This window comes from Sphaeramia orbicularis, chromosome 1 (assembly GCF_902148855.1).
Source record: "Sphaeramia orbicularis chromosome 1, fSphaOr1.1, whole genome shotgun sequence".
NCBI classification, from domain to species: Eukaryota; Metazoa; Chordata; class Actinopteri; order Kurtiformes; family Apogonidae; genus Sphaeramia; species Sphaeramia orbicularis.
The window spans coordinates 37,275,594-37,347,682 of record NC_043957.1 but is presented as its reverse complement, the minus strand read 5'-3'; the positions used below and the strand labels follow the sequence as shown (position 1 = coordinate 37,347,682).

Genomic DNA, 72,089 nt, shown 5'->3' with positions numbered 1-72,089 from the left:
CGCTAAATCAACTCCCCGAAGGTAAGGCTACATATTCCACGAAGAGAATATGTGAAGGATCATTCAAGATTTTGTGTGATTTCTCAATTACACTCTCCTCAAAGGTGGACTGAAGGGACGGGTAATCCCAATCACCTTCATGGCATCTCACCATCTTGTCTTGGGATGGGAATCGTTAAATTCTTAACGATTCCCATTCCATTATCGATATTGCTTATGGATCCGATTCCTTATCGATTCTCTTATCGATTCTCACTGGGTGAGGGAATAAAAGAGTACAAACGGGTGTGTTTGCATTAACTGTCTTTTATATTTCCATCTCTGCACAGAAAATATAACATACACAGTATGAACAAATAATAATAACAGATGATGCCGGGCCCAGTTGGGGGGGGAGGGGGGGGGGGTACAGTGAAAGTGAAACTAAAGACTCTTTATCAGTTCCTCTATTGCCACACTTCTACTACGTGGAACCAGTTCGACTCGGCTCAGCTTGTCTCCCGTTGTTGTGCACCTCATTTCCTTTCCCTTCTTACCTTCGGAAACTTGTATTTGAGGAGTTACGACATTTGTTGCCCACACCGGAACCAGAACTAGACCTGGCTTCACTCTGCTGCTATATTCACAAGCGCCACTAAGTAGCGAATCAAATATGTGACATTCCTGTAAATGATTCACATGCTGTGGACAAATGTTTGAGGATATTGGAGGGATTCCACCCTTTTGAAGACATGGAAGCTTTGCAAGTGTTCCAAGTAAGTGGACCTGGTGTCATCAATTTCTGCCTCAACACCATGTTGGCTACGTTCTGACCAAAACAATGCAGCGTACATGTGATGTTATCGTACATGCACAACAAAGGTGGAATCGATAAGCAGAATCGTTAAGCAGGCAGGCAAACAATTCCAAGGAATCGAGCTACTGGGAACCGGTTCTCAAAAACAACCTGTTCTCGATTCCCATCCCTAATCTTGTCTATCTTTGATTTGCACTGGATAGTGAGAGAGTAAAACCAGGATGCCAGACCCAGCACAGCGTTAGAGAATGTCAGCATCGGCAAAGGTGTCGTCAAAGGAAATTCAGTCTTTGAGACAGTCTACCTCATAAATAATTAACTTACATATTCCATCTCAGTTGGTTGTTCATTATGTTTTATATAAATTTAATTTGTTTCATCTGAAAACAAACATACATGTGAAAGGCTATAATTTCACATGTTTAACACATAAACACCCAAACATCCACCATCGAACAAAATCATCTACTGATCTAAAATGCTGAATACCTGTTGATTCACTAATTCTATCAATACATGTAAATATTTGGTGTAAAATACAGTTTGTCATCTTTTCTCGGTCATCAAATATGAACCATTTGGATGTTCAGAGGCTTTGTAATGAACGTGAAAACACCATCATCTTCTACAGCATTGATTCATTAGTAAAACCCATGGAGTTGGATCAACGACGGTGGATGGAGACACTTGGTTTTATGTTCAGTTATTGATATATTTGCTGAAAAAGTAACTTTTTCTTCAGTTTTCCTATTTCTGATATAATAACCCTCAACTTTAATCTGAGCTTTTATGAAAATTTATGTCATCAAGAAATTAAATATAGAAAAATACATGATTTACACTGGGAAAAAAATGCAAAATACAGAGCATAATATTACGATAAATGGTGATAAATCACTTAAGAAAGGTTAAATATAGAGAAAATTTCATTTGGGAACTGCCATAAAAGAAGCACTGCGTCTTTTTGGGTTAAAGCCATATATAAACTTATATTTATAAATATATAACCAACAAGACTTTTGTTACATATTTTGTTAATTTGTGCACTTGTACAATTATTACACCAAACTGCCACTATTTAACCTAATCATGATAATCGTCTACATTCACCTTATATTCACATTCATAAACATAAACGTGCTGTGCACTTTTAATCCCCCTCGGCCAGATATGTATAAGATTCTGTTGAAAGTTACTGCCCTATAATTTAGATTAGATTGTCTTTGTGTGAAACTTATTACATACATATTTTTATGCGAAAGTACACAAATATTATAACTGCACAAGGCCATTTGACCTTGAAAAAGTAGTTCAAGGTGACCTATTTTCAGTAGGCTTCTGCTCCATGCCAAGATGCATCCACAGAATTAATTTGGTGCAGATATCTCAATGCATTCTTCAGATAATACGATTATGTCATTGAATAGACAAACAGACGGACAGACAGACAGACAGACCACAAAACAATTACAATACCCCTTGGCCAAGGGGTAAAAACTAACAAATATTATATCTTTATTATATCACTGGTTTCACATCATGTTGTTTCCTGCTATGAGTTCATTGGAGAATAGGGTCTAATATTTCACCAACAGCCTTTGTTTATAATTCACATTATATCATATTTACCCACTTGTCAATGTCACACAATTATGTTCCTTCAGAGAAGAAGCCAGATTCATTCCTTGTGTATTATTGTCTGGTGTGATTGTGGATAACGTGATGGTGGGTCTTAGGAATCACAGTTGTGTGATTCTGTTGAATGTACATGGCCTATGCCACTCATTATGTAAATATTAAAGTTAAAAGTAGATTAAAAAACAAAACAAAACACTAGGACTTATTTCAGCAGACTCACCTCATCATTTGTTGTGCTCAGAGCCACCATCTGCATGTTTCATGAACATTATAAAATGAAATTATATTTTGGAGCAAAAAACGTCAGTATTTCCATATCATGTCAGGTGTTCTAATAATGTTGGTCTATATAGCTCTATATAGTTCATTTCCATATTGTACCTTGGTTGAATATTTTGTGAACAGACAGTCATATCTGTCATGTTAATTTTAACAAAAGGCAAACAAAAGGATTTCATCATATGTTCCATAATTCTATTACAATAAATTCTCTTCTTCCTCTTAATGTTTCCTGCGATGATCATAATCAGTGTTATCTGTAATATCAGTCGGTGTAGAAGCCTGTTTCCTTTGTTGGCCTGTCAGTTGCGTCATATCCCCTTTACTAACGTCAGCTGTATGAAAGCCTTCCAGTCTGACCTCTAGGCTCATGAGGAGCTGATGAATGGCTCTGTAACAGCGGCTCTGACCGACTCTACAGCAGTTAACTAACTGACGTTTTCACTACTTGAAAAACCTAGTGGTCGTGTAAGCACCTTGTGACCCTTATCTTCCACATTAAGGTTCATGTTTAACACTATTTATAGTAGTTTCACTGGAATTCAGTGGCATAATTTGAATATATGTCACATGATTTCTGTGTGAAAACAGCAGTGGTGGTGGAAACAACATCCCCATGAGCCCATTTTACTTCATAGCTTCATCTGCTATTGTGGCTCTTGCTACTGTTTACATCGATAGACTACAGTGGTGGAATTTACATGTGTTTAATGAGATACAAAAAAAGTTACAAACACCTCTGTGCAGATTCTCTGCTGCCTGGAAACCTCACTGTCATGACAACAATGTGTTAAATTCAGTTTTATAGAAAGCACCCAGATAAGGCGATCTGAGGAATCTTATGAACATGATTAATAATACTTCCTCCCACCTTTTTCCGAATATGCAAATGAAGTCATATTTTGTTGTCATGTATACGTATAAGATGTAATCTGTTTCATTTCTAGGCACAAAAGTGGAATTCTTTTGTTTTTTTATGTTGCATATTCTAAAAAACTGAACTGAACTGAACTGGACTGGACTGAACTGAACTAAATTAAACTGAACTATGTACAGTGCAGTCGATGTTGTGATGAGTGTAACATTTCCAGTTTTAGTAATATCCTGTTTAGGTGCTATCAGGAATGTTTTGTTTAAGGTTTTATCTGGATTTGAGCAGTAAAACACTTTGAAGCTGCTGCTATGAGGCCACATACACAACAAACAAGTGGCTCCAGGCACAACAAACCCCGCCCCTCACACGTATTGTCGCTTATTTTGGCATCGATCCAGCTGATGTCATCATATCTATGCATGTTGTGATGTCAACATATTTATTGCCTCTATACATGTGCCAAGTTTGAAGTAAACTGAAACAAAATGGATGTTTTTATAGACATTTGAAATTTTGCCGATTTTAAGTAAATGGGAAAAAAAAAAAAAGATTTTAAAAATTCATAAAAAATTTTAACTTTAACCTACTTTTCCCAAAATGTAATGACATCTATTCTGAATCACTGGCAATCTACAGTATAAGCCCAATTTGGTATGAATTCAACCAGTAGTTTTGATGCTACAGTGTTAACAAACAAAGAAACAAACAAACCGAACCAAAAACAATACCTCTTGCCTCTCCTTTGGGAGGCGGAGTAATAATAAATGTAAAAACATGATAATGTACAAAAGAAACTGTTCCCCAGTAATCAGACGTGCAGGTGATCATTCCACTGGGTTCGCATTGGTTGTCACCTCATGGAGCCTCGTCATCTAATGCAAAGTAATAAATTACACTCCATTCACACAAACAAGATGCAGTGTATTAATTTTGTTACCACTGCTAAGGAGGTTTTTAGAGCACTCCTGTTTTTCTGTCTGTTAGCAGGATTATGCAGGAAGTATTGAACCAATTTTCATACAATATTCTGGGTAGGACAAGAAACAGCTGCTTAAATTATGGAGCAGATTCCCAAAAACAGCTCAAGGCTGGAGTTGTTTTTTACTTTCTGTAACACTGGAGAGCTCCTGGCTAACTTAGAACCTAACATGGTTACAGTTAATGAAAAATAATAAAAACAAGTGGTGCCAGGCACAACAAACCCCGCCTCTCACACATATTTCGCACATTTTAAGTAAATGGGAAGATTTTAAAAATTCATAAACAATTGTATCTTTGACCTACTGTTCCCAAAATGTAATGAGGTCTATTCTGGGTCACTGGCAATCAATAAAGTCAATTTGGTATGAATTCAACGAATAGTTTTGCTGCTAGAGTGTTAATAAACAAACAAACAAACCAAACCAAACTAAAAACAATACCCCATGCCTTCCCTTTGGGGGGCGGGGCAATAAACTTAGGATCCTTACGAACAGGATGGATTACTGGGACTGGGGAGTCATTTCCTGTTCCAGTGTCGTGTTGTTTCTTCACAGTCCTACCCTCTAAAACCTGCCCATTACATTGAGAAGTCATTTACAGAGTGACCCAAGTAAATTTTAGACCCATTTTCCACAACTCAAATATTCCATAAAGGCACTGATATCAAAATGACATTTTTATGACCTACAAATCAGAGGAAAGTGGACATTGTTTGAGGTCTGTCAAACTCTCACACCACAGATCTGTTCTGGGGCAAGTGAAACTGAGCAGGAAATTAAAATGAGAGATATATAAAATAATGTTAGTTACAAATAACAAATGTGATATTGGTGTGTTATTATTATTTACACTTAATTAATCTACTATCATATATACATATACATTCTCCACCTCTCTGACCACGCCCCATTAGGAGACAGGAAGTGAGCTAGCCTTTACTGCATGTTTGCATATAGAGGGTCTTTGTAACAACCAACTGAAGAAATAAAATATGTATTACCATGCTAATAGTCAATTGCTGCGTCATGAGAAGAAAAGTGGACTACTGGTCTAAATGTTCTCAGTATGAATTCATTTAGTTTGATTTTTCTTTGAACAGATTTAAGATTAGAATTGATGTGTTGAAAAATTGGACATTTGTAGCATTCATGAATATGCAGATGCTGTGTTTGTGTTGCAGATAATGATAAGTCAAATGAAGACCGGCAGAAAGAAGAAGAACTGCTGCAGCAGATTCACAAACTGGTTGAGACCAGAGATTTCCTGGTGGATGATGTCGAATTTGAACGACTCCGGTACACATTTACTTGTATTGTTTTATCCTTCAGTTGTCTGTCACTGGCTTGTGGATTAATAATTAAAATCTATTAAGCTGCATTGCACATACATCATCAGCTGCAGAGGTACAGAGCATGGCATGTACAGTCGCTGAGCAGTTTCCATGCAACAGAGGGGTTGCAGATATTTATTTATTTATGTATTTACCGTCATGGACAGAAGTCTTAAGCATTTGTCACTAACAGTTTTGCAAAACTGCTGAAATTGTGTCTTATCCATATGCATTTCCACAAAACAGTACCCCTCTGTGCCCTATTAAAACACTGAAACACTTCCTGGGGCACAGCACTGTGAGAAAGTGAACTAAAAAACACACAGCAGAGAGCCATTTCAATTAAAGATTTGTCAGTACACATCAGTGAGCACTGCAAGAAGAGCTGCTATTGGCTGAAAAAACAGTTTGCTTTCAGTGTGTATTTATTTGGGAGTATCACACAGATGCAGCGCTGCTACATGCTCTGCTGCTGTTGGTTGATGAATACAGGATCGAATCTAAATAAGATAAAAGGTCCGTGTTATAACATATGATTAGTGTGATCTTAGTGAAATTATTTTAAGGAAGATATAACATCATGGGGATTGTTTTGGGAATACACAGCCATGGAGTCATCATTCATTCTGCATAGATACCTGTCCCTAGACATCCAACTGTGGAGTAGACTTTATATAATTAGCTTCAATCTTCACTTCATTTCCCAGATGGTATCAAACATTGTTAGTTTGTGTGAACAATACCTTGTGTTGGCAGCTGACAGCATGCTGTGAAAACCCTTAGGGGCTGCTGGGAAGGTGAGAGCAGGAATCCAGAGAACAGCAGTGTTGTAATAGAGTGGAGAGGAGGGAGCATGTGATAGTGCTCAAGGCTGTTTGTTACATGTTAAGAAATCTTTCTTCGATGGTTCTTTTTTTTTTAATCATGCATGTTATTCACAAAATACTATTTTATGCAGAGTCACACAATAGCACAGTTATATTAGACTGCATAATACATTAAAATAGATACCATGATATACGTAGGTGCTGTATAAAAACACTGATATATATCCACAACATGTTTCTGTAGGCAGGGTGTTTCTGTACGGCTGTGTTTTTTAGATTCTCAGATCTTATTTTTTTAACTGCCAGAGCTTTATCCTATAGGTGTCAAGGGAGACAGTTTACTTATTCACATTAGTTAAATCAACTTTTAATATGAATATGAATGAATTTCTTGAGTGAATGACTGAATTACTATCTTGATGTATTTACTTGAATTGTTTTAACATTTTTTACAGGGAAAAAGAAGAAGATAAAGAAATGGCAGATTTCCTTAAGTCCAAATTCCCAAGAAAGATGAAGAAGACAGGTACTGATGCACAACACTGAGCTGGAATATTATGCACCACCTGTATCAACAAGTAATAGCCAGTTTTTAGAGAAATAATCAGGACAAATGTGTTTCCTGTGAGCTGTGAAAGATGACAATTTTCACATCTATTGACTGATTCACCACAAGTACTGGGTAGACTGCGGCATTGCTGTAGAGATGCTTAAAAAAAGATGAAAAGTTGAATCATGCACTTCTAAAACTGTACTTTATGAGTCATTACAGAAACAATGCACATCATGTCTGAGTTTTACTTGAGGAGTGTTATACTGCACATGTGTATGAAGTAAACAGTATGAACTTATAAGTAAAATACTTTTTTAAGTAAAGCACTACATAATTGCACATCCTCAAACCCTGGAGCTGCATATAAAACTGATGTAAAGTAGAATGAATGAAAAATATATTTGGGGATTTGTTGGGTTTTCTCTGCATTACAGTAAGTACTTGACCATACAACAGTAACCCATACAGACCCAGTGCTACTTTTGTGGCAATTCCAAAATAGTTTTTTCTTTATATTTAACTTTTCTTAAGTGATTTATCACCATTTACTCTGATATTGTGCTCTGTCTTTTGCATTTTTAAGTGAAAATCAGGTATTTTCCTGTATTTAATTTAGCGATCATATAGATGTTCATTGAAGCTCAAATTAAAGTTGAGGATTATTATATCAAAAACACAGAAAACTGAAGAAAACATGACTTTTCAGTAAAATATATCATTAACTGAACATAAAAACAAGTGTCTCCATCCACTATTATTTATCCATCTTTATGGGTTTTATTTGTGAATCAGTGTTGTAGAAGATGACGGTGTTTCCACAGTAACTACGGAACCTCTTAATGTCCAAATGGGTCATATCTGATGACCATAAAAAGATGGCACACTGTATTTTACACCAATTATTTACATGGATTGATAGGATTGGTGGATCAACAGTTATTAAACATGTTATATCAGTAGATGCTTTTGGTCACCATAATGTTTGGGTCTTTATGGGTTAAATGTCTTGAGATGATTTTTGCTGATTTAATTTACACAAATGTGATGAACAGTTCATGTGTCTGGTGTGTGACCACTTTATTAGCTTATCATGTAAAATTATTGTTAAATGGTGGTAAAAGGGTTTGCACCACATTTATAGTAACACAACTTTTGCACAGTAATCTGATAAACTCAATTATTTGTCACCTGATATTTGTCAGTAAACAAAGACATCTGAGTTTCATTAACCCTTTCATGCATGAATTGTGAGAACTTTAGTCAAGATTTTTTTCTTCAGTGTTTTTATTCTTCTTTAGGCATGAAAAAAACAATGCGATCAAGTTTTTTTTTTTTCTATGGAGTTACAAAAATATCCATGCATTTAATTTTTGAAGTAAGGAAACATGTTTAAAACCCAATATCAGAAAGTGAGATGAAAACAATGAAATAAAAACATTTTTAATGCTGCTAATCTGATGTCTTCTCACATTTTAACATATTCTAATGCTAGTAATTACTCACTTCATGGAGATAATATGCAAAAAAAACCTTCTTGTCTAACAAATAATAATTGATTTACACTCAAACATGTTAGTGCAGATCAGGTTTATCAAGAACAGCAAAGTTACAGTAATGGTCTGAATGTCAGTGTATGGGATGGTGCGTAAGTGTCCACTGTGTTGGCTGATATGGAACTAAAACGTCAAAACCCATGAATATACAAGAGAACAGCTGGAGAAGAACTGTCCACTGGAGTGACCTATGCATGAAAGGGTTAAATAATTTCTGGAATTAAAAAAAAAAAGCTGTTCAAAATAAAAAAGAAAGACGATTTGTTGTATAAATTTGTTTACTTCCACTAGCAGTGACAGTACCAGTTACCAGTGAGTGTTGCTGACAGTAAATTGTCTTTGTTTTGCAGGTGTACCATCCAGACGGGTTCCCTCCAGGGCACAGCAGTCGTCTTCACCTTTCACCAAGACAGGCCTCACTCTGCTGAAGGAGTGCTGTGGCTTCACCTGCTCCATCATGTAGACAGGAGGCAAAAAGGACACCCCACGAATGGGCTGACACACAGCCCACGAACAAAAAAAAATGACCATTCCACAGAGTCAACAATTCCAGTTTGAACGTCTCAGTCTGTAAAGGACTTTGAAACATTGACAGAGAAGTACAGTCATGATGTGACAGATGATACAGTGGTTTCATCTAGAGTTTATGTTAAATCTGATTTTTTTCTATCATCAGCACAGAAAACAATTTATTTCCCTGCTTTAGAGAGGGTAGTTGGAAATGTCTATTTTGTGACAACTATCAAACCAGTGAAGTTGCTTGTGTTCAACGCCTACCAGTTTTCTTTTAAAAGACTTATCTAAACTATAATAACTATCATTTTCTCATTAAAATGTAGCTCTTTGCTGGAGTCAGCAGGCCAGTCTAGAAACTCTGTTGAAACTTTATAATTAGCATTTAAGAGATAATACTAATGAAAGTGACATTAATCTGAAGCTCTGACTCCAGATCCTAATGGGCAGGACCTTTCGAAAAGTGGGGGCGTGTGAAGAAACCGAGGCATGTCTCATCATGCTCTAATTTCGTTAGTCGGCTAATGAAATTTCACACATTGTAGTATTTTTTTCTGTCAGCGATGATTCAGATTTGCACAGTGGAATCTTTATTTGCAGAAAAACAGCATCAAGTCCCTTAATCAAAATTTTCTCTATGGACATAGTCTTTTAATTTTAGATCAATATCCTGTAACACAGACCAGGCTAAAACACAATGGGCCAGATCCACAAAAGGATTGCACAGATTTTGCAGGTTCAAAACCATTACAAATGAGCAAAGGGTGGAATTCACTGCCAAGTAGATAGTGCCAATGCGCCAGTCCATGCAGATGTCATTTGCATGCATATAGACAATATTCAGATAGTCAGTGCAACATCTGCTCCTGTCTATGCAAATAACCTGTGTTGCAAAAACCATATAATTCACAAAGGACTATTAATAATCACAAGTAACACCTACTGAATTTTGGTGTTAAGTGTGTGCAAACTCACCTCTGAGTCATTGCATCTGTAAATCTCTGAGTTTCTGAGGCCGGAGTGACACTGAATTAATGATATCAAGTACAAAATCTTCAGATATAGGAGGGGATAGGTCTGTATGTGTATATTCTCAAGGTTTCAGTACTTAAACATAAAAATCAGACTGTTTTATTTAATATACATATGTCCGTACTATCCCATAATCCTGTAATAGTTGCAGAGCAGACAACATTAATGACCTTTTAACCCATAAAGACCCAAACATCCACTGGCAACCAAAACCATTCACTGATCTAAACTGTTTAATACCTGTTAAGCCACTAATCCTATCAATACATGTAAATAATTTTTGTAAAATGCAGTTTGTCATCTTTTCATGGTCATCAGATATGACCCATTTGGATGTTCAGAGGCTCTGTAGTTACCGTGGAAACACAGTCATCTTTTACAACATTAATTCACCAGTAAAACCCATGGAGTTGGATCAATGACAGTGGATGGAGACACTTGTTTTATGTTGAGTTAATAATAAATTTTGCAGAAAAATTAATCTTTTCTTTGTTTTTGATACATTAACCTTCAATTTTACTCTGAGCTTTAATGAACATCTACATAATCAGTAAATTAAATACAGGAAAATACCTGATTTTCACTTAAAAAAAAAAGCTAAATACAGAGTATAATATTAGAATAAATAGTAATAAATCCCTTCAGAAAGGTGAAAAAAAGAGAAAAAAAATGATGCACTTGGTTTTTATGGGTTAATGAAGTTATCACTGCTGCACTGTACATACATGTGCAGTCTTTTGGAGTTTGGAGACACTGATTGACACACATCCAGCTGTGAATACAACATCACTATAAATGCTTTTGCAAAATCCCAGATATATTCAGTGTCACATGACATTTTAAAATCAGACATTAATCTAAAACTTCCTGAATTAGTTCAGTTAGTTTGACTGTATTTTTGTTAACATTTCAGTAAGTTGTGTTATAGATGTAACATACAATAGAAGAATGGGCATTGCTTTAATAGTGTATATCAATCTCTGCTCCTTAAAGACATTATCTGAGGGTTTTTGCTGTGATTGTGGACCAGTCAGTATGCTGAAATGCAAAAAAACTCCTAAGACTAGACACGCCACAGAAAAGATGCAAAACAAGTACAAATTATGCTCAGATACAAAACTTCATGGATGTGTTTGCACCTGAATATCATTAATCTATCATCTTTTGTGAATAAGTGCATAAAATGGGGCAGATTGGAGGCACAAACACCACACAATTCTCAGCTCAGTAGGGCTACGTTCAGACTGCAGCCAAATGTGGCCCAAATCTGATTTCTTGCTGCTATTTGATCTGTATCTGACCTGTTAAAGACAGTGTGAATGGCACAAATCCGACTTGTTCAAATCCGACCCAGGCCACTTTCATATTTGGGGGCAGCCATGGCTCAGTTGGTAGAGCGGGTCGTCCAATAACCAACGGGTTGGCAGTTCAAATCCTGCTCTGTCCATGTGCTGTTGTGTCCTTGGGCAAGACATTTCACCTTCCTTTCCTCCAGTGCTGCTACTCACACTGGTGTATGAATGTGTTTGAATGTTCGGTGGTGGTCGGAGGGGCCGTAGGTGTAGATTGGCAGCCATGCTTCCGTCAGTCTGCCCCAGGGCAGCTGTGGATACAAATGTAGTTTACCACCACCAGAGGGAGAATGTGAGAGCGAATGAATAATGGATCCTCTGTGCACGCTTTGAGTATGCATTCATAGAAAAGCGCTATGTAAATCTAATCCATTATTATTATGGTACTAAATCCGATACATATCAGATATTTTGCGATGCCATGTCAGCCAGGTCACATTTATCTGACCTTCAGATCATTGAAATGCCTGTACAGCCTGACTGCAACACGCTTGCGAACAGATATAGGTCGCCGGAGATGAGTGTCTTGTCGGGAGAGTGTTATGGAGAGGCAGTCACAGATATATTTAAAAGTTTTTCTTGTCATTCGAAAATTATGAATGAAGTCTATGCCAGTGCAGCCACTAACATCACTGTCCCACCACTCCTGACTCCGACTCCGCATCCAAATACTTCGTTGTACAGACGTAGCAGCCATTGCGCCACAAAAGACCAGAGCAAAAAACCTGGCTCTCCTCTTTTTTTATCTTCTACTTAAGATTATTTGACTGTAATGGTGCTGACTTCAGTTGTAGAGAAACTTTATCAGTGCCACACACACACGCCGATACGAGATGCCTCCATATTTACTTCCGTAAACATAGTGCGTGCTGTGTGGTCACATATTACGTCAGCATCTCTTTTGCACATGCAGGTCGCTTCAGGGTTGCATTCAGTTCATGCTGAGAACTGATAGAAGTTGCATTTAATTTGTAATATGAACGAGCACACAAAAAATCTTATTTCACAAAAAAATCTGAATTGGGCATTAAGACCTGCTGTCTGAACGTAGCCTAAGTCAACACAGTCTAGTCTCTTTGGATCTGGCTCACAGTACATGTTATAGGCTACAGATACCTGCAATGTTAACACGTGGTAATTCTACTGCGGTATTTTCAGATTTGTATTATTGTGGTGTGTTTGTCCAACTAAAATAGGGCAGCACTCAACAGATGCTGCACACCACTAGACTAATATATGTACCACTTCAAAGGTATTGTGCACATCAGTAAGGTACCCTTTATCTCTGAGTGGGTACTTTAGATTTCATCTCCTGGCCCATTTTGTCATAGCATACATACATACACACACACACACACATATATATATATATATGTATATATATATATATATATATATATATATATATATATATATATATATATATATATATATATATATATATATATATTTTCTCAACCCAAATACGTATCAATGGAAAGTCTTAAAGCCCTTGAGTTGCTGCTGGCTCGTACGTTAGGACAAGGGGCATAGAGATGTAGTAGCCAATCAAACTACGGAGCAGGTCTCTGTGTCACCATAGCAACCTTGTATACCCCATATCTTCCATACAGTGAAACAGGTAGGATAGATCAGATGCTGTGTATGTGTGACATAAACAAATGCTGCACAGTATCATCCTTAGCTGAAAAGACTATGGTTACTCTTATCACATAAAAGCCTCTTTGGATTGTGTTATATTTCATGTTGAGATTCACTTCAAGCACAACTAAGCCCTTCAAGGACTGCAAATATCTCACAACAGCAAACACAGCCCTTGCATCATGTAGAAAACCAACTGATCATCTGACCAACAATCTGGTATGACTTGAGATCATATGTCTGATTTTCTGATTTTTTTTTAAGTAAATGAATGTGAATTAAAAATGATGAATGCATACGTTGCATCATTACACCATGATTCTTTCAGTTTCTCATAATTCCCAAATAGCTTTTTGCATAGTTACATGGATATATCTCTTTCTTTTCATTTTTTATTCTGCATACTGAAGGTTTGGGTCGTGTTATCACCCAGCAACTGAGTGAGGGACATCCAGGAGAGCTGAATGTGAGCCAATAATGTTGAAATGTTGTATGTAACAGACATGGTAAGAAAACTAATTAGCTTTATTAGAAGATTTATTCCTGTTACATGAATCTGTGTTTTAAAAGTGATAAATTATGAAAAGTGATGTGTGAAGAGTGTAACTCATTTAGCTAAAACAGAACCATTTGTAGCCTCACAAGAGTCTGTATCAAGTGTAAGACAGTAAAAAAACACAGTATAGGATTGTTGACCAGGTACCACAATACAGATAGCTGTGAGAAAAGAATGACCTCTTACAAAAATTAACTATGCTTTTTCTATGTGGTTTCGCAGCACAATGAATAGAGTTCTACACTGATGAAGCCCCTCATCCAAATATAATAACTTCATGTAGGGACCATAAGTGTGCAGCACTTTTAGACATAATACGTGCTGTTCACATCAGTGTGTTGCATCTGTTGCTGCAGCTCTGGCTGAGGAAAGATTTGAGAAAATACTCAGAGACAGGGTAAAGACCATGTAGCCTCTCCTTGCTCTTAGCAAAAAAGTAATGTCACTTGAGAGGGAATCAAATACAGGAAATTATACTAGGGGAGATTCTGAAGTGGCCAAAAGCACAGGAGATGAAGAGAGGAAGCGAAGGGGACAGCAAATAGAGTGAAGGTAGTTCTAATCTTAAGTCATCCTTAATCGAAACACTGTGAGTTCCCACAGGGGCAGATTTCAGTGAACACAACGTGAAAAGGGCAGGCCTGTCATTCAAGCACCCTAACCTGCACAGCTCCGTGTACAGATGCAGACACAGTATAGATGAGTTTGCATATGAGTGAGAGAATTAAATAGGAAAATTAAAAGCTTGTCAGTGTTTGTGTACAATTGGTGTACCTGTGGTTGTTTGCCTTTTTTTATAACATGAGGCTGATAACCAGAGGCACAGCAGCTGACACTACTTTGTTACTATGGTTACTGTCATTTGATGGTATATTCTCTGGTCTTGTTTTATCTGGTTGTGCCATGTTCATTCTGCTGGATTCAAGTGATGATGTATTGTAATATTGGGAAAAAGAAAGCCCACATGAACCTGTTTTTATAATGTTCACAGTATAGGATTCTTCGAACTAAATGTTCTTGGTTAAGGAAAACAATGTAACAAATCAATAAAAACAATTGCATCTTGCAATCCAGTCTCATTATTACAATAAGACTCCAATGTTTTAGCTATGTTAAAGCATATCTCAAATAGTTTCTTGAGACTTGAATATAAAATAAATTAATTAAAACATCAAACACTGAACAATGTGTAAATCCAAGTTTTCAAAATCAACAGTATGTGTCGCTATTCAGAATAAAATTTTCCAATCTCATAACAACTTTGGCATTAGTACCCTATACTATACATGTAAACATACTTTGCAGCAGGTTTACTAACACTAACACACTTGTGACACATGCTTTCATGACACAAAAAACATTTGGGGTAAAAATGCTTAGATTCCTGCTGCATGACACGGGGACTGAAAATGAACATTTTATTCCCTTTACTCAAATGTCCAAAACTTGCTGTTCTCATTAAATCGATCCTAAATGAAACATAGGGCTTTAGCTCTGATGATAAAAAAAAACAACTGGGATCAATACTGGATCAAAATGTTGAAATGATCAGTTTTGATGAACACAAATCTGTTGGGACACTGGGACAGGTGGGAACTGGGACACAGAGACAAGGTTACTTATGTTCAGTATTCTTCTGCTCCTTGACAAGATGCATCCACCGTATAAACGTGGTGCAGATATCTGAAGTATTTTTCAGATAATGCAATTATGTCATTGAATGGACAGACAGGTAGACGACAAAATGATTACAATACCCCTCAGCTGAGGGGTAAAAATGAACCTATTTGAGAAATGATTGGTGGAACTTTAATTTATGACACTGATGTTGACTTTGGCTGGATCTGACCCTTAAACAGTAAACATGCAAATGAAATATGATGTCACACCTCTGGGTCCTGGTCATCCTGCATAGATTCAGTGTCCTCTTGGAACTCTGACTCATCCACAGACGCTCCTTCCATTTCCAGCTCAGACGGTGCTTCACCCTGAGTGCCTTGTGTCATTCCAGAGGTTTCCATGCAGAATCCCACTGGGACATCAGCAAAGGATGACTCTGAAGAACAGAAAAGGCTTTTAAAGAATGTTTGGTTTTAAAGAATCAGTTAAAACAATTTCTGTGTCAAGAAGCAACCTTTGGATTTTAGGACATCCAACAATTCCTGCTCTATATCGGCGATGAAAAGTACAAATGTTGGAGACAAACCAGATGGTATGTGTTAGGTAATGGAAGAAGAAGTAAAGTTCTACAGTAAAAGAAAGCACTGTAAGTAAAACATAAAATTAATGAAATTGTACAGTTGCAATTAAGATAAGATAAGATGAGATGAGATGAGATGAGATGAGATGAGATGAGATGAGATGAGATGAGATAAGATAAGACTTTATTTATCCCACCATAGGGAAATTTCAGTTAACAGCAGCAACAAACAACAAACAATCACAGAGAGAAAAAGACGAACAACCACACAGTGAAAATGAAAAATATAAAAGAGAAAAATTTAAAATTTGGTATTTATGTAAATATTTATATCAACAAAGAATTGTAATTAAAAATTAAATATTTACAACTGTACATCATCATCAATTACTGAGACACATTCTGTGAATATGTAAATAATTAGATTAGACAAAACTTTACTGATGGAAAATGAGGTTACGGTTACTAATCAAACTGTTGGTGAAGAAATCCTTTTTAACTTAAAATTCAACTTTATTTTCTTTCTGAAATCAGAAAAGACTTTATTGATCCCACCAGACATAATTACCAATAACCATAATTACAGTGTCAAATGTGTCTTTAGGGGTTCTTCAGTTTTGAAAGTGCTGAAGTCAAAGCTTAGGGAATATATACTACGCTTCAAATCAGACTCAGTTTTGTTACCATTCGATCAATGGGAATATGACTGAATGAAATGTAGTTACCCAGGTCTGGGTTTGTTGCATAAGAAGAAAAAGAATAAAATGTAAAATAGAATATATAAAAGGTAAATAGGGTAGAATAAAACTACCATAAAAAATATGAAAAAAAGCTAACAAATAATAAAATAAATTGTTAATACGTACAAAATTACACAGTATGCAGTAACAGTTGAAGTGGTGGAGCAACAGTGACATAAAGTGGTAATATGTTCTTTGTAAATAAACTACTCCAGAGATAAAGACAGAGCTAAAAAAAAAAAAAAACATCTGGGGGAGGGCGCTAAGTTTCTTCTGAACTGTGTGAAATTACTCTTCTTTTTTTTTTTACCTGCCAGAGCCTCCTGATTTCCTTTTTCCAGTTCTTCCCTGTCTAACGCTTTACCCATCTCCATGACAATCTGTGCGCTGACATGTGAGGGAAAGGTGTGTGTCTCCGGAGGGTGTGTGAAGTAGCTGATCCTTCCCCTGAAGAACAGCACATGTCCAAGTTAACACTGTTCACACACATGCGCTTGAGCATCATTTTAACTTCCTGACTGCTGCTGTTCACCCACTCTGTCCAGTCCATGAACACACCCTTGGCTGCTTTGTCGGTATCTGGCAGTCCTCCTTTCCTGAGTTTGTCTTGGCGTCGTGCAAGCAGCGCCAAGAACTCCTGAGCTGTTTGAAAGTCTAGAACCCCGTAGTGCTCCATGATCTGCACACACAGGAACAACTCACATCAGGGCTCTAAGCAAATTATGAACAGCCTGAAAAAATGTTCATTAAGACATGACATACTTGGAATTATTAAAGAAATATACAATATGGAAAAACTAACTTTCTCCTTGAACCATAATTTGGACAAATTTACTAATTATTGGCTAAAATGGATATCTATCCCAGAAGATGTGATGCCCCAATAGGACAACACCTTGTTTTTATCATGAGAAATACACATATATTTCAATATCTGTGTGTTTTACTATCAACATGTGTAAATATGCATTCCAGGAAAATGTGCACAAATGTTTATGAAAATGATGGATGTAATTATGTCAGCAGGTTTACATGATCTGATGCAACATGAGAATATACGTGAATGATCTGACATGGACTGAAACAGGACAATACCCAAACTAACTCAACCCTCTAATCATGATGGGATAACATTGTCACTCATTGACCCACTTTTTTATTGTTGTATTTTAAGTTTTGATACTGCCCTGTCTGTGCTTGTTGATGTCTCTTGTTTCGTATGTCTTTACTTTTTTGTTTTACTGTCTGTTTGTTAAAAAATGTAAAATCTGTTAAAAAGACATGACAACCGTAGGAAAGTACAGCAGTTCTGACAAGTCATAAGGCAGGAAATTAATCAGATTCTATCTACTAATGAAAACAACAACCCCTTAAATTTGTTACTTGGCATATCTGATTTGTCCATCACTGACTAATTTAAAAGGAAATCTTCCCCAAACACTTGCTTTCTGTCCTAGAAAGTGTATTCTTCTTAATCCTTAGGGGTCAAAGGTCACAGCCCCATCACTCAATCACATGATATTTTCAACACGTCGTAGCGTCAGAAGTTGGTCCCGTAGACCACTGGGGATAATAGCATTTGAAAGTGCAGACTTGAAACACTCTCCCACTTTTTATTTGATGTTGATAGAGCAAATACAACCGGATATATGACGGTTTGAAACCAGAGCAAACAAACATGAGCAAAAGTATCAAAATGAGGTGGGGGGGGGGGGTTATATTTCTGACCATATCTTCATCATTTTTTGTCCTTTTTCAAAACAGAAAAAAACTGGCCCAACCTGTGGATTCTAATCCACAGACTGCATTAGCATTACAGGTAAGGGTGAGGATGACCCCCACCTAAACTGGGTGAGGAAACAAGGAGGACCGGGGAGGAGGGGGGAGAAAACCATAAAAAACGCCTATGTAAAAATATGCTTTTGTGTCAAATATTTGAGTATAGTTTTAATTATTACAATTTTAACTTTATATACTTAATATCTGGAACAAATATTCACTTTTACAGTGTTTGAAAAGGTTGATTAGGCATCTTTGTGTTATTTATGCAATAAATTATATACATTTTTCAAACTGGATTTTATATTTTTGTGTCTTTTTTGTCCTTTTGTGTTGATATAGTAGGTTAAAGTGCAAAAATAAAAGGCAGATGAGATAGATGAAGTTGTACTGAAAAAAAGATACCAAACATGAGTATAATAAACATTTCTTTATATAGTATATAAAGGCAAAATCAAAAGTACTCAAAAACGGACAAAATAGGCTCAGACCCCGAAGAGTTAATTGGATACTGGATGAAGTTCCATCTAAGGCTCAGTGGCAAACGGTGACACTTGACTGTGTTATACTGGACTGTCTGAGGACACAGCAAAGCCTGTTTTTAGGAAAACATGGGAACCCCTCCTGTCATATACACTGTTGGGAATAAAAATAGCGGCGTTACTAACGTCGTTATTGTTTTCCAGTATCTAATGAATTACTATTTGAAACGTTACAACGCCGTTACCGTTACTGGCAGTGAATTGTGTCGCGTTACTTTGCACTGATATCTAACAGCTGTTATCTGGCCTGACTCGCTCATCCAGGCACGAGAGGTGTGACGTTCGCAGACGAGTCGAGTCTTTTGAACGGCTCTTTTCAGCGAACGATTAGAACCGATTTGTCGCGTGCCGTTCGTTTACGAGCCGTTCTTACATTCAGATTGCCCACACTGCCTTCATGCTTCACCTGTGTACTCCATGAGTCTGAGTGGTCCACGCTGCCTTCACCTGAACCACTAATGACATGTCCGAGTTTGAGTTGTCCCAGCACAGCCCATTCACTTGAACGCAGCTATGAGCGCAGCTAATTTAGGGGGAGGAGTTATCAGTGAGTCAGACTGACTGGACTGAAGACATTTATGCTGGATCAGAGAGGAGACTGGGAAAGACATGTGGGATTAACTGGAGGAGCATCTTCTTCCTATAAATGTAGACATGTACTTATGTGCTGGAAAAGCCGGGCCCTGGTGGACCCCAGCCTCACCACAGTCATGGTATTCAGGACCTGTCTGCTGTTCTACTCTATACAACTGGCCAGTGGCGGCACCAAGGGGGGGCATGGGCGGCATTTGCCCCCCAACCTTTGCCTCCCCAGCTGCCCCCCCACCCAGATTTGGGCAAATCTTTGGGAAAATTCGGGCAACGAAGAAATATTAAAAATTCGTCAGTGAAAGCATACATAACACATTTTGATACACTTATAATACAACCAGGCAGACAGTCCCCCCCTTCCATGCATGGATCTATAGAGGGTTCTCTCAAAGGCCAGCTGGTCAATGTCCAAAGCCACACTAGAGAAATATGTGAAAGTAGATTGTACCTATTAAAAAATCATAACAGAAAGTCTGAGTTGTTCATGCTGTAGTTTTTAACAAATACCTTGAATACATTAAGTATTACCTGATTTTACCTAAAATTGCCCTCTGTATAAAGTGTAATGGATAGGCTACACATTAAATAAATAAATAAATATGTATGTACATATATATATATATATATATATATATATATATATATATACACACACATATATATATATATATATATTAGCCGCTAAAGCGCAAAGCATTAATTTCGCGGTATGCACAATTTTTTTTTGTCCACCCCCCCAGCATTTTCTTTGCCCTCCAGTTGCCCCCCCCCACACTTTTAAAATCCTGGTGCCACCACTGTAACTGCAGCTTCCTTTTACATATTTGAAGGTTTTTTCCAAAAAGTAACGCAATAATTTCTTTCCCTGGTAACTAAATACATTTATGAAGGAGTAATTCTGTTACTAATTCAATTACTTTTTTGGGAAAGTAACTAGTAACTATAACTAATTACTTTTTAAAAGTAATTTTCCCAACACTGATCATGTGACTAAAACAGACAGAAGGAAAACATGGAATGCCTAAAAGCACTGTTTTTGTCAGAACAATGCCATAGCTATTGATGTAAGAACATAAGTGATTTTAGTTATTATCAAGAAACTGGTTGGGTATCAGCTCTTAAATTAAACTCTCATGAGCTATTTTTGTTGTTATCATTATATTTGTCCAAACAAATGTACCTTTAGTTGTACCAGGCATTAAAATGAACAAGAAATTGAAGCAAACAATGGGTGGTCTAATACTTTTTTCCACAACTGTACATATATACAAATTGGTGCATATTTTTAGTAAACACCAAAAACAGACTCAGATATCTTCCTTTAAATCATCCACATTACAGACATATCTGGAAGCTCACTGTGTTTTACACCTTAACTGAAAAACAGCTACTTTTTTAAAGACTTACGTACCCTAATTATGTTCTCTGTAAACTCTTTCCTTGAAATGATAATTTTGTTGATATAAATATGAACGAAAGAGTAAAAGAAAAAAAATTTGAATACAATGCAAAGTGAAATCTTACAATGTATTGTTTTCAGCACTGAAGTTGAATATATCCATGGTCCAGGGATCTGCTTTTATCAGTTTGTGTGATTAACTGTGATCTTCAGTTCTCTGGAACAACAGGTGGTCTTGTGGTTCTTCTCCAACAGCCTCAGAGATCATCTACATAGACTGAAGAATACACATTACACATTTGTAATTGGTTTGGTTTAATAATAATACTCTTTGTACAGGTCTCACAGTTGACATCTCCTTATTTTCAAACCTCATGACATCATCTAAAATATATGTACAAGCATAACTGGCTTAGCTGTAGCTCTTTGCCACATACAGTATATCCAACAATTCCTTTTTTGTCTCTTTGCTTGTATTTCTTTCTTTTATCATGTCAAGCTTGTGTCTTGAATCTAATAGTGAACTGTAACAGGCGACTATGTCAGGAACATAGAGTATTTATTTGTTATTTATTGGGAAAATGACATATGGATGTATCTGTCTCTGCTGTCCACCTGAAGTTGATGATTTTCTTTTAAAAGCAACCATATACAAGGAAAAAACAATCAGTATACCAGGGGGAAAAAAGGTTATTATCTAACAGAGAAGACTGACAAATTCCTAATTGATCTTCAGAAATGACGTGGCACAGCAACAGAAAATTCAATATGCGGCAACATGCTGAAGGTGACAAAAATAACAATGATGGGAAATGACTGAAATAACAGTGGTGAAAAAAGGAGAAAGGAGAGTTACAGAAATGTTGAATAATATGACATTCTTCATAGATACAAGAAAAGAGAAGAAGCTTTTTTTACTCTTGTTAAAAGAAAAGTCTGTTCTTGTGCTCCTTGTTCGATGTTGGTCTGCTCTGAAGCATATGCTGGAGAGGAGATTTCACCCCAAACAGACTTGGGTTGGTCTGTGGATAATTAAGACCTAACCTGCACATTATCAGTGAGGATGCCAACTGCTCAGAAACCTGCAGTTTGCATGTTATCTGCTCCTACATGTGCACGTAGATAGCCATGGTGGTGGTTTGTACAATATGACATGCACAGTTATGTCACTTAACATGAGTAATATCATATACTGCAACAAATCCCCTATTTATAAAATTAAATGCACTAAAACTACACAATCTCTTATAATAATATACTATAATATTATACTATAATATAATATATACTCTTATAATGTATGAAGCCTATGACCATATGCTCCCCTACAGTCTACAGGACATGTTTGAGCCCAGGCAAAGTAATTATAATTTAAGGGGAAATGAAATCTACAAGAAAATTAAGTGTAGAACAAACATAAAAAGCCAATGTATCTCTGTCAGAGGGGTACATCTGTGGAAGAATCTGGAGCAAATCTTAAAAATGTCTTCTTCAATTTGTGCATTTAAAAGGACGTGTAGATTTTCCAGTAAAACATTCTACTGGAGCTTATGGCTGACTCGTGTTAAAAAAGTGTGTCCTCCACAAAAGTTAGTCTTCTTAAATTTATTGAACAAAAATATGAAAAAACAAACAGCACATACATACAAAATTCCACTACATATGTTATACTGTCCAAAACATGGTGAAAATACATACAAAATGTCCACAACAATCAGAACACGGTCCCAACACGATCAGAAAAACCGTCAGCTCCACTCGGCCCTAATGCCATATATGCTCCTGACCTGTCGCACACCCCAAGCTCTGCCCATTGACACACAAAACAACCAAAACAACATGTCTGTGCAAACAATAATAATGCAAATGTTAAAATAAAATCATTCTACACCTTTTTTTAAATGAAATTAAATTATAAAATTACCAATCAGTAATTAATAACAGAACCAAAATTAGCATATGGCACCTACAGGATGTATAAATCCATTATAATATCAAAATATAGAACATTACCTGAGTAAGTGAAAATCTAGTTATAACACAGAAGTATGCATAAAATAAGATATTATTGTAGTTAACTGGTAATCATGATGAGAAGATATTATCACATTTATTGATCATTGTATTTGGAGTGAATATTTAAAGTGCATATAAATATTATAGTCTATATTAAAAACTGTTGATTACGCAAATCTGGTTGTGTGTGAGGTGACTAAAAAAGTGTATATGAATGGTTTTTATGGATGTTTTGTGTTATTGTAAAAAATATACAGAGGAAAATGTGTGTTAGTAAAGCAAAGGAAGCAGATCTAGTTTGATTATGAGTTTGTAAAAAGAAAGTGGGAGTCAATAAGTTATACTTCTTCCCCCTCCTTTTTGAGAGCAGAACATTTTTTTTTGACCGTGTTGTGTGGGTCTTTGTTATCTGATCATTCTATGTGCTCGAAATAAAACTACTACTACTGCTAAAACTACTTTTTTTTTTTTTTTTACTTTTTCGTACCACACTAAGTCAATGTGCACTATTTCTGTTTTTATAGACTGACAACTAATTTCTTTACTTAGTTTCATTCTATCATGTTTGGTATCATCTCTGTACAGTCCAGGGGTTTCAAAATGACAGCAACACTCAGCGTCACAGTCACCAGTAATGAGAGCGTGGGCAGTACTGGCTCCTTTACTTGGAAGGTTGCCATGTTACATTAACTCTCTCCTAAAGTCACTAATGCAGGAAACAAAACTAATTTCCTCTCTTTAAAAAAAACAATTCTGAGTCATGGTCCAATCAATCACCTCCTCCCTGCACTCTCCTTCTTTGTCTCCTCTACACTTCCATTCCATACCTCTAACCCTCAAAATACTCCTCCAACATCTCTACCTAATAATGAATCGATTATGATGCAGCGTGTTGCCAGATCTGCTCCCCAGACTATCCCCCTCTCATTAGTTCAGCAGCAACTTCATGCAAATGTGTTTGCTTGCTAAGATCTCAAGTGAGAATGAAAGTGTGCAATTGATGGTCTGTATGAGGTATGGACTGTGATCATTTATGACCAGATAGAGTCTTAGTTCTCCATCTGGCTTCTATAAGCACTACGTTAGGTCTAATCAGTAAGAATTTTACTGATTTTGACATCTTCACATATAATTTGATAGTAAAGTAATTGAATTTGCGCTTCAATTCCTATCCTTGTGCCTTTGGCTGCCTACCTAAAAAATAATTATCTGAAATGCAGGCAATATGTCATATAAATGACCTCAATGCCTCATAAAAACACTGCAAATGAAACATTAATTAAACATTAGTTGTGGATAAAATGTTAAGAGTTGGTTCTTTGTATTCAAACGCCACTCCAATTCGTGCTAATATCATATTTTTACATGGTTGTAATGAGCATAACATCTATTTCTCAGTCTCTTTATTAAAATGTATTGAAATTATTTATTTATTAAAATTGTTGTGGTTCGATGCTAAAATTAAGGAAATAATATTGTTTGATTGTTTTATTAAGTTAATGATAAAGGTGTAAAAGCACTGAGGGGTAGGATTAAATAAGTTCATACTTCTTCCTACTCCTTTTCGACCATGCAATATTCAGACTTGTATGTGCTTGACGATAGATTCTGTCCATTTAAATGTTATTTTGTTTATCTCTTAATTTGCTTTGTTTTGTTTTATTTTTCTTTGCATGTTCGAAATAAATAAATAAATAAATAAAATACAACAAAAATGGAGGGGATTATCGTGCATAGCATTAAAAACCCACAAAAAATATAAACTACATGACTTCAACGGGAAACAGTCAAAGTTTAGTATGATTTTTGTTCCCTTAACAAAACGTGGGCCAAACAATAAGAAAAAATGGGCATGTGTTGAATGAAACATGGTGTAAAAACACTAGAACAGGGGTCGGCAACCTTTAACACTCAAAGAGGCATTTCGACCCGGTTTCCACGGAAAAGACAACACTGGGAGCCGCAAACACTTTTTGATATCTGAAATGAAGATGTTAGCCTACATATACCGTAAATTCCGGACTATAAGCCGCTAATTTTTTCCTACACTTTAAACACTGTAGCTTATACTCCGACGCGGCTTATACAACGATTTTACCGGTACCACGGCTTGGTGCCACGGCGCACCTCGGTGGTGCCTGCCGCGGCTCACCTCGGGGCCAACGCTAGGTGCCGTTGCACCACCGTACCATGGCTCGGTGCCACGGTGGTGGTGCCTCGGCTGGAGGTGCCGGTGGTGCCGCAGCACCAGTGGCACCCAGTTTTGGCACCGCGGTGCCATGGCACCTGACACCGAGCAGTGGCACTGCAGTGCAACGGCACCCGGCACCGAGCCGTAGTACTGCAGTGCCACGGCACCTAGCGTTGGCCCCGAAGTGCCGCGGCACCTTGGTCGTGCCATGGCACCTGGCATCATTAAATGTTCTATTTTCTTCAGATATTTTTCTTTTCTTAGTTTTCTCCATACTTGGCCTACCTGGGGTTGAAAGTCTCGATAAATGTACGGCGTTTTGGCGGGCTGTCGGAGAGTGTGACGCATATTTTGAGCGACGAAAAATAATACAATATATATATATAATTTTATTTTAATATTTCGAGATCACAATAATCTTACAATTTACAACTACAATTAAACAAACGAACAAACACAAATAAAATACTTTGTTCAGATATTGTGCAGTTTTGGTGTCGCAGGGCATTCCGCGCATGCCGGCTGCCGGCTGACACGTCAAGTGCTGTCAAACGTCTCTGAAGAAAGCGAATGCTGATCACTGAAATTGCACAAGGTCTGAAGAAAGAAGTTAAAAACTTTGACTTAATAAGAAGACATGATACACGTTTTTGAGACAAATAACATACACTTCAATCGGACACTTATAATTTATTTTCCCAAGCCACGCAGAGCCGCAACAAAAGGATGAAAGAGCCGCATGTGGCTCCGGAGCCGCGGGTTGAGGACCCCTGCACTAGAAGATTGGTTCAATAAATCTCATAATGTCTGTGCAGAAGAGTATGGAAGCAAATCTGTACAAGAGTTCAAGACATGTTGAGCACAAAGGAAAATCCTACTATATACTGGGTACTTCTGTCTGCTTTATCGCCTGAAATTCGTATTTCATTTGTATCTTGTTACAGAGACCGAGGAATGCATTCGTACAATGTAATACATCATAATATTCTTACTTAAACAACAAACCTTTTTGTGACCTAAATGTTTGCACAGTACCGTAGACTAAATGATATTTGGAAATTTTGGACATTTGATTGTTATGATCAAGTGCACCCATTTAAAATAGTTATTACTGTGCTATATAAAACATAGAGCATTTGTTGATTATTTTCTTACAGACATCTTTTCATTTAACAGATCCTTCAGTAGACACAAACCAAAACCAGGTGCTTGTCAGCATGGACCACAGATTTGAGGCAAAAGAAGGAAAAGGCTGAAGCACACTGACACTGTCTCTGTTTCAATGTATTTTCTGTTTGCACCATTAAAAATATATAGAAACTCTCATTGTGTTCCAGACCTTAATTCTTTTTTGCCTCAACTCCTCTCATTTCATCCCATGTTTTAAAGTGTTCTGTGTGTTAAAATTGCATGAAAGCACCAAAGTTCTAGTTTTAATTAAGTATTCACAAACAAATATATTAGGGAAATCACAATTATTTTTTACATGGTGCAAGCATCAGCGATCCAGCCTGGAAATCAAAGTCAACACTAGAGTGCATTATCTGGAGCAGGGACGTCAAATATATGACCCGTGGGCCAAAAGCAGCCCACCAAAGGATCCAGTCCAGCCCGTGGGATGAATTCATAAAATGCAAAGTTGTGAAATTTCTCTTTGTTTTAGCGTAAAAGAATAAAATTACACAAAAACGTTTACATTTACAACTATCTTTTCACAAAAAATGTGAATAAGCTAAACAAATATGAACAACATAAATGTCTAAAGAGAAGTTAGTGCAGTTTTAACAATATTCTGCCTGTTTGTAAGTGTTTTGGGCCTTAGCAGATCCACTGTGATCTGTAAGTTGTAATGAACATGTGTAAATGATGAGCTGAGGCATAATAATGTTAAAATTGTACTTATTTTTCTCAAGAAATTTTAAGTGGGTTGTGATTATTTAAATTATTCACATTTTTACCCCGCCCCCAAATGGGACACAAGGGGTATTGTTTTTAGTTTGGTTTGTTTGTTTTTGGTTGGCTGGTTGTTAACTATAGCAGAAAATCTATTGGTTGAATTCATACCAAATTTGGCTTATAGATTTCCAGTGACCCAGAATAGATGTCATTACATTTTGGGAAAAGTAAGTCAAAGTTTACATTTTTTATGAATTTTTAAAAATCTTCTTTTTCTTATTTACTTACAATGGGCGAAATTTCAAATGTCTGTAGCAGCAAAACTATTCGATGAATTTATACCAAATGTGGTTTATAGATCACCAGTGACCCAGAATAGATGTCATTATATTTTAGGAAAAGTAGGTTAAAGTTTAAAATTTTTATGAATTTTTAAATTCTTTTTTCCCCATTTACATATAATGCGCAAAATTTCAGATGTCTATAGCAGGAAAACTATTGGTTGAATTCATACCAAATTGACATTACAGATCGCCAGTGACCCAGAATGGATCTCATTACATTTTGGGAACAGTAGGTCAAAGTTCAAATTTTTTTATGACTTTGTTAAAATCTTCCCATTTACTTATAATGGGTGAAATGTGTGCGAGGGGCGGGGTTTGTCATGCCTGCACCACTTGTTTAAAGGATAGTTTGTAGATTTAAACATTTTTATCCCGACATTTAACTTTTTTTAAACTCTAAAACAGGGGTGTCAAGCTCATTTTAGTTCAGTGGCCACATACAGCCTAATATTTTATAGTAAAATAAAATAAATAATATTTTTACAGTACACTATTTTACAGTAAAATAAAATAAATAATAGGATAACAACTTATAAATAATGTCACCTCCAAAGTTTTTCTATGTTTTTGTGTGGAAAAAAAGTCAAATTCCGTAATGAAAATGTTTACATCTACAAACAGTACTTGAACATAACATGATCAAATACGAACAACCTGCAAATTCTAAAAAAAAAAAATAAGCGCAATTTTAACAATATTACGCCTTATTTTATAATTTATACATGTGCATTATAACTTATAGGGACTAATTCACATGTCTGTTCCTCTAAACCAAAGGTGTCAAACTTCAATTCAAGGGTCACGTACAGCCTAATATTATATAAAGTGGGCCGGACCAGTAAAATAATATAAATAATAGGATAAGAACTTATGAATAATGCCAATTTCAAAGTTTTTTCAATGTTTTTGTGTGGAAAAAAAAGTCAATTTCCATCCTGAAAATCTACAAACAGTACTTGAACATAACACGATCAAATATGAACAACCTGCAAATTCTTTTAAAAAAATAAGCGCAATTTTAACAATATTACACCTTAGTTTATCATTTATACATGAGCATTATAACTTACAGATCACAGTGGATCTGGTAACAGGCAGAATATTGGTAAAATTAATGTATTGTTAAGACATTTCAGGTTGTTCCCATTTTTTTTTGTAAAAGGCTAGTCAATAAATGTAAACATTTTTGTGTAATTTTAACTTTTTTAAAACTGAAACAGAGAAATTTTTGCAGTTTTCATTATTTATAGGTTATTATGATAGTATTTTACTGGTCTGACCCATTTTAGATTGAATTTACCTAAAAATTATTTTAACCCTTTCATGCATAGTGGTCACTCCAGTGGACAGTTCTTCTCCAGCTGTTCTCTTGTATATTCATGAGTTTTGTTGTTTTAGTTCCATAGCAACCAACACAATGGACACTTATGCACCATCCCATAATAATACACGGACATTTATACCATTACTGTAACTTTACTGTTCTAGATAAACCTGATCTGTACAAACATGTTCGAGTGGAAATCAATTACTAATTGTTATTAGACAGTAATTACCGTTTTCCTTAAAAAAAAAAGTTGTTTTTTTGCATATTATCTCCATGAAGTGAGTAATAACTAGTATTAGAGTATGATAAAATGTGAGAAAACATCAGATTAGCAGCATTAAAAATGTTTTTATTTCATATTTTTCACACAGTATATCACTTTCTGACAATGGGTTTAACCCTTTCATGCATGAATTATGAGAACCTTCAACATTTATTTCCTGAGTGTTTTTATTCCTCTTTAGGCATGAAAAAAACACTGCAACTGAAAATTTTCTTATGAATCTATTTTTCACGGAGTTCCAAAAAGGTCAGCTTGACACCATGCGTTTAATTTTTGAAGCAAAGAAACATGGATTTACTGATATATCATGTGAAAACTATGAAATAAAAACATTTTTAATGCTGCTAATCTGCATTTTTTTTCACATTTTAACAAATTCTAATACTAGTCATTACTCACTTCATGGAAATAATATGCAAAAAAAAACAACTTTTTTGTTTAAAAAAAAAAAAAAGCAGTTAATTGCAGTTTAGTAACAATAACAAGCAACTGATTTTTTTTTTTTTTTTTAGTTTAGTTTATTTTGAATATGCAACAAGACAAAGTAATCTTACTTAGTCCTTAGAAATAAAACAGGAAGTAAGAGGTCATGGAAGAAAACAAAAAAACCCCCAAAACTTATACATATACATGACTTCATTTACACAAATTCGAAAAGGAGTGGGAGGAAGTAGAATTTATTTAATCCCCACCCCTTCAACACTCAAATATGTTACTGCAGATCAGGTTTATCTAGAACAGCAAAGTTACACTAATGGTATTAATTACAGTGCATGGGATAATGCATTAGCGTCCACTGTGTTTTTCTGATATGGAACTAAAACAACAAAAATCCATAAATATACAAGAGAAGAGCTTTGAATAGCTGTCCGCTGTAGTGACCAGTATGAATGAAAGGGTTAAATACATGTTTCTTTGCTTCAAAAATTAAACGTATAGTGTCAATCTGAGTGGACATTTTTGTAACTCCATGAAAAACAGGTTCATTGAAAAACAATCTCAATTGCGTTTTTTTTTTCACATGCTTAAAGAGGAATAAAATCACTCAAGAAAAAATTATTGACTAAGGTTCTCATAATTCATGCATGAAAGGGTTATTATCCTTGATTTTTAATATTTTCAGTGTAATTTCAGTGTAACTTTTGCATTTCACAAATTCATCCCAGGGGCCAGATTGCACCCTTTGGAGGGCTGGATTTGGCCACATGTTTGACACCTGTGCTCTAAAACATAAAAAAAAAAGTTTGGTGCTGATAGTTTTTTTATTCATTATCACTGGGTTACAAAAAAAAATGTTTTTTGCAAGTTGTCTAGGTTTTTTCAACTAAATTAGGACCATTTTGCATCTATTTTTAAATCCAAAAATGACATCTGTTTTTCTCAATCAGGTCAGGTTTTTTTGCTAATTTGATTTTGAAAAATTTGATCTTCTCACAAAATTGATTACATTTTTGTGACTTTATCAGTTGATTTTTTTATATAGTTCTCACCCAAAATAGGTTTTAAGAGAAAAAAAATCATTTGATCACTTGATTCCTGTTAGGTACAATGGTGTATTCGCCGCAGATGTAGCAGAATACGTCAGGCTTATTTTTGCAAGATCTTCTAGTCGAAGCCATTTCATTCACCTGTAATATTAAAAAAAACAATTAATCATAAATTGGCAAAAGTAAAATCTTCAGAACTTGTTTATTGCAAGAAATATGTAAGAATTTTGTATCATATGATGTGAAAATACCCATAAATGTAAGCAAAAATGTTAAAAAGCCAATATGTAGCATAGTTCAGAAAGCTGACCTGATTGAGTAGAATTAACCCTTTCATGTATACTGGTCACTACAGTGGACAGTTCTTCTCCTGCTGTTGTCTTGTATATTCATGGGTTTTATTGTTATAGTTCCATATCAGCCAACACAGTGGACACTTATGCATATGTAACTTAGCTATTCTTGATAAACCTGATCTGCAGTAACATGTTTGAGTGTAAATCAATTATAAGACTGTAATTATCATTTTTTCTTTAACAAAAAATGTTTTTTTTGTATATTATCTCCATGAAGTGAGTAAGAACTAGTATTAGAGTATGTTTAAATATGAGAAAACATCAGATTAGCAGCATTAAAAGTGTTTATATTTCATAGTTTTCACTGTACAGGGTGGGGAAGCAAAATTTACAATATTTTGAGGCAGGGATTGAAAGACAGTGTATGACCAATTAGTTTATTGAAAGTCATGAGAATTTATTTGCCACAAGAAAATTTTCATCATAGAAAATGTTTTTATTCTATGTGTCCTCCTTCTTTCTCAACAACTGCCTTCACACGCTTCCTGAAACTTGCGCAAGTGTTCCTCAAATATTCGGGTGACAACTTCTCCCATTCTTCTTTAATAGTATCTTCCAGACTTTGTCGTAATAGTTTTGCTCATAGTCATTCTCTTCTTTCCATTATAAACAGTCTTTATGGACACTCCAACTATTTTTGAAATCTCCTTTGGTGTGACGAGTGCATTCAGCAAATTACACACTCTTTGACGTTTGCTTTCCTGATTACTCATATGGGTAAAAGTTTCTGAAAAGGTATAATAATAATAATAATAATAATAATAATAATAATAATAATAATAATAATAATAATAATAAACTTTATTTGTATAGCACCTTTCATACAGAAATTGTAGCCCAAGGTGCTTCACATTGATTGAAAAAATACAATATTAAAATACATTAAGATTTGATTATACATCAAGAAATAAAATGAAATTTGAGAGAAATAAAATAAAATAAAAATAAAAATAAATACAGCACACATTAAAATATTTGATTATGCATAGAATTTTTGAAGTGCAAGAAATAAGATGAAATTTGAAATACAATAAAATAGAAAATAAAAACAGAAATACATAAAATAAAATAAAAATAAAAACAGCGCACATTCCTGGTTCCTGAATTGTGACCCCATTTTTATCTCCTTTCAAAGGCTAATGAGAATAAAAATGTTTTCAATTTGGTTTTAAATATATTCAGTGAACTGATTTCTCTAATGTCTTTTGGAATTGTATTCCATAACTTTGGTGCATAGTTAATAAAGGCTGCGTCCCCCATTTTCTTTGTAATATTTCTGGGAGTCGCTAGTAACCCTGCGTTTACGTATGCGTTTATGTATGGATAATAGTGTTAGGTATGATTATGACATCAATATATGTTTGGTTTCAAAACAATTGATGTAGTGCCTGCTGAGAAAAAAACACTAAATGTTCATTGTAAATTTTGCTTCCCCACCCTGTATATCAGTAAATACATGTTTCTTTGCTTCAAAAATTAAATGCATCGTATCCATTTGAGTGGACATTTTTGCAGCTCCATGAAAAATAGGTTCATAAAAAGCTGTCAATTGCATTTTTTTTTTTCATGTCTAAAGAGGAATAAAAACAGGGGAGAAAAATCATGATTAAGGTTCTCATAATTCATGCATCAAAGAGTTAATGTGATTTTTGGATTCAGCATACCAAAATTATCCTAAATCAGCTCAAAAAACTTAATAAATTTGTTGTTGACCAGTGTTATTTTTCTGGTCTGGTCCACTTGAGATCATAACCCCTGAACTGAAATGAGTGACACCCCTGATGTGGAGGGGTATTTCTTTTGGAAGGTCATAACACACTTATCCTCTGGCTCCATCTTGCGGTCAGTCCAAGTAGGTGCAAGTTGAGGAGATGAGCGGTACCAGATTCTGATTCTCGGCCAAGTTGAGTTACACGTCAGTGGGGAACCTGTACTGGTGAGTGGACGTGTACGGTGCGCGTCAAGCGGTTCCCGGATGCACGACACAGAAACATGGATCGGGTAGTGGTGGAAGTGCCGATCAGCAACGGTGAGATGCGTTAGCGCCTCCACGTCTGATGCTCCTTTAAACACTTTTATTAACATCTCCTAAACGGCATCTAGAGCTTTTGTCGGTTCGTGCAGGAGCCACGGTCCTCTTCTGACGCATGATCCGGGTTACACCGGCGTTAGACGTGCAGTAGCCTGTGCGCCGCTATCACTGTTTTGCACAGTTTTGTCTCCTTTATGCGCATAAATGACTGAAACTGCAGGTGAACCGGTTACTGGCACATGTGCATTGGAAAATTTAGGAGTGACAACAGTAATGCAGCTGATAAGAGTGGTATTATCACTCTGAAGCAAAACACAGGCCCAGTTTAACAACATTATGGGTATATTAACATGTAATCACATCAGCAAAATAATCCAGTAAAAAGTAATCCACATGTAGAGTAATGAATTCCATCTGCTTTACATACTGCCGTAACAGATCCATTTATTATTTCTTGTAAAATTGTCTTGTTTGTTGGAGGGGATTGGAGGAGGTGATGGGTCTCAGCTGATTTACACAATCTAGATTTGCATATATGTAGAATAATAGTGCATTATTTATTTGTGTCTTTTCCAAAGAGGTCAGGGGTCAGGCATACACTGCACTAAAGAACTTGAAGAATATATACTGAGGGTCTTTGACTATATGGTATCCTCTCTCACATGCCTCAGAGCTTCACTCAGCTGTACTCTTATGTTCCCATCCTCAGGTTTTTCTCTTGCTGGCCCTTCTACAACTCCACGAAAGCGGCAGGTACGTTTTTCAGCCCGTCATGACATCATCCTTCTTCGGGAGGTGATTGCCCAGAATCCTTTTGCCTCTAAAGAGCCAGGTCAGTACGAAAACCTGTGAACACATCGAAACTACATTTAACCTTTCATAGGTCACTCGTAAAAATACTGTGGAATTCAAAATTTCAATCTTAGTGTGTTATTGGAGGACAGAAGAAACATTACTTTTGAGAAATTTTTGAAAATGTTTTAATGTTACGTAGAAAATCAAGGTCGGTGAAGTTACCGTTTTTGGTTCCTTACCCATAAGTGGTAAAAAAAAAAAAAAAAAAAAAAGGTGAAAGGAACATGTATTTTAGAACATTAGAACATGACTTTTAGAACATTAGACCAACATAAGTCCTGATCCAAACCCCTGTCCACATCCACATTCACCCTTTGAACATCATTCCTTACATTAGTACCATTACTTCATGGTACCTAACAAAGCAGGTCCACTCACTGTTCATGCAGAGGTGGACCTTCAGACCCTGTAGACCACATCGGACCTGAGATTGTTGACTCACTGTCCTCACTGGAACTGTTGCTGTCACTGTCTTCAAATGACCAAAAATAGTCACTAAAGGGTTAAACAGAGAGAGCTACGTAGCTTCTGCAATAGCATTTAATGGACGAAAAGCATAAAATCATACAAGGATAAATCCATCATTTAAGACGCAGGGTAAACAGTATCTGAATGTCCATTAGGAGCTTGGCTGGGAATAACCAATCTCATGATTTATATTTATTTATGTAAAAATCATAAATTTTGCCAGGACGGATCTGGGCCCGGGTTGGTGAGATCATCACAGCAGCTCTCCAAGAGGAAAACTTTGAAGTGGATGCAAGAAGGTGTAGGGAAAGGACCATGTTGCTGCTGGACTACTACAAGAAGCAAGACTATCCCAGTCTACGCAGGTAAGTTTCTCTCAACAGATAAAAACTATAGACGTTACTGAGAATATAATGACTCTATATTGGATTTCCATTGACTTTGAGATGTGCTAGGCCCTGCCAAAAAGACATTTCATTTCCAAGTGTGTGTTTATGGTGTATTCAGATTTGGAACAGAGAGGTTGTATGCCCAAAAGGAGGATTTGCTCCATGAGGTTTTGGAACTGGAAGCTGAAAAGGGTCTCCTAGCCGGTGGAGAAGGCCCAAAATACCAGGTGGGTGTCAGCTGTTAAATGGTGTGACACTCCCAGAGCAAGAAACAAAATTTGTACTGAGGCTATTTGGGGAGTTGTCTGAGTAACAAAGTTTATTGACTGTATAACTTAATTTAGAACTGCAACCACACAGTTTTGTTTCATCATATACAATAAATGCTGTCAACTCAAGTACTAATGACTCACATTTTGTTCTTGGCTAATATTTTGTGCTTTGCATACTCAAAACACATTGCCTGGTGCAACATATTTGTCATCAGAGGCTGACTGTACCAATACCTCAGTAGAACCGTGGATTTTGTTCTGACACTTCAACAGTTTCATTCACTCCGTGTTAGTCAACCTGGTTGCATAGTACCAGCATCACCATACCTGCAGGTACATCTGCTGTTGCTGTCATTACTTTGAGTGGGGCTTTTGGACACTAACTACAGCTTTATGTTCTTCTGCTGCTGCTAAAACAGCTGCCTCTTCTCATTTTCATCATTCTTCTTCTTCTTCGTTATCTTTCCCAGGATGAGGAGCTCAGAAAGAGAGCCATAGAGGAATTAACTCTACCTGAGCAAGACAAACCCACTATCACACATATTGCCATTTCAGGTAAAAAAGAGGGGTATACAGTTAAATGAGAACAAATGTATGATCAGTCACTAATGCAGGTTCAGAGGGTTAACAGATGTAGAACATTATCATAGAACAGTGGTTCTCAAACAGTGAAATACCCCCTGAAATGTACTTTTTTAGTCAAGTACCCCCAACTCTCGCTTCTGCATTTTTGATTGAACAAAATTAGGCAAAATTTGTTCCTCTGCCAAAGGTGTCTGTTTATATTCAAAACTTTGTAAACAAACAACATATATTTAGCTGTAATATATAAAAAAAATTAAAGTACATTTTGTGTGCAAAATATAAACTGAAAAGTGCCCTCTTTCATTGACAAGAAAAATAAATTGATCATTAATTAATAAATGAATATTTTATCAACAAAAAATATTTACTTAGCTACTGAAATAAACTCTTTTTGAATAATATAAAATAGAAATGTTCTTAAAATGTTACCAAAGCTTAAACAAGATGATTGACAATAAAACTCTTATGTGAATGTATTTATTGTGTTTTATATTTCAGCATTAATTCTCATTATTTATTTTGTATTCAGCACATGATGACTCATTTAATGTATTTTTCCCAAAAAATTTCAAGTGCCCCCTGGGCTTCTTCCAAGTACCCCTGGGGGTATGTGTACCCCACTTTGGGAACCCTTGTGGTAGAAGATGAATCAGGACAGATTAATAAATACTAGATGATACTGCCCTAGTGTATCAGTTATTATAACCCAAGTTTTCTAATACGCTGGTGCAGCCCACTGAGCTGTATGGGTTTCTCATATATACAGTATATTTTTTTATATCCTTATCTCTAATGTTTCATGAAAAATCTATAAGAGACCTAATAAACATTTATAAAATGCTCTGTTCAGTCACAGTCCAGTAGTATTAATAATTTACATCCTGTTGGCTCATAGACTTTTCTTCCTGTAAACTAAAGCCTGTAGTCAGCATCAGTTAATGGCAGTAAAAGGTCTTTGCAAGTCTACAGTACAGTAAGTGTGTCCTACTTTAGACTCACTGGTGGTGTGTGCGCTCCATCCCTTAACTCAGATATTTAATTTAGGCTTCAAGTGCATATGTACAAATGTGAACCTGTTTCAAGAGACCCAAAGAAATGAATCACTGCCAGCTTTAATGATTTTGCTCTATAGCTTAGATTTCCCCAGGACCGTCTCTGGCCGAGATTATATGCAAGTTTACAGGAAGTAATTGGTTGAACAAAAGATGGGGGTTTGCTTAAGTGAACCTTGTGACATTGAAATGATCAACAACAAGAAGTATGTTCTGGCCAGAGGGATAGCAACTGAGTCACCCGGCTCACAAATGTGATTAATGGATTTGCACCGGCTGAATATATTATTATATTTAAAGGTGTGGCTCCTCATATTAAAAGTTTACTCACAGGGACTTGTCATATCATGTAAAAGGGTTTGTTACAATACAAAGATGCAGCCACACTTTATTAATGATGAAAATGGTTGTAGATGCTTCACTGGGTGAAAAAACACAAAATTAAAAAAATAAAGGTATCAGGTGTTCATCAAGGACAGGGGTGGAATGCATGAAAAAGAATAGCAGAAAAGTGAGTCTTTGTCATGACATAACGTAGTAAAATAATTCAAAAACAGTGAACAATGAGCACGTCTTCTGTTTTATACCCTGACAAAGACTGTAGTTGAAATACATACCTGATGGTATACGTGTAAGTAATAAAGTATTTTTATTTTTGCAAGAGTCCTTTTTGCCCTTGTGCGTTTCACACTTAAATACTAATATTTATTACTTGGTATCAATATTGAAGGATGAATTATTTTTCGCTCAATAGAATCAGAGGAAGATCGGGAGGCGATGGCTGAGCTTTCAGCAGCACCCACAGCTAAACAGCCCTGCCAGTGCTGCTGTCAAACCTACTCTGAGATTCTCAGCTTCCTGGAGAAACGTTCAGAGGCGGAGCAACGGCTGCGAGAGGAAGAGCTCGCCTTGCGCCGGGAGGAGCTAGAGATTCAAAGGAGTAAGATTTTTAATAAGGGCACTGAATGTAATTCTAAATCCAAATGTGTCATCTTAAATTACCTTGTGAGCCACAATTTAAAGAGAGAGACATTATAGACTGATTTATTTTTCATCTAGTACATATAACTGATGTTGTTTGATGATAAACATTAGAAAGATGTTGTCATGTTCTTCATGGAGCAATCATGAATAGATTTTGATATCTGTAATTTTCAGGTAAGATTGCTTTGGAGAGAGAACGTCTGGGCGCTGAGAGAAGAGAAAGAGAACGGAGGTTTGATCTGGAGAGTCAAGAGAGGCAGGTCATCTTGGACCTACTAAAAGAAAAGGTCTTAAAAGGCTGACAGGGACAAACTGTGTCATCTACCAGATATTCACATAATGGAAAGCATGAAATCTAGAGAAAAACGTAGCTGACTATTTAAAAGAGTAAGAAAGATAGAAATAGAATGGAAATGAGAGGCCTTACTAATGATTAAGAGAGATGAAGCATATGTTTTCCTGTTTCCTCTGATTAAACTACATTCAGATGAAAACGAAGGACATTAATGGAGGATTTAACATTTAGTTTCTTTATTTCAACGGCTCTACAAATTAGTAATGTTGTGGATGTTGGATTTTGTGCAAGCATACAGTATGTTGATGGTGCACAGAATAACAAAGAAATCATGTGACTGCTGGTAGTTTTGTAGGCAGCAGTATTGCCTAAAGCAACTCTACAAAATCCCTAAACCAGATCCAGACAGACACTCCCTGTCTCACATGGCACACATCACATGCCAATTTAAAGCTACTTTTAATTACTGATAGGTGACAAAACAGAATGCACAAAAGGGTTTGGCAAAGGTGTGCTAATCCAGGGAGGCAAAAATAGCAGACAGGATTTGGACTGGTGCTTGATTAAAGCTCCATCATATGCTCAGTCTTATATGAAAGGTGCCTCAACAGGCAGTGGTTTATTCTTATCAGTCCTGTTCTCAGGGAAAGGGACACTATGACTGATGAAAAACTTGAGGAACACATAATGCATATCTAAACTGAAGTTGTGGTGCAGATATTACTTTTTATTTACTTTTTTATGTGAGGACATTTTGATAGAGGTCTGCTCATGCTGTGTCTTACTGAATGTTATACTGTTATTCATTGAATAATAAGCACTTTTATAAAAAAAAAAAAAGAAAAAAACTACACTAATATAAGCCATGAAGGAAACAGATTATGTAGAAAATTATGTAGAAATTACTCAAAAGTCTAATACAATATTATTTTTCATGAGAAAAATGAGAGTGAATTTTTGTCAAATGTACACTTACATACTTGCATTTTGAGGAAGGCTAATGAACATCTGTATTTTAAATTATGCTTTACAGGAAACAAAACAAAACAAAAAAAATAATGATATATATATATTTTTTTCCTGACAGCTCCCAGAAACCCCAGCAATCACACATAACACACTGACAGACACAAACATGTCACCAAATAGCTAGTTTGGTTTGTTGTAACAATTGTAAAAATTAAAGATGGTTCAAAGAGATTGCCAATTTTTACTGTGCAAATAAAAAATTATAAAATGGGTTTGTTTGGATTAATTGTACAACAAAATGTGACTCCATGACTCTTGTTTCTACAACAATGTGCTACAAATGAATTAGACTATTAAGGTCATATGCATGCCATGGTCACTGGTGTTTTAGAATGAAATCCACAAATTCAGTGTTCATTAAAGAGTTCATTTAATTCTTCCACAAGTTGGTGCATAAAAAAACAAAGTAAGGTATTAAAATTAATTGCCAATATTAAAAATAATTATATCATGTGGTAGCAGATGCAATGTGTATAGGTATATAATGTAAACCTTATGTTAAGTATTGATGTATATAGCCTATAGCAGGATTGTGTATAGTCAAAAACTTACTGTATGTCATATTATTCACTACTTTTAGTATTTTATTTATATTTATACACACGTTTCCTTTTAATATATTGCACTGCAGGAATGTGAATTATTTCATTGTGCTCTGTAGTGACAAATTAAGGTAACTGTAATTGTAGTTTGTAGTTACTGTATAACATAACAGGCTATGAAGTATTCCTTCAGCCCAAAGTAAAGTTGTTTTTTTCATCAACAGTCCAAACTCTCTTCTAAAACAAATAGGACGGTAATAGATGGATTTACCAGCATTATCAACATCGTCTGCGGGTAGACAAACAACTGCCTGAAGTTGACCCTTGAATTGTCATTGCTTAATTTGTACTCTGCGCTCCTTGTTTTTATGAGTGTTCTACGAGAGCATTACAGACAAAAGCATCAACCATTCTTTTTTTTTTTTTTTTTTTTTGCGCTTTAATTGTACGTCATAAGAATCCCACGCACGGATTGGTCTAAATGACCCCATAACTTCAAGGACTTGCTCTCTGATTGGCTGCTATCCACATCAGTCTGCCCTCCCCTCCGCGTGTGCTCGTGGCGATCCTGCGTCTGCATTGCTGTGAAGTTTACAGTCGTCACATTTGAATGCGAACGGTTTTCTACCGTTGTGGTCCTGCCACAAGTATTATGCTAATTTTACGACGAGCTAACAGTAGCAGAAAACCGCACTGAGTGATAAAGAAACGAGAGGTGTAGAGTCGTGGATGAAAACGGAACTCGGGTCTCTATATGTTGTCGGTTTTGTGATAGTCGTTGTGTGGTTTTGGTCTGTATGAAAGTGGCCGTGGACTACAGTGTAGAGCACGTGCGGTTTGTTACTGTGTTACACAACAATGAGTTTAATTCGGTAAAATGCGTCCGTGTTGTGGGACTGTAAACTATTAAGTGTTGGGATTTATGTGTAGAAAAGTGTGGGTCATAACGAACGATTTTGCTTTCGATTCAAGGGAACTAAATTAAAATCTAAAGGATAACTTAAAAAAAAAAAAAAAAACAACTACATTGATTCCCGAACAACATGCCCATTAGGCGGTTTGGGGGTCACAGGTCTCTGGTCTCTCATTCTCCGAAGCTGTCGTATGGTTACAGTAAAATGAATATCTCCAAAAGCGGCTACCGTGTGTTTTCTGCCAACTCTACCACTGCTTGTACCGAGTTGGCCAAGAGGATCACAGAGTAAGTGAACTGCACCTACACTGTCACCTAAACTATTCATGCTGTTTGTTTGTAACTTGTTGACAACAGATCAGTTTGTGATTGATTATTTTATTCTGAGTTTTTACCAGAGAAAGCCAACACTTAATTCATATGACATAAGGCAGGGGTGTCCAACTCATTTTAGTTCAGGGACCACATTCTGAAGTGGGCCAAACTGGTAAAATAAGAACATAATCATATAGAAATAACTATGTTTATGTTTATGCATTTGGCAGACGCTTTTTTTCCCCAAAGTGACTTACAGGGGCAAACCAATCAAATCACTCAATCAAATTTTATTTATATAGCGCCAGATCACAACAAAAAAGTTATCTCATAACATCATTGAGAAAGAGGGGAAAGGAGAGGAAAAGAGGGAATGAGAAACTATGTGTAGTCTTTTCCTTTCTTCTCTTATTTCTGTGTACTATACTAATTCTTTACTTTTATGATTTGAGTTCCTTTATCATTATTTATGGTTTCTGTTTTTGATTTTCTTTTATGTTTTTCCTTATTTTTTTATTTTTTTCTTTGGCCTGTGGGTTGGGTGGGTGTGAAGGGATGGGTGTTGACAGTCAGACATGTCACTCTTGATTGTGCATTGACTGCTACGAATTGATATGCCTGTCGTATTCATTGAAAATGTTCAATAAATATAGTGGGGGAAAAAAAAAAGTTATCTCATGACACTTTATATATAGAGTTGGTCAAAACCAGACTCTAAGCCAATTTACAGAAACCCAATAGAATCCTCCAGGAGCAAATACTTGTGACTGGTGATGTCAACTCCAAACTTTTCTCTATGTTTTAGAGAGAAACAAGTAAATTTGCATTATGAAAAGGTTTACATCTACAAACTATCCTTTCAAAAGATGTGAATAACATGAACAAACTGAAATAAATAAGTGTAATTTTACTATTCTGCCTCAGTTTATCATTTACAGATGTACGTACATTATGACTTACAAATACACGAAACATTTAACAGGCAGAATATTGTTAAAATTACTTCTCTTAAAAAAATTTCAGGTTCATATTTGTTCAGGTTATTCACATTTTTTTGTGAAATTATACTTCGTTTTAGTGTAAATATATTTACAAAGAGAAAAATTTGGAGTTGTTCTTATTTATATGTTATTATGATAGTATTTTACTGGTCCTGCCCACTGGAGATTGAATTGAATTTTATAATTGTATTTGTTTATTTAGTGTTTTAATTTTACAGTAGGAGGGCTAGGGCTATTTATTGTTAAGTATTTTTTAGTGTTGCTGTGATTGTTATTGTTATTTGGTTGTTATTTATTTTTTAATATTGGGCAGAGAGAGAGCCAGGGCAAACTGTGTTGCATTGCCATGGTACTTGTACCTGAGCACACATGACAAATAAAGTTGAACTTAAATTGGTCTGAATGTGGAACCTGAACTAAAAGGATTGTTAACATTTTAGTGTAATTTTTGCATTTCACAAATTCATCCCAAGGGCCAGACTGGACCCTTTGGAGGGCCGGATTTGTCCCCCGGGCCGCATGTTTGACATCTGTGACATAAGGGTTCAGATGGTACATTGTGCATACATGTGCCACATACACATTGGAAACTGAGATGACACGAGAAATCACTTAAATAGAGGTGAACAGCTGGAATCAACAGTAAAAGAGGTAGTACTTTACAGAAAATGGAAAATACTTAAGGTTGCCAGGAACTTTATCTTGAGTTGTAACCTCTTCCTAAAGAATTGAATTATACCAGGGGTGTCAAACTCATTTCTTCCAGAGGCCACATTGAGCCCAATTGGATCTCAAGTGGACCAGTAAATTAATAGCATCATAACCTATAAATAATGACAACCTTTTCTCTTTGTTTTAGTGCAATTTAAAAAAAAGAAAATATCTACATTTACAAACTATCCTTTGACAAAAAACATGTGAATAACCTGAAAAAAACTGAAATTTGTAAGAAAAATAAGTGCAGTTTTAACAATGTTATGCCTCACCTTATCATTTATACATGTCTATTACACACAATGTTACACAAACATTTGGTAACAAGCATAATATTGTTAAAATTTGGAGTTTTGAACTAAAATAAGAACAATTTCTCATTCAGTTTCTCATTTGCCCCGCTCATTGTTCTTAGCAGTAGTCTTCTGGACTAGTTTTTGCTCTTTTGAAGCAAAACTTGTCCAGTTGAGCCTAGAACCTAGAAAAATGGAGTTGTCACTGTTTATAGGTTATTATGCTATTATTTTACTTTAGATCATATTGGTCTGTATGTGGAACCTGAACTAAAATTAGTTTGACACCCTTGGTTGTCAGTATCTTCAGTGTAATTTTTGCACTTCCCAAATTCATCCTGCAGGCCAGATTGGACCTTTTGGCAGGCCAGTTTTGGCCCCCATGCTGCATGTTTTAGACCCCTGAATTACAGTGTATATAGTATTTCCAATCCCTTACATGGAGAAGCTCTAATACTAGTACTTGTGCCTTACCTAGAATCCTTATCTTTAATGTATTGTTAACATATTGTAAATCAAAAGCCTGAATTTAACATAGTTTCCCTTCTATTTTGTCACTGTCGGTTGTCTTTTCATCCTGAAATCACCTGAAACTGTGTATGTCTTGGCCTGTGATCTTTTTTTATGTAGGTGCAAAGTATTTGTCCTTGAGGGCTTCAGTAAAACTGAAAAGATGTTACACAATCTTTCCTATGTAAAGTTGCTAAATTTTGGTCTAGCATATGCAACTTTTTTCATCCTCACCAGCGGCTATCACCACAAACATACTATACACTATTCTATTAACCACTGTAAAAGACATGTGAATAGTAATGACTAATCTGTGTTGGGCATAATTTTCTTGGGTGTTGTCTTGTCATGTCTTCTGGGTGTTTTGGGAGATATAAAGGACCTGTCAGTGAGAATTAATTTAATGAAGAGTATAGTGTGCAGCGTCAGCCTTGTCTGGTTTGGAAAGACTGAGCAGGGCAAAGACAACATTAACTAAATGTTCTGGCTATGGCATCATTCAGGCACATCTTAAGCAGACAGGGTATTTCACTTGGTTAGCTTTCAGTAGAATAGGTGACGGTTGAAACTGAATCATCAGTTTTTAATCCTTACAATAACACTTTGTGGTCTCACAGATCTTGTAATGTTGACTAAAAAATTTAATTGCACAGCTGCATCTCCTCAGACCTGCAGAGTTGTCAGTTAGCCAACAAAACAATACATAGCCCACACAGTCAAAAAGAGATCAGGTTACACTTTTTCTGCACTGTTTGGCAACATTGCAAAACATTTTTAGAGAGATTATGTTGCCATTTTGGAGCTTAATATTTTGCTGTGGAGCAAAGGTGAAACAGTGACCTAGGCCCCGAGAAAGTGATAAAGAATATTTGACAGCTAGTATTTGTGTTTTGGATGCACAAGTGGGTGTAAACCCAGGAACTAAAGTCATCCTTGTGCTTTTAATAACATCATTTCACCCCTTTTGACAAGTGCAATTACCATTAATACTGGCTCTGTATCAAATACTTGAACAGTTGAAATTAAGTGATGTAAACACTTTTAGGCTGTTTGTATCACTCATCTTGCCAAGCAGGATCCCTGCTGCCTGTCCTGACAGAAACACTCACTGTCATTGTGCCAAGTATTTAAAAAACCAGCAAGTTTGTTGTTTGTGTTCAGCACTGAGATGTAGTGGTTCACTCTGAGTCTGAAATGAACTGTGTAATTTTCTACCTGAGGCAAATATATTAATTTATTATGCCCAGGCTTGTTCAGGGGTTAATTTGATGGAACACACTTTTATATACAATCAGTGTATGAGCCAAAAGATATATTATTCATTCATTCATTTTCTGAACCCACTTTGTCCTACTAGGGTCACAGGGATCACTTGGAGCCTATCCCAGCTACATAGGGGTGAAGGCGGGGTACACCCTGGACAAGTCGCCAGTTCACCGCAGGGCTTATTATATTATTATAGTTTAATTATTATGTGTAATAAAACCGTATGTGTTTTCTTGCTCCGTGGCTGTTGTGCTTTTTAAATCATTCCTAGATCGTTTCTCCTCAAAGCTGCCGTATATGTACATTAAACCTCTGTTGACTGTTTTTTCTTTTTTTCTCAGACGACTGGGTGTGGAGTTGGGCAAGTCAGTGGTTTATCAAGAGGCAAACAGAGGTAAGGGAATACACATCAGAACCCTAATTTACATGTCTTTTTATGTAATTAGTGTACACAATTGCACACAATTTGCCCTTAAACCCATTGAGATGTATTTTTATTTTGTCAGAGACTAGGGTGGATGTGAAAGAGTCTGTCCGTGGTCAAGACATCTTCATCATTCAGACCATTCCCAGGTGAGACATGATACCACACTGTTTTCTAAAAACAGCGAGCCATAGTATCCTGTGTTTTCCTTTGTAGCTCGGTTTAGACTTTTATCTTTTGTACACTTTCGTTTGATCTTTTTTTGCAGAGTTTGCATATTCCTCCATGTTTGTGCAGATTTAGTCTGTATGCTCTGGTTTCTATCACCATCAAAAACATATTGTTAGGTTATCTCTCCTGTCAGCACCTCTGACCAAGGAAGTGGTTTACAACCTGAGTTTAATTTCCCTGCAGAGATCGATAAAAGGATAATTTAACCTAGCCCTGTTTGCAGGAGCAGCAGTCGGCTGTCCTGATTAATCAGCTCTGATAGGCCGACTATACACCTGCACTCTGCCATCTAAACACATAACACAATGGTGGTTAATAAAGTGCATCAAGCAAACCAAAGACCCCGATGTTTGTTTTTCTTCAGTGGAGGCCTTAGCCAAAATTAGATGAACTGACTGAAATAGTCAGGTAACCATAAACCCAAGTCAGAATGAATGTTAGTGTTGTTCCATGGTCTCTACATGTGCAAATACTCAATTGATTGGTGGTTATTACAACTTTCCAAGTGATATTACAGACTCTTCCAGATGGTAGAGAAAGTATTGTCAAGTAAATCCTTCATATTCATATTCACTTTTGTGTTGGCCATCGTGTACAAAGAATATCTTGTTACAAAACCGTCTCCTAAAGGTGCCATCATTTATCATCTTAAAGTCCTGAGTCTCCAAAGGTAAAATGTCATTATATATTAAAGATATTGCTTTTGAACAGTGCTTAAACATCTGTCATTTCCATGCTTTGATAAGACTAATGTGACAATTGCACATGAAAGAAAACCCTGTAATTATGCCTGTATACTTGATCTATCATTATTATGCTATTAACTGAAACATGACAGACACTTTTACTCTTCATATTGATCCCCAGGAAACTTTTCCAACAGTCTCTAGTTCCTTGTTTAGTTTGATTTGAGCCCACACATCAGGGAGTGTTTGCAGGCCCAGCAGGCCACTGACCCCATTGTGTTATGTCCATAAGTTTCAACAAGATCTTGAGGTCAAATTTTCCCAATTTCATTAAAACAACTGTAGTTACTCAAAATGTATATAGTGGTGTTTAGATTTCTATTGAGCAGGGAAACATCCTTTGTGTTTTCTTCCTGAGTGGGACTACATAAGCCATGTTTAGTTTTCTAGAGTTAGCTAGAGTTTTATTATCACAGATTAAAGAGCCAGGAGTTTTCAATGTTGTTTTTTTTTTTAGCTTCAAGCTCAGAAGGAAATCTGATACATGGGAGTCCTCCTTATTTACAGTTGTTTATGAGAAGATGATCTTGTAAACAAACTCTAAGCTGGACTCTCCTCAGTCCCCATCAGCTTAGCAACACACTAAAACTTTCTGTAACTGGTTTAATCTTTTCCCTTGATATTTAATGCACCCAAAATTCTAATTTTACCACTTTGTATGTTTTGTGGTATTCTTCACAATGTATTGTTCAGGGATGTGAACACTGCCATTATGGAGCTGCTGGTTATGGCCTATGCCCTGAAGACATCCTGTGCCAAGAACATCATCGGGGTCATTCCGTACTTTCCTTACAGCAAGCAATGCAAGATGAGAAAAAGAGGATCCATTGTTTGCAAGCTGCTAGCTTCAATGTTAGCTAAAGCTGGTATGGCCCACATACTGCATGAGGCTTTTCATTCATTCCTCTTCTAATATGACTTCATTGTATGTCAGGGATCTATACCGTTTTGTACTTTACATAACTTGGAAGTATTTTGTAACTGGTGACTTTTGTTTTTTGTTTTTTTTTAGGTCTAACTCACATCATCACCATGGACCTTCACCAGAAGGAAATCCAAGGTTTCTTCAGCTTCCCAGTTGACAACCTGAGAGCATCCCCCTTCCTAATCCAATACATCCAGGAAGAAGTGAGAATATACTACACACAACCGCACTGCAGCTGGACATCATCAGAAGAACAGTTTCCCCTCAGAATGCCACTTAAAAGTTTGGTTATATGTTTTTCCCAAATGACCAAAAGTTATGTATCTCTTTTCACAGATCCCTGACTACAGGAATGCAATAATCGTTGCAAAGACTCCTTCTGCTGCTAAGAGGTAAGATTAGCTTTGATGCTCCTTCATTGGTTGTTCAGACAAGAAACATTTACACTTTAAATGCTAGTGAAGGGCTTTACTGCTCGGAAAAGCAGAGCAGTATTGTGTTGTGGAGTCATCAGTAGTTAAAATGTTAGCGTAATTACTACAATTGTGAACCACTGCTTGTGTGTTCGTTGTGAACCTGCTATATTAAAGTAGTATTTTTCAGACATGTTTATGTCTCAGCTTTAAAGCTATACTGTACAATCTGGCATTTTTACACTTTTCTTTTGTAATCTTAAAATGCTCCCAGTAACTGTGTGGCAAACTAAAATGTAAAAGAAATCCACCAGGGTATGAAAGTCGAAAATGCTTAATTCTCATATATTCTGATAAAAGTCTGGCCTATCATTTTATTTGGTCCAAGTAAAATGATCGGCTGAGCTTCCTGTCTGTCATCCTTTGCTGCATCCCATATCAGTTGCCTACTGCTGTCATCACTTGCGAGTCACGCACCTGTATGGCAAAATGTCTTAGAAAGATGTCAAGGAACAGCGAAGAACTTACAATGACTGCGCAAGGAGAGCTGCCACTTCCACCCCTAGCTGCTCAGACAGAGAATAAGATGCAGAAAAAGACTGTAGCAGAGAAAGCTGCCCAAAAAAGAATTCTCGATGTGGCAAGAAGCAAGATGCGTATATACATCAGGTTTGCCCTCAAGCAATGATGGAGTCTAAAACAGCTTCATCCAGAGCTGAAAAGCGATGAGATGGTCGTGGAGGTTCTGCTGGACAGATACTTTCAGTTTGCCTAATCATAGAACACATAAGGCGGTGTGATTATGCAGCATCCAGATGCTATCAGTTACAGTAGTTCTGTAATGTTATGTTATTTGTGCAATGAAGATTAGCATTAGCGTCACCATTAGTGTAAACAAACCAAGCCTGTAGCATTAGCGATCACTTTAGATTTAGCTGTAGCGTTATGGAGAGAGTTATCGGTGTTAGTCAGAGCTTGCAGCAGCCTTAGTGTTTATTGTGAAGTTGTCAATAACCCTGTCCTCAAGCGCAACTCTGGGGTTGCATTTGACTGTGTTGGTTGTACAGTAAGTAACTAGAGCTAGTTCAGTACATTGCTAGAGGACAAATAGATAAACGTCAGAGGTCAGACAGGGGGAAGCAGGTGGGACGTTCATGACGTGTTGTGCAACATGCCAGATTGATAGGTATAGCTTTAATTCTGCAGCCACATACTTTATCCACATGTATATCTTGTCTATGGAGTGTTTCTCTTGCTGTCTTACTGTTCTTATTGTGCTTTTTCCTATTCACGTTGCTGCAGTATTTCTTTGTGGTCTGTTCAACCTTCTGTGCAAACTACTTTCTGCTCTCTTTGCCTGCGTATCTGTGTTTATGTTGTGTTTGTCAGTTTCTTTGATTGTCATGTGTCTGCGTGTCCGTCTGTCTCAGAGCTCAGTCCTATGCTGAAAGGCTGCGACTTGGACTGGCAGTAATGCATGGAGAGGCCCATCATTCAGAGTCAGACATGGCTGACGGTCGACATTCTCCCCCCTTATCCCGCACCACCACCGGGCACACAGGCCTGGAGTTGCCATGTAAGACACATAACCTCTTTGTGTTGTTCACCTTTGCTATATCTGTACAATTCTTCATTATTTACAGATTTTGTAATGACTTTACTGTAAAGAAAATTTTTGTGGTTGCAGTGACATTTATAAGAGTCAACATCATAAGTTAACCCATGGGTATTTTGTGGCACATGTAAATCAAGACTGTTGTTGTACCTCCAAAAAAAAAAAAAAAATTCTCTCTTTCCATCTAAAAAATTTGCCAAGAGAGTTCTGCTGTAAAACAGGCAGTAGAGTACCAGGGAGAACCTCTAGCCACTTTCCTCATCTAATGATGATAATCAGTACTAACCTGCAGTCGAGTTACACACTGCAAGTGAAAATTCTTTTAACTGGTTTTTCTATAAAATGTCAAAATTAGTGAAAGAAGCTAATAGTGATGTCTCAGTTTGATGCCTTCATGATGCTTGGTTTAACAAATCTACAGTCCATATATTTCAGTTGCTCTAATAAGACCATGAAAAGCAAATGAATGATTACATTGGTCAAGTTGAAACCAGCAAATGATGTGTTGGTGATTTACTGAATTCTGTTTGTTAATGCCTCCGCCAGGAGGTATTGTGATCGCTTTGCTTTGTGTGCGTGTGTGCGTGTTTGTTTGTGTGTTTGTTTGTTAGCAAGATAACTCAAAAAGTTATGGAGGGATTTTCATGAAATTTTCAGGAAATGTTGATACTGGCACAAGGAAGAAATGATTAAATTTTGGTGGTGATCGGGGGTGGGGGGCCCCACTGATCGGCCTTGGCGGAGGTCTGTGCTCTCTGAGTGCTTTTCTTGTTTAGTACTGTAGAAGGTAGATTTTTCATGAATGTTAAGAATATAATGACAGCATAAAAGTTCCCTTTCTGTTAATGTGAGGGTTGGCTTTTAAGAGACCATTGACTTGAAGAAAACTTTACTGGTAACCTCAGACATACAAACATAATTATTGACACTCTGGGAAATTTATTAAGACCTAGCTAATTTGAAGGTATCACCAGAAGTTCACCACTCAGTTTTATTGTTAAAGCTGCCTACATTAGACAGTTTAAGACTAGTCATAACAGTGCTGACCCTCCAGTATCACACGTGCACACAGTTTTCTCAACACATGTCAGGTCTGCCCAACCCCAGCATTGTTGGAGGCAGCTGTGAAATACCACAGACAGCGACTGCCATTGCCTTTTTTTCTTTCTTCCTCAGCCTGAGAATGACAGTGGAGATAATCTAATCTGCTCTCCTCTTTCCCTTTTACCATCAGCCTCTTTCTCCTCACTTAAACATGTTGTTTTTCACCTCTCCAGCAGGAGCTGAATCACACTCATGCTAACCATCTCTTCCTGCCTTCACTCCTGCCTTCACACATTTGCATAAAATGTCAATATATGAGAGAGGCTTCTTCCTTCTGATTGTCATTGGTTGTTCTATATAATATTTTCAGTGTTTTAATAATTTTTGTATCATCTTATCTTTTACCACAGCAGGCAACAGACATCATATCCCATTCCCTGGGATAGAGCTCCCAAGTATGATCAAAACACTTGAATCCAGTTTTGCTTCCTGTTGATTGAGTATGGCTTCCTGCATGGATTGACAGAATGAGTTACTGAGGGCTTCCTCTTGAGGAATGATAATGAAAAGGGCATTGTAATTCTTGTTAGGAAAGCCAAATTAGCTGTGAATACAAAGCAAATTCTTTTTTGTTTAGTGAATATTTATTGTCACCATCTGTTGTTACACTTTGAATACTGAACCCTTTTAGGTTCTGTTCCTTTTTTATTCCGTTTATTCAATTCAGTTTTTGCTTTCAGTTATTTTTATCAGTTTTCTGTAGCACATTTATGAATCATCAGTTAAATCTCTGTTGTAATAGTTGCTTTAGTTACTAATTGGCTGTTTTTTTTTCTCACTGTTTGTTAAATGGCTAAAACATACAGCATGCTAATCAGCCTAAACCCTTGCATAATGAAACTGTTCAAATAAGTACAAAATGTAGAATGCTGCATGTCAGCCTTGGTCACTGCACTGTAACCTCAGGCTTGTGCATGTTTACCCCCGTACAGCAAAACTGAACCACTGTAGAGCTGAAACATAGCTGCTTAGAGAAGATGATGTTATGCTTGTTGATGCCACATACACTGCCCGGCCAAAAAAAAGTCGCACATACAATATTTGACTGTGCCACCTTTGGTTTTGATTACAGGACCCGTTCACTGTGACATTTTTTTTTTTTTTTTTTACCTCATAATGCTTATGTAGTGTCACAATAAGGTTGATAATATTTATTCCATCCATAGTTGCATTAATGTTTGATTATTGATGATGGAGAATCGGATGGCTGCATGACATCTTCACCACATCCCAAATTAGAGTCTGGACTTTATGGAGGCTAATCCATGAGTGGAAATGATGTCTCATTCTCCCTCAACCATTCTGTTACAAGCCTGATGATCCTGATCAATCCTGGCATTGTCCAATCTTTTTAATGTTAAAGGAATGAGAGGCTACTTGCTGCAGTTAGAGAACTTTCTATTAGCCATTTTTATTTTAGTGATATATTTCTAAATACCAAGAACACAAGGAAGCATGTTGTAGTTTTGGGAAAAATTTATAAGTTAGTTAAAATCTTGATTTAAATTGATTCCAGTCAGTGAGCAAGAAAGATTTTTTTTTTTTTCCTAGCCTTCACGAGTACATGGTAATAGACTTAAAGGCAAGATGTAGCTTTTTTCTAGGCCTACAGTCTGTTCAGTCTGGGCATTTGCCATTGAAAAACACACACACAAAAAAACAACACATGATATGAACGGGTAGCTGCAGCCTCGTGATACAGTTGGAGAATGCAGAGAAAATTGTTTTCCCTTGAGTGTGTCTGTTAGACTTTTTGGAAGCCCTCAGTTTCACAGTCTCACATCCTCTCAGTTGAAATGCTTTGGTTTGCGTGAAATGAAATATTAGTGGAGTAGGAAACTGACACAGGGGGTATCTTAGTCGCTGCAGATGTCAAATCCAGGCTGCTAAATTAAAATTTATTTAAAAACTTAATATGTACTAAAGATTCACTGTATAGTTATTATTATCATTATTATCAGATTTGTGTCATGATGAGAATGAGGAAAATTTTTAGTTTTTTTAGTTGCTTAGTTGGTTAACATTGATAAAATCATGCCTCAGTTCATGAAGCCATGTAACCATTCAAAAATCATGCGGGATGGTCTGTGATGGATTTGGGAATTGACTGAACACGCCTTGGTATTGTTTGGAAGAAGGTCTTTGGCATGGTCAGGGCTTCCATGTGGGGGACCCTGTGAGTGAAATGTGGTGGCATTTAGACCTGGGTCGATTATTGCTCAAAACTATGCCAGTACTGTAGACACTTGTCTCTGGTATATGGTTGTGTTTTCTTCATTGGGATTATTATTTCAGATTGATAATAATCTACCCTGGTCTGGTGGTTCCTAAATGAGGCTCAGTTCTACACTAACGTATCCATCTGCCTCTATACCAAAAGGATACACTTTGACCTGCCCCATGAAAAGCAATCTAAAACGCTCATTCTGGCTTCAACGGGAGCACAAATCTGTCTCAAAAATGACTTGGCTTGTATCTCAATAGACTTCAGTGCCTTGTAGTCATTGAATCTGTGATGTGGTAGCTGGATATTTGTTGGAGTAGAGCTCTCATGCATGGTATTTGCAGGTTTTAACCTAATCTCTTCTCACCTAATCTTACTTTTACCTCACCTCAAGAGTCTTCTCCTGATTGGGTCATATGATTAATTACCCTTTCCTTTCATAAAAGTGACATATTTTTTTTTGTGTGTTTCAGTAATGATGGCAAAGGAGAAGCCACCCATCACCGTTGTTGGAGATGTAGGAGGCAGGATTGCCATCATCGTTGTAAGAGCTTGAACAGAAAAAGAAAGTTAACTTTTGAGTAATACACAAAGTGTGAAATGGGTTACATTACTAAGTAAAGTTTTTACATTTTGCATTATAAATACACTGTTTATTTAAAAAATATGTTTAATATTATATTTCCTTCAGATTTTTTTTTTTTTTTTATAAGTGACAGTTGATTTATTGCTTTTATATTATCACAGGATTCCTGTAAGGTTCATGTTCAGCGTTTTTGTTTTTGGAGATGCATTAGTGATTTTATGTCTCAGAAACAGCCTTTCCTCAATATTATTTATACTATCATGTTACCACAAAAAATAGGCAACTACAACTTTACATTAATTTTTCCAACAACCAAAATGTTGTGTCAGTAGATGTTTTTTTGTTTCCCCTTTGATCTAGGACGACATGATAGATGATGTGGAGGACTTTGTTGCTGCAGCAGAAATCCTTAAGGAAAGGGGCGCCTACAAGATTTACATAATGGCAACACATGGCCTACTGTCTGCAGATGCTCCGAGACTAATAGAAGAGTCTGCTATCGATGAGGTAAAACTTTGTATGTTTTATCTTGTGTTTCTGTCATTAAGAGGTACACGGAAGCATATATATATATATATATATATATATATATATATATATATATATATATATATATATATATGCTATGTCTTTCTGTAATTTGAGAAATGATATTGCTGTCTTAGAGCCTACACTCAGGGAAGCTAAGTTGAAGAATTTTATAAAAAGGCTTAAAGTTTGTTTTACTGCCCCTCCAGGTGGTGGTGACCAACACTGTTCCTCATGAGGTTCAGAAGCTGCAGTGTCCTAAAATCAAAACCGTGGATGTCAGTATGATCTTAGCTGAGGCAATCCGACGTATCCATAATGGAGAGTCTATGGCCTATTTGTTCCGCAACATCGCTGTGGACGACTGAGGCAACACACACTTGCACATTTACATTCCTGTACACACTAATCAAACATTTCCAAGCACAGGACCAAGAATCCATAGTTTACTTTAACCACCTTGGTAATCTAGTATTTCTTTTTGTGTTGCTCTTCCATGTTAAGTATAATTCATGCTGCCTTATTTACCTCTTGTGGTACATAGTGGGGCTGTACAAACAATGCAGGTTGTTCTTGTACTAAATACGCTTACTTCCATCTGGAGACTTAAATAGTTCAACATAATGTATTGTTTGCTTTCTCTGTATTGTACAGAATTTGGCAAATAAATCAGATCTTCTTGAGTGAGTAAAGTTGTCTTTTTTAACTGTAAAAAGCCTGGTTTGTGTGAAATGCCGTAAGGTAAATGGATCAAAGTATCACAATAGCACAGCTGGTGATATGAAATGTAATGTCAGTTTTGGAAGTGGAAGTGTGAAGATATTACTGGAAATGTACACTGCAGCAGCCTCACACCTGAGCCCAGTGTTTCAGTTGTAGTTTCAGTCATAGCTGAAGCTGTTTGCTTTATGATGCATGGAAAGAAAAAAATACCAGGCCTAGTATTCAGCCATAGTGAGACTAAAATACTTTGCTAAAAAAACAAAATTTCTTGACTTGAGGCTTTGCATCAGTCTCAGCATACATTTACATCTGTGCAACATAAAACATACTGTCATTTTCGCAGTGTAGTGAGAATGAATCCCTGTGTGTACCTTCTATTTTTAACAGTTCCTACTTTTGTACGCTCTACATAGCAGAAACAAACCTGTTTTCACACATTATGAGTTGAACTGTTTATTTCATAAAATATGAACAGTTACTCTGTTACCCCATACCAGTTTATGTTATATAATTGCCTTGTCAGTGATATAAGGGGTGTTAATGGTTTCCAAAAAGATACTTCTGTATTAAGGTCCACTTCAACTGTAGATGTGTTAAATCCCTTTTTGTTTTGACTAATTTCAAGTGTAGCCCACAGACACATTCCTCATAGAGGCTTAGTCAGAGTAAAGACGGGCATGTGACAAATAGTTTCGTTATTTTTTTATTTCTCTACATGATGAAAGAAAACTGAACAGATCACATTATTCAATATCAATACCACAAAATAGTTTTAGGTTATATACAGTCGTTGTATTACTAACATTTCTTTTCACCAAAAATGCATGTGCTGTTGGTTTTTGTCCACAACCCTGAACTTGTTCTAAACGCCTCAGAGTCTTTTAATCTGCTGAGGAGCTTTGACCAAGTCCAAGGGTGAAGACATGCAAATCATAATACGTATGAATGATCTGCTTTGCTCCAGTTAAAATCTAACCATCTAATACTAATACACAAAGTACTAAAAAGCTTAGATAGTCTGTACAATTGAACTATTCAGAAATGATCAAATACCGTCTTTGTTTTTAAATAAATCTTTGGTAGAACTTTGTTACAAGATGACAAATCCACACACCTGCGTGACTGAAGCTGCAGGGGCTCCCTCACTTCGCAAATGAACAAGAGTTGAGTGCGGAAGAATGTTTAAATGCAGACTGAAAGAGGAACTGGCCGCAAACGTTTACCCGGCTACTTCCTCAAATTAAAACAGGAAACTTGGTTCAGTGTGACCTGATGGATTGGAGAGGGGCGGGGGCAGGGGAGACAGGACCTGAGTAGAACAGGTTATGTTTAGGGGAACTGTACATATGTGTTTAAGGAACTACACAATGATCCGTTTGTTTTGTTTTAGAAACAACTGAATAAGTTAAAGTTGGTTATTAATTCAAGTGATAATCAAGGCCAGAGTGCTTGTCTTTTGACTTTCCTCTCTTTTTGTCTCCTCTCAAAGTCAGTGTACTCATTAATTTAGATGTCAGATAAGTTTTATCTTAAGTAGGAATTATTTTCCACAGATAGAAAAGTTGTTTTTGAAGATATTTTTGAGTTTTGATCAGTTTCATCTCACTGATAACATCAGAGTGCACTTTATCAGAACACGGACAGTACTTTAGAGGGCACAAACAATACAATGAAGTCTGTGTTCTCTCTAATCACTGAAATTCATAATCTATGAGCATAAATTTTCACTTAATAACAAGACATCACATCATATATCAAACTTCACATTATTTGAAGGTTTCAGATTATGTTTTATTGGAGGTCTCACAATGACCATGATGTTCACTGAATGTAATGAGTATTTTTCATCAGCAGATGGCAACATTGGTCCAAACAACATACTCTACATTTCATTTCAGTTATTTCCCTTAACACATGACAAGTTTAAAGTGGTTTAATACTGGTGATGAATGGAATGGTAACTATGTCTGGAGTAGTTTTGTAAAAAAAATTTAGCATCTTTGCTTCTCAGTTTGTTTTTTGATTTCTTTTTGTTGTATTTGAAGTGCATGGATGAAAAACAGCAGCAGTTACTGGAGCAGAATGATGTTGCTGAGACCCCACCCAGATTAGTCAGCAGTCACCGTCTTGAATATTTACAAGCAACGATATAATTTGGTCTAGTTTTTGGTCTTTACTGGAAAGCTGTTCTATCTTCCGTTTAGTTCTGCTTTTTTGGGTCACAAAATATCAAACCTAAGAAGCTTTGTCTATTTAGTAACCGTCAAAGGGTTTACCTCATCATAAAAAAATCTGCCACCATAACGACAGCAGCTTCCATATCTACTGTACAAATTAATCATACCAGTCGAGATAACCAAGGTATGAATCATCAGCTGCAAACATTTAAATAATACCACTTCAGTGTAGGGCCAAATGATAGCATAGAACTATGACAAAGATTTCCAGTGAATGATTGACGTTTTTTTTTTTTTTTTGCTAATTAGTGATTGGTAATATTCTGTTCTGTTCTATATCAGTCACTTATACCTATTTCATAAAATTATTTACTAAAAACAAGTTTTCAGATAATATACACAATTAGCTACGTTTCCTTCCAGAAATAGACAAAAAAATGTGCTTTTATCTTTTATTCCACATTTAGAATTTCCACATGGCACAAAACGGTAACAAACAGCAAAGTCATAACAGTTGTTAGAATATTACATGTTAAAAAATGTAATTATAAAAAAAGAAACAGTAAAACATCATTTTAAGTGATAAATTCACAATGAAAAGTGCATTTACATTTCACCACTTTTTTAAAAACATAAAAGTAATGTCATGCTTAAAGGTTACTGGTATTGAAGGCAAAAATGTAAACATGATGTGCTACAGGTGAACTGGTAAATTAAAACAATTAAGAATGAGATATAAGTTTTGCGAAAACCACCACATATGCACATTTTCTCTCAATAATAAGTCATTTTGATACAGGTCACATTTAAATGAGTCAAATAAGCAATATATTGATCTAAACACCAGCAGCATGTCACCAAAAAGCAGCAACAACAGTACATCAAGTAAACCAAGTATTTAATGTATCTTCCTTTTCTCCATTTCTTCAGGTTCATCATTATTTAAGTGGCAATCTGCTCAAGTTCAGTCTTAACACCATTGTCTTTGTCTGTTTCTAATGTATCTGGTCCAGAATCACTTTTCTTAATGTGGCAGCTTTTCACTTTACTTCTACACTGATTTAAGTCCAGTCTTGTTTTTATTTTTGTACTTTTTCTGTCCAGCAGCTCTGACTTAAACACTCCATCCTCACTCTTTTTATCCTTCTTCCACTGATCCCATCTTGTCTGTTTATAAGTAAAGCCCCTCTGCTCCTCATGCCGTCCATTATGACAGAATACAGCTGTTGGTCTTGTTCATGGGTGGCCTGAAGTCGGTGTCTTTCGGGAAGGTCTCCCTGCGTCTGCGTAGCGCAGGGCTGAGGCGGCTGGGAAGGTTCGTCTGCTGCAGGAGCTCCTTGAACACCTCCACCACATTGGCATTCTCCTTTGCTGAAGCTTCCAGATAACTATTGTTCCAATCCAGCTCCACAGTTGCCAGAACATCGTCGCTGGACACCTGACGCTCATCTCCCCGGTCCACTTTGTTCCCGACCACCACGATTGGCGTGTACTTGTCCTCTTTGATTTCCAGAATCTCATCTCGAAGGCTTTTGACTGCTTCCAGGGACTCGGGGTCGTCCACGGCATATACCAGTGCAAAAGCATCGCTGTTTTGGATGGAGAGCTTACGCATGGCTGGAAAGGAGTAGCTGCCACTGGTGTCAAGGATCTCCACGGTAACCTTGGCCCCACCAATGTCATACTCTTTGCTGTGCATCTCTTCCACAGTGCGACGATGTTTGGTCTCAAAGGTGTCTTGGAGGAAGCGTCGAATCAGGGCTGTCTTGCCCACTCCTGCTGCTCCCAGGAACACCAGACGTACCTGCGTCTTCTCCTTCACCTCCAGAGACATGATGTGTTTTTATGGGATCAGAGCCTGATGAGGGGAGATAATGTCCCAGAAACTCTCTTTACTCACTTCCTCTCAGTCGGTGGACCAGCCGCTGGGAAATTTCAACTCACACACACAAACTGACTGCTATGTCCTTTTTAGATATTTGTTTTCTTCAGTGTCATTTTCTTCCTTTCTTACTTCTTGCCAGTTTTTCAAACTGTCAGTGAGTCTTAAACCATCTCAGAGTCGCTCAATGGGTGCCTCTGTGTCTGTGATCTCACACACACTGGCTTTTATTCCTGTTTTGGTGAGAGAGCTTCCATTCCCTCTTTCGTTTGCAGCCAATCAGCAGAAGGCAGCCTGTTGCAGTGTAATATCCAGGCAACCAATGAGAATGGGTCATGCAAATCAGTGTACAGAACCAGTTCAGGAGCAGAGAGAAGGTGATATCTGAAAGAGAATAAACAGCAAGCGGAGCGTGGAAAATGCTGTTTGAGCAAGATCCTGATGATGAGTCCAGACAGTCACAGAGCCCCATGAGAATAAAGACATCATCTCCCTGTTGTTGGATCTCAGGCTTGGCAATTTATATATATATAAAAAAATAAGGTGCAAAAAAATCTGTTCAGGTTCTATTTGATTAAGAAGCTATTACCGCTCTTGCATTTTTTACTTCATGTAGTTATCCTAGGCAAATCCATCCTGCTGGTGTGAACGATCTGATGATTACCTGTCCTGCTGTGTAAAGCAGCCCCATACTAAATGTAATATGTCATTTATACAGACTGTTGAACATCTGACACCTGTTTGTATGAATACCATGTATGTTATGTTCTGTAAACAATGATTATTCTGTGGTAAAGAAACTGATAGTGAGAGGAATGCTAAGTAGTCACCTCCTGTATATCAACTGAACGATAAATTATTTACTCCCTGGGCATGTTTTTCTAATGCTGCATGAATGTCAGCAACATCTACAGATCATTTATTTTCATGTTTCAATAATCTGACCAGAGATGGAAGCTACAGGAAATGGATTGTGTTTTATTACTCCTAAGGGCAGTCTGTTTTAATTGCACACAGGGTAATTTTTGTTTCTTGTTTATTATTATTTTTAAATGACACTGGCTTACACAGGGTGGGGAAGCAAAATTTACAATGAACATTTAGTTGTTTTTTCTCAGCAGGCACTACGTCAATTGTTTTGAAACCAAACATATACTGATGTCATAATCATACCTAACACTATTATCCATACCTTTTCAGAAACTTTTGCCCATATGAGTAATCAGGAAAGCAAACGTCAAAGAGTGTGTGATTTGCCGAATGCACTCGTCACACCAAAGGAGATTTCAAAAATAGTTGGAGTGTCCATAAAGACTGTTTATAATGGAAAGAAGAGAATGACTATGAGCAAAACTATTACGAGAAAGTCTGGAAGATACTATTAAAGAAGAATGGGAGAAGTTGTCACCCGAATATTTGAGGAACACTTGCGCAAGTTTCAGGAAGCGTGTGAAGGCAGTTATTGAGAAAGAAGGAGGACACATAGAATAAAAACATTTTCTACAATGTAAATTTTCTTGTGGCAAATAAATTCTCATGACTTTCAATAAACTAACTGGTCATACACTGTCTTTCAATCCCTGCCTCAAAATATTGTAAATTTTGCTTCCCCACCCTGTATATATATATGTGTAATTACCTCCGCCAAGGAGGTTATGTTTTTGCCAGGGTTTGTTTGTTTGTTTGTCTGTCCGTTTGTCTGTCCGTTAGTGTGCAACATAACTCAAAAAGTGATGGACAGATTTGGATGAAATTTTCAGGGTTTGTTGGAAATGGGATAAGGAAGAAATGATTAAATTTTGGTGGTGATCGGGGGTGGGGGGGCCCACGGGGGGGGTGCAGACCAGAAAATTTCATCCAAATCTGTCCATAACTTTTTGAGTTATGTTGCACACTAACGGACAGACAAACAGACAGACAAACAAACAAACCCTGGCAAAAACATAACCTCCTTGGCGTGGGGGGGGCCACTGATCAGCCTTGGCGGAAGTCTGCGCTCTCCGAGTGCTTCTAGTTTGTTAGGTTAAGACCCAGTGCTGCTTTTGTGGCAGCTGCCAAATGAATTAGTCTCTATTTTTTAACCTTTTATCATTTACCACCATTTATTTTAATATTATGCTCTGTACAGGGTGTCCCATAAGTCTCCATACATAGGGAAAATAAACATTTCTTGACATAAACCATTTTTACCTCCGCCAAGGAGGTTATGTTTTTGCCAGGGTTTGTTTGTCTGTCTGTTTGTTTGTCTGTCCGTTAGTGTGCAACATAACTCAAAAAGTTATGGACAGATTTGGATGAAATTTTCAGGGTTTGTTGGAAATGGGATAAGGAAGAAATGATTAAATTTTGGTGGTGATCGGGGGTGGGGGGGCCCACAGGGGGGGCCACTGATCAGCCTTGGCGGAGGTCTGCGCTCTCCGAGTGCTTCTAGTTATTTATATAATATGCTCTATATGACTGCCATTTTGTCGGGAACACATTTCAATGCATGTCTGCTGAAGAACTATAAAGAAGAAATATAAAGAAATACATGTTAGAACCATATATGTATGGAATGTATTATGTCTCCTATATATGGAGACTTATGGGACACCCTGTATTTTGGATTTTTAAGTAGAAATCAGGCATTTTCCTGCATTTAATGTACTGATTGTGTAGATGTTCATAAAAGATCAGGTTAAAGTTGAGGGTTGGATTAAAAACAGAGAAAACTGAAGAAAGATTATTTTTTTCTGCAAAATATATAAACGTCATTGATCCAATTCCATGGGTTTTACTGGTGAATCAATGTTGTAGAAGATGATGGTGTTTCCTCGTTCACTACAGAGCCTCTGAACGTCCAAATGGGTCATATCTGATGACCATGAAAAGATGACAAACTGTATTTTATACCAATTATTTACATGTATTGATAGGATTAATGGCTCAACAGGTATTAAACAGTTTAGATCAGTGAATGATTTAGGTCACCGGTGGGTGTTTAGGTCTTTATGGGTTAAATTTTGATTAGTTTTAGTGCAAGTCATCTCAACTTTAGACAGTGTGATTTTATCAAGGCTTTGGAACTGTTAATACATTTGTCAAATTGTAGAAACATCATTGGCAAACAAACATCTGATGCTACTGTTGAGGTGGTTTGTAAATGATCCATGCTTTGATAACCTGAACACTAGGGACCAAACCCATCTGTGTCACATTGTGAAGGATGTCAAAGTGAAAGTCGTCCTACACACCGGCCTCATGTCTATTTTGACCAACAGGTCCATGCATGACCACATCTGGGTTTGACTGCACATAACACCCACTTCACTTTCACTATGAATCTGTTCCTTCACATTCAGATTCGCCCAGATTCAAGCTCAAAACTACTCCTTTGTTCTCTGTGTGTGCATTTGAGTATTTTAGAGATTACATTTTTATACAAATAGCAAAGATGTCTCTATTTGGTGTTTGTGATGCTGTTTTTTTTTTTTTTTAAATCAATTTCTCTGGTAAAATCATAAATGAATTGTCAGTTTTTAGGTAATATTTTTCCCAACTTTTCCCTTTAGAGCAGGGGTGTCAAACTCATTTTAGTTCAGGGGCCAGATTCAGCTAAATTTGATCTGAAGTGAGCCGAACCAGTAAAATAATAACATAATAATATAGAAATAATGTCAACTCCAAACTTTTCTCTTTGTTTTAGAGTGAAAAAAGTAAATTTACATTATGAAAAGGTTTACATCTACAAACTATCCTTTCAAAAGATGTGAATAACATGAACAAACTGGAAAAATAAGTAAAATTTTAACAATATTCTGCCTCAGTTTATCATTTACACATGTACATTATAACTTACAGATCACAGTGGATCTACAAACACACAAAACATTTAATAACAGACAGAATCTTGTTAAAATTGTAGTTATTTCTCTTAAGACATTTCAGGTTATTCACATTTTTTGCAAAATTATACTTTGTTTTAGTGTAAATACATGAAAATATTTACATTTACAAAGAGAACAATTTGGAGTTGTTATTATTTATATGTTATTATGATCGTATTTTACTGGTCTGACCCACTTGAGATTGAATTAATCTGAATGTGGAACCTGAACTGAAAGGATTGTTAATATGTTTGTGTAATTTTTGCATTTCACAAATTCATCCCAAGGGCCGGACTAGACCCTTTGGCGGGCCGGATTTAGCCCCCGGGTCGCATGTTTGACACCTGTGCTTTAGAGTCATTGTATGGGGGGGGGGGGGGGGGGGGGGCTGAAAAGTTCATAGCCTGACTAAGAAGGAGTTATTCCACAGCAATGAAACTTGATATACATTAAATTCAACCTCTCCTGATACTAATTGCATGGTTTCCTTCCAGATAAACCCATATTGGATAAATAATTTAGGACTTTAATAAATAAATAAATATTCTCTCAAGATTCATGACAAGAAAAAATGAGCATGATGGAAACCTGTGCTGTTAGCTTACATCATATTGACTCTTAATCAGCCCTGAGTATTGTAAAGAGGAGTTAATAACATTATTTATCTTGTTTTTTTGTGTTGTGTTTTTTTGGTTTGTATTTGGGTTTTTTTCTTCTTTTTTGGGGGGTTTGGTGGGTTTGTGAGTTTGTTGTATAATTTCTTTGTATATATTGTGTCTGTGTGGTTCCTTACGTATAAATGCAGTTTTATGTAAATTTATAATTTGCAATAATCATAATTTAAAAAAAAAAAAAGAAAAGATGAGCATTCCATCATTGCCCAATTTTGTTCAAATATAAGATTTCAAGCTTTTAAAATGTAATCATGTATACAAATGTGTGTGTGGTTTTACATTATACTGCTGCTCCACCCTTGAAAAGGTTTATTTCTTTGAGTTCTGGAAAAACATCTCGAACTACTTGATCAACAGCACGTGGCGAGTGCAGGATTCCAAGACACAAAACAGCATTTGTAAATTCAGCGTTCTCATGTGTGGCCATGTGACAGTGGAATACATTACCAACAGAAGTACTAACAGTTACAAACTATCACACATTCTCCCACATGGTAAAAAAACAGATACTCTCAAACCAAACCTGTAGCCTAATGTATTGTAATGTAAACCTGCTTTGAGTGTGTGTGACATACTGCAGTGGGACGAATAAGAGTGAATGGTTGGATGTGAATGAAATATTTTATAGAGATGGAGTTATAGAAATGCATTTTTTTACTGTTTTTTTTTTTTTTATGTTTTAGTTTTTATTAATGTCTGTTTTTTTTTTTTTAATGATTACATCAGCCTGTCCAGGGACTACAGGTGGAAATTAGCACTAGTGCTACAAACTGGTACACTACATCTCTCCTTTTTAAGGTTAATGTATATTGTGCATTGTCCCTGTCTAAATAAATAAATAAAATGAAAATGAAAAATGAAACCGCTAGCAGAGCTGAGTGCAGAATTGGTTACTCTATTAGCAGTTGCCATTATATTTAAGTCAACAAAATCCCATATTCCTTGCTTTTAGTGGTGTCAATGGATAATTTTTAATGACCTTTTAAGATGTGTATTTAAAGTAATGACTCATAATTTGACAAAAATTCCATGGAGAGCTGCTTGTTTATAAGCAGTGGAAATGCACGGCTGTGTGAATCACCTTCATCCGTCCTCAGTGCCCAATTAGATGTGAGGCTTTGCCTGTAACACCGTCTATGAGCGAGACTTTCCAGCCTTCAGTGAGTTTCTTGTAGGGAACCGAGCCTGACTTGTGATCCTCCAAAATTTCCCCTGAGACATGCATCGTCTCACACTCTGTGACTGTTCCTGCCTTGTTAGGTTAGGCAACAGCATGGAACCACGATAAGCTCCAGGGAACACTGTAACCCATCCTGCTGTCCCAACTCACACTTTTAATATGCACTAATACACTATCTCCCCAGGGTGCTGCTGTACCTGACAGGCAGTGGAGCTGAACTAAGCGCTGTGGGAATATCAGCTGTGGACATCCTGTTCTGACACAGTGTGGGATGCATTTATGACTGCAGACAAGGATTGAATTTAAACCAAGGTTGTTTTTTGTAAGTATTTTTTTTTTATACTTGTGCGATTGTTACAACTGTCATAACTGGCAAAGATAAAGAAACTCATTTCCCTACATGGAAGCTCATAACGCTGCTTTTTAAAAGAAACCAAACACAACAAATATATATTTGAGAGCAATGCAGATGTACTGATTTCAGCAGTATTACTAGTGTGCCTTTTGGCAGAAAAGAAAATTGTCCATTTATGTATTTGTTCGCTTAAAGGGTGATATTTTAACATGGTCTTAACTTATCATTTATTGTCCCTTGTATTTTATTATATCATATTTTTATGTTTTTATCATGCTTTTAACAGGTTTTATATTGGCATTTTAAGTGATATCTTTTAGTAATATCTAATAACTTTCATTCATTTTAGTCTGTTTTAAGCATGATCAGTGAACCGCTGTGAGTACCTGTCAGTGTCTTTGGTCTGTGCTGTTTTTAATCTGTCCTCTGTATGTATGTGTCCTGTGGTTTTAATATTTTGAGATGCCCTCCCCAGACTGCAGAGCAAATCTACCTACGGGTGTCAGTAAAGTCACCTTGAACCTAGATATTGCATCTGCTTTTACTCACATCCTGAATTTAAAATGTGCATAGGAAGCATAATATCATCTCTAAGTATGATACATTGAGACATGTAAAACTAAGTGAAAACATGCAAACATGAACACAGAATGTTAATGTGCATGAAAGTTAAAATATCAGCAACATGTATTTAAGAAGAGACATTCATTCATTCATTCATTCATTTTCCATACTGCTTAATCCTTGAGAGGGTCACCGGGGGTACTGGAGCCTATCCCAGCTACCATCTGGTGTAGGTGGGGTTCACTCAGGCCAGGTTCATTTCAGTGTTGACATACAAAGACAAACAACCATTTACTCTCATATTCACACCTATGGGTGATTTAGATTGACCAGTTAACCTATTTAGTGCATGTCTTTGGATGATGAGAGGAAGCTAGATTACCCAAAGAGAACCCATGCAGACACAGGGAGAACATGCAAATCCCAAATAGAAATGTCCCCAGAAGAGATATTATGAAAACAAATTAATCTGGAAGATGGAAAGACATGTCTTTTAAAGTCAGTAGGCATCTGTAAAAACAAAACTGAACCCTTTACTCCTAAAAATGAGCATTATCATAAGATTGGAATTAAACAACACATGGAAGCTCCCTGTGGCCATTAAATAGTTTCTTGTGCACTACAGTAAATACGCCTTATGTGCATCTATATTTCATATCCCAAATATCTTGTTGTATTTCTATTTACAGTCATGCAGCCCTGTGGTGATGATAACACACAGATGGTGTTGCCTGATGGACTGAAATAAACGTTCAGCTCTGACGTTTGTTGGGAAGAAATGCTGTTGTATACAGTTACAGTTACATTGTTAAAAGTGTGTGGTCTTGTACAGCCGATGTTCGCACCTGCATAAACATGATCATGTTAAATGTATGATGTGCGGTTACACAGTTCATGTGGTTAAGCAACAGGTTTCTCCATTGAACTGTGTCGTGCCTCTTGACACTATTGTTTTCTGTGTGCCATTGTGCATCATTATATTTGTAAGGCAGGTGTGTGTGTGTGTGTGTGTGTGTGGGGGGGGGGGGGGGTACACTCTCATCAGCAAGCACTTAGCAACAAGTGTACACAGAAGGGTCACATGCTTTGATATACAGAGAATTGTATTGAGGGAATCCATGTCATTTGCATGGTTTTAATCAATTAGGTTTGTAGTTATTCATATTAATCACTTTTTAGCACATTTTTTAAGTTTCTTTTCTTGCTGACAGTCCATAAAGAATCCACCAGGTGAGTAACTGTCCTCCGTACATGTCGGTCTGGGTGATAAGGAGGGGAAAAAATCTCATGTCAGTATACAGCAAGTATATTGCGGCATATATTTTGATATTTTTTGTGTGAAAATCATGTTCTACTCATATTCATCATACTATCCTCTTTTGAGTAATTTTTTTTTTTTTTTTTGAGTAGAGCTGTTAAATTCATGACTGAATACTGTATTCTGTTCTACTTCATTACAACATCCTTAGAAAGAAGTGATTTTTGTCACTTTGTCAGTGGGAAATGTATTTTTCATGAAGAACTTTATTGACTGAAGAGAGTTTGGCACAAAAAAAAAATACCACCTATTTGTTCTTATTCATTTTATGTATGTTTGTATTGTCTGAGTAGGGTTGTTGAATTTATTACCTAACGACATGTTCTACTCGTATTCATCATGATATCCTCTTTTGAGTTTATTGCTTGAGTAGAGCTGTTAAATTCATGATCTAAAACCATGCTCTATTCAGCTGCTGAAAACAAGCCATTTTTGTCTTTACAGCAGCAGTAAAGCCCACCACACAAACAGGTTCAGACTGAAATGATGACAGTACCAATACATGGACTCAAATACACTTGGCAGCCAAACAACATTAATGCCACAATCATTTTGATGTCACTCTCCAGTTTATTATATTATACCTAATTATACCTAAATGTGTGCATATGTCAGTGACTGGCCACTGTGATTGACAGGTGAGGGTTGTGTTTTCCATGTTTTAGCATTAGCATTGGCTCAGATACTAAGTCAGACATTTGTAGTCCTTGTTTAATGAGTAAAACATATTTTTCTGCTTTCAGGCAGCTCACACTGTCAGTGGTTTCTGTCATGGAAGTTTACCTGTACTTTATCACAGTAACAGGCCTGACTTAGCTGCTGATGTTAGCATTAATATGTATTAAATTATATGGTCTGTGAGCTAGCCTGTTAAATGAGCTCAGGTAGCCATCATTATCATTATCATTATCATTATCATTATCATTATCATTATCATTATCATGCGCCCTTAGCTCACAAGGATCTGGCCTCCTGACTGTGCCTAAAGTCAGGAAAAAGACTGTCGGTGAGCAAGCCTTTTCTTTCCGTGCGCCAACACTTTGGAACAGTCTTCCTCTGGACATAAGGCAGGCATGCTTTGTGGATGTTTTTAAAGCAAAGCTCAAGACCCATTTGTTTACTCTGTGTTATATGTCTTGATTTGCTTTTACTGTTAATGTTTTTGGTTTTTATGTTTTATTGTGATTGATTTTATATCTGTACAGCACTTTGACTGAAAGCGCTTTGCAAATAAATTATTATTATTATTATTATTATTATTATTATTATTATTATTATTATTATTATTATTATTAGTGTGTTTGCACATTTCATAATTTTTACATTTTTACATTGCTGTTACCCTTTACAGGGCACTCATGAAAATACTCTGAAATTTATTAGAGTAGTATATAGCTAGTGACACGGTGGTGCAGTGTCAGCCCTGCGATGAACTGACGTAACCCGCCTTCGCCCCTATGTAGCTGGGATAGGCTCCAAGCGACCCCTGAGACCCTAGTGAGGATAAAGCGGGTTCAGAAAATGAATGAATATATAGCTATTGGAGGACCTAACAAGACTTTATTACTTTTGTGAATTTTTTCAAAATTTTTTATTGTTACGTAGAAAATCAAGGTCAATGAAGTTACTATATTTGGTTCCTTACCAGTCCACATCCACATTACCCCTTTGAACATCATTCTTTACATTAGTACCATTACTTCATGGTACCTAACAAAGCAGGTACACTCACTGTTCATGCAGAGGTGGACCTTACAGACCCTGTAGACCACATTGGACCTGAGATTGTTGACTCACTGTCCTCACTGGAACCATTGCTGTCACTATCTTGTAATGTATGCGGAATTACCAAAAATATTCACTTGCCCGATAAAGGATTAATCAAACATAATTGTCTGTTTTATCATTACCTCCGCCAAGGAGGTTATGTTTTTGCCAGGGTTTGTTTGTTTGTTTGTCTGTCCGTTAGTGTGCAACATAACTCAAAAAGTTATGGACAGATTTGGATGAAATTTTCAGGGTTTGTTGGAAATGGGATAAGGAAGAAATGATAAAATTTTGGTGGTGATCGGGGTGGGGGGGCCCATGGGGGGGGCCACTGATCGTTAGTGTGCAACATAACTCAAAAAGTTATGGACAGATTTGGATGAAATTTTCAGGGTTTGTTGGAAATGGGATGAGGAAGAAATGATCAAATTTTGGTGGTGATCGGGGGTGAGGGGGCCTGCGGGGGGGGCCACTGATCGTTAGTGTGCAACATAACTCAAAAAGTTATGGACAGATTTGGATGAAATTTTCAGGGTTTGTTGGAAATGGGATAAGGAAGAAATGATTACATTTTGGTGGTGATCGGGGGTGGGGGGGCCCACGGGGGGGGCCACTGATCAGCCTTGGCGGAGGTCTGCGCTCTCCGAGTGCTTCTAGTTCGCTAAGTAGCTGTTGGTTTTTATGTTCTTTTAGTTATAAAACCAACATGGTGACAGTTATGCTGCACTTATTAACCCATAAGGACCCCGTGTGACTTTTGTAGCAGTTCCCAAATGAATTTTTCTTTCTATTTAACCTTTCCTAACTGATGTATCACCATTTTTTATAATATCTATTATATTTTATTTTTTCCAGTAAAAACTATCTATTTTCCTATGTTTAATTGACCGATCATGTAGATGTTCATAAAAGCTTAGAGTAAAGCCAAAGCTTATTGTATCAAAACAGAAAAACTGAAGAAAAGGTGACTTTTTCAGTGAAATATAGCATTAAATGAACATAAACCCAGTGTCTTCATCCACTGTCGTTAATCAGACTCCATGGGTTTTACTGGTGAATCAGTGTTGTAGAAGATGACAATGTTTCCATGCTCACTACGGAGCCTCTGACTGTCTGCATGGGTCATATCTGATGACCATGAAAAGATGACAAAGTGTACTTTACACCAATTATTTACATGGACTGGGCATTAGTGGATCCACAGTTTAGATCAGTAGTTGCTTTTGTTGGAAAGCTGATGTTTGGGTCTTTATGAGTTAAGGCTTGTTGCAGTTCATAATTTATGTATAGCATGGTGTAGGGTATACTATTTATGTGCAGCCTATGCCCTAAACCTCCTCAAAGGAAAACAAAATGACCCCCAAACATGTCCGTAAAATCAAAGGGCGATATGTCTGATATGCCCAGAGAACATCACAGTGATCAAGGGACATTTTTCAACCAACCACACTAACTACGCTGCAAACCCAACAAGAAAACATCTTTTTTTTTGTCGTCCAACGTAGGAAGAATAAATTACAACAAAGTGGTCATTGATCCAAGAATCAGAGGCTAAAGGTAGCTATAAGCTTTCATACAAGCTTATCAAATAAATCAAACATTTCTCTGATGCGAGTTTGTTGAAGGCTGTTTATGTTTGTAACATAATACAACATGTGTCATCAGTGGCTTTTCCATTGGATATATGCGCAAAACTTTACCGATATTTACTAAATGTCAAAAAAACAGAAGTGTGTTATGTCGGTTTTTCCATTAAATCACAAATGTAATGATTATCGTGAGATGACATAAAACGTTATTCCATAAAGATGGTGAGGGACATAAATATCGTTTTGATTTACAGATATGTTCATTTTTATCATATATTACCCCTCTATCCCGTACTAAATTAAAAAATGATTCAGTTTCCTGGTGTGTCCACACATACCGCGCCATGTTTCTGTTAAAACTCTTCTTCTTCGCTTGTTGAGGCGTTCGTCAACATCTTTTTTTTTTATTCACTTGACTCTAGTTGTGGAAAAAGGTCTTTCCATTGCAGTTTTGCATGATATACCAATTGTACTACCCACCAATACCAATTGTTACCAATACCAACTGATATACCAATTGTACTAACCACCTCTTGCCAGCGTAAAAATGAGAGTTTTGGCAACATTGTCATTTTTCCATTACGCAAATTTTTATGCGCAAGTTATATTTGTGTAATTTGAGGGTGAATGGAAAAGCGACTATTGGTGACCTGCAGCGGTGCATGTCACACAACTGGCAACATTTAAGCAAAAATAAAAGTTATATTAAAGCAGATTTTTTTACTAGTATATTCACTGCATGCATCTACAACATAAAGAAAAAAGAATCTGTAAAATATGTGTAAAATTAAACGCCTTTATGGTCCTCTGGAAACAAAATGACACACCCCTGCATTAAACTGAATATTTTTATATTTTACGCCTTTTCAATTCTATCTTTTTTTTTTTTTTTTAACACCAATGAATCTGACAGTCTTTAAGAGTTACAGTCCTCATCTCTGTGTCCTCTTAACCCACATGTTTTAGGCTCGTTTAAGTCTGCACATTCAGTCTCTCAGTGCTTTTTAATTGCCTTACTGTTGCCTCTAACCTGGTTGCTAATCCGTCTTTTTCTTTGATATATGGCTGTTCATTTCTTTTTAATACATGCACAGACATTGTAAGAGGTGTGACCTAATTTGAGCTTATGAAAGCGTCTGGCTCCTCGATCGAACACAGACTATTAGGCTGTGTTTATTACTGAAGGTAAAGTGGCCTATTGTCTTGCCCCATCTGTATGTACACTCTCCTGTGGGTGACATGTGCTGCACTGTCATTCTGTCAAGATGATGCCATAGATTGATGCTGTTGAAATGTGACAGATGCCAAATATAAATGTTGCCCCATGTGCGTATTAACCTTCAGCGGCCTCTTCCTGTCTGTGTCCTACAAAGGTGCTGAACAGGACGCACAGTGATGAGTACAGGTGCTATGTTGAACACCGTAATATTGTAGAAACAGAAAATATAGAATATGCGTTATGAAGCCACTGTGGTGAAGTGTTTCTGGGCTGTCCAGAGTGAGGTTCATCTATGAATAAAGTCAGATTTCTGTCCTGTTGCTTACCAGCTGGTGTGCAATTTGTTTGTACTTTATGGGGTTGGAAATTTGATGGCACTGTTTATCTGAGTAAATGTGACCGCCTCACTGGAAGTTTTTTTTTTAATTTTTTTTTATTGTTTGTTTTCAGTACAATACAAAACAAACATGAGGGACATTTGGGATACACTGACCATAAAAAAACCTATGTGACTAACATTTGGTTTTAGTAACGTGACGTTGAAATGAAAATTGTCCATTTCTTCCATTTATCTTGACACTGTTCTTCTTGAGGGGGGTGTAGTGGATAGCACTCGTGCCTCACAGCAAGAAAGTCCTGGTTTCGATTCCAACACCAGTTGGTGGGGGTGGGACCTTTCTGTGTGGAGTTTGCATGTTCTCTCCTGTTTTCTCTCACCGTCCGAAAACATGCACTGATAGGTTAATCGGTTAATCTAAATTGCCCATAGATGTGGGAGTGATTGTTTGTCTCTATATGTCAGCCCTGCAATGAACTGGTGACATGTCCAGGGTGTACCCCCCGGGATAGGCTCCAAGCGACCCCCTTGACCCTAGTGAGGATAAAGCAGGTTCAGAAAATGAATGAGTCCTCAGTCTATGGGTCAGAATCTCCATCTCAAATATTTCATTCACAATTTGTATCCAGTTGTCAGTTGTAAGTGGTTCTAATCTGCACCATTTTTGGTAATAGCGTTTTCACAGGCTGCTAATAGAATTTCAAACAAATACCTATCATTTTTTCTTATATTATTACCAATGATACATCTGAAATATATCACCAAACATGTTTTAGGAATTGCATGCCCCAATGTCTTGAAAATCGTTGAATATATGTACATTATCCCAGAATGATGCAAGTTTAGGACATAACCAAAAGACATGTGCATGATTTACACTGACATCTCCACATTCTCTCCAACAGTGTTGAACTCTGGACACATATTTAACTGTAATTTGAGGTGTTATGAAAAATTGAGCTATATTTTTCCAGCAATGTTCCCTCCATGTTCTTGAAGAAGTGGTTGACCGCTGAATTCTCCAGATATTGATCCATTCCTCAGTGGAAGT

The 72,089-nt window shown here is 36.7% G+C and overlaps 4 protein-coding genes across 5 annotated transcripts in view; 3 read left to right on the top strand and 1 right to left on the bottom strand.

The window, feature by feature from the left end:
• pik3r6a (phosphoinositide-3-kinase, regulatory subunit 6a) overlaps positions 1 to 10,096 on the top strand; it is a 20,598-nt gene extending 10,502 nt beyond the window's left edge. Inside the window, exons 4-6 of the mRNA XM_030137270.1 lie at positions 5,749 to 5,863; positions 7,181 to 7,251; positions 9,182 to 10,096. Of these exons, the coding sequence (XP_029993130.1) occupies positions 5,749 to 5,863; positions 7,181 to 7,251; positions 9,182 to 9,294 (299 nt within the window). The 3' untranslated portion in view covers positions 9,295 to 10,096. The remainder of the gene's footprint in view (positions 1 to 5,748; positions 5,864 to 7,180; positions 7,252 to 9,181) is intronic.
• A 22,916-nt stretch (positions 10,097 to 33,012) lies between these two features.
• LOC115421361 (scaffold attachment factor B1) lies at positions 33,013 to 38,599 on the top strand. Its single transcript, XM_030137231.1, has 7 exons — positions 33,013 to 33,105; positions 33,818 to 33,940; positions 34,655 to 34,796; positions 34,939 to 35,047; positions 35,563 to 35,647; positions 37,484 to 37,669; positions 37,888 to 38,599. The coding sequence occupies exons 1-7, from the start codon at positions 33,069 to 33,071 to the stop codon at positions 38,013 to 38,015; spliced, it is 810 nt and encodes a 269-aa protein (XP_029993091.1). The 5' UTR covers positions 33,013 to 33,068; the 3' UTR covers positions 38,016 to 38,599.
• A 1,545-nt stretch (positions 38,600 to 40,144) lies between these two features.
• On the top strand, positions 40,145 to 54,079 carry LOC115421326 (phosphoribosyl pyrophosphate synthase-associated protein 1-like). 2 transcript variants are annotated; one of them, XM_030137162.1, is made up of 11 exons: positions 40,145 to 40,780; positions 44,933 to 44,985; positions 45,098 to 45,164; positions 46,686 to 46,858; positions 47,005 to 47,120; positions 47,254 to 47,309; positions 48,761 to 48,906; positions 50,400 to 50,444; positions 52,747 to 52,817; positions 53,220 to 53,366; positions 53,597 to 54,079. In XM_030137162.1, exons 1-11 carry the CDS (start codon positions 40,623 to 40,625, stop codon positions 53,753 to 53,755), a joined length of 1,191 nt encoding a protein of 396 aa, XP_029993022.1. In that variant the 5' UTR covers positions 40,145 to 40,622; the 3' UTR covers positions 53,756 to 54,079. The 2 variants fall into 2 exon arrangements, with proteins under 2 accessions (XP_029993022.1, XP_029993031.1); XM_030137171.1 differs by lacking the exon at positions 50,400 to 50,444 and having other exon boundaries at positions 40,146 to 40,780.
• Positions 54,080 to 56,725: 2,646 nt separating this feature from the next.
• On the bottom strand, positions 56,726 to 58,395 carry LOC115421372 (GTP-binding protein Rhes-like). The gene has a single exon (XM_030137257.1). It carries the CDS (start codon positions 58,119 to 58,121, stop codon positions 57,495 to 57,497), a length of 627 nt encoding a protein of 208 aa, XP_029993117.1. The 5' UTR covers positions 58,122 to 58,395; the 3' UTR covers positions 56,726 to 57,494.
• Between the last annotated feature and the right edge of the window lie 13,694 nt (positions 58,396 to 72,089).

Excerpts from the sequence above, each read along its gene's own strand:
- LOC115421361 (XM_030137231.1), top strand. The coding sequence starts at position 33,069 with ATGGATCGGGTAGTGGTGGAAGTGCCGATCAGCAACG. Across the intron at positions 35,048-35,562 it reads GAGAAGGCCCAAAATACCAG|GATGAGGAGCTCAGAAAGAG; the intron begins GTGGGTGTCAGC and ends TATCTTTCCCAG. Across the intron at positions 37,670-37,887 it reads GGAGCTAGAGATTCAAAGGA|GTAAGATTGCTTTGGAGAGA; the intron begins GTAAGATTTTTA and ends TGTAATTTTCAG.
- LOC115421326 (XM_030137162.1), top strand. The coding sequence starts at position 40,623 with ATGCCCATTAGGCGGTTTGGGGGTCACAGGTCTCTGGTCTCTCATTCT. Across the intron at positions 45,165-46,685 it reads ATCATTCAGACCATTCCCAG|GGATGTGAACACTGCCATTA; the intron begins GTGAGACATGAT and ends TGTATTGTTCAG. Across the intron at positions 48,907-50,399 it reads CACAGGCCTGGAGTTGCCAT|CAGGCAACAGACATCATATC; the intron begins GTAAGACACATA and ends CTTTTACCACAG.
- LOC115421372 (XM_030137257.1), bottom strand. The coding sequence starts at position 58,121 with ATGTCTCTGGAGGTGAAGGAGAAGACGCAGGTACGTCTGGTGTTCCTG.